This window comes from Erythrolamprus reginae, chromosome 2 (assembly GCF_031021105.1).
Source record: "Erythrolamprus reginae isolate rEryReg1 chromosome 2, rEryReg1.hap1, whole genome shotgun sequence".
Taxonomy (NCBI): domain Eukaryota; kingdom Metazoa; phylum Chordata; class Lepidosauria; order Squamata; family Dipsadidae; genus Erythrolamprus; species Erythrolamprus reginae.
The window spans coordinates 315022098-315094186 of NC_091951.1; the positions used below are offsets into that span (position 1 = coordinate 315022098).

Below are 72089 nucleotides of genomic sequence, written 5' to 3' on the forward strand. Positions count from 1 at the left end.
TAATTGTATTTGTAGAGATTGGTAGTTTTCAAAGACAATTTTCAGGAGTGTAAATCAAAATGTGTCTGCTTAGATGTTGGCAGCTGTCAGGTGTGAAAGACCAGGTCCATGTGTGAAGATCCAATAAACTGGTTTATTGCAGTCTGTGCGTAAGAATATTCTCAACTAATAGCACCTGCTTGGAATTAGATAAGGGTCCACAGAATTAGATAAGGGTCCACAGAATTCAAGGGCAGTTGGACTTAATCTGCTTGTGTTTACATAGGAATTCTAGGCTAATCTGCCTTTTAACTCGTCTTAGGTTGTGCCACTCTTCCTACCTGTGTTTATTACAAACCAGGAAGCTAGATAACCAAATACATTATCATCAGCCTACCTAATCTAGTTACTAATTACCTCCTTGAATTAAGATTTCATCTGTCGATGCTAGTGCAAGATTTTGACAGCTTATTGGTTGGAACAAGACCCCAACCACTTCTCACATGCCACTAATGTGAGTCGCTGGACTTGTTCCATATTCCAGTCCCAGATGTCTCTTTCCTTGATATTCCTGGGCAAAGATCTATAGAACAGGACCCATAGAAATATTGCAAATCTGTTCAGTCTGTTACTGTATGAAGTTGTAAACCCTCCGCTTTTCCTGAAGAGACCAAGTAGATACTGCATGGCCTTATTTTCTCCTGCTGAAAACAACTGAAGATAGAGTAGGAGTTGCAAATACATCTGGCTTTTTTAATGTGTGATAATATTAATTTATCTTGATATGGAAATATGCATCTTCCCAGTTGTCTTGTGTGTGAACCTGGTATGGATATGTTTTTTTTAAGCAAATGTTTTGTACCATAAGGGAATAGAAGGGGCTGTTTTGGAGCCTAGATAAATATATCTGCTAATCTTATTACAAACACAGGCAAAGGAGGAAAGTGATATTCCATTACAAAGAGTGGCCAAAAAAAATAAGAACAATTATTGATTTTTGAACAAAGAAAGTGCCTCTCTATAAATGTTTGCTATAGACAAACAAGGAGAGATCACTTCCACAATATTCCCTATGATGGTATAAGCTGCTGTATTTTTCAGACTATAAGACACACCTGACTATATAACACACCTAAATTTACAACAACAAAAAAAGTTTTTGGCTTCCACACATCCCAATTTCAGGCCTTTGGGGGGGGGGGGGGCTTTTCCAGACTTTTTTCAACCCGTTTTTGAGGCTTTTTACGGCCCATTTTGGGGGCTTCTTTGGCCCATTTTCCCCCAGAAAAAATATGCCAACCCCCCCCCTCAAAAATAGGTCAAAAAACCCCTTGAAAGTGTGCTGAAAAAAGGCTTGAAAATAGGGCATGCAGAGCCCAAAAAATGGTCAGCGGGTGGGTTGGGCTTCAGTAATATTGGGTCTATAAGATGCAGAGATTTTCACCCCCTTTTGGGAGACAAAAAAGTGTGTCTTATAGTCTGAAAAATATAGTATTCCCTTATCAGTGGAAAGGAGCTAAATAACTTTATGCAGATAGAATGTATAAAAGAAGTAGGACAACTTGGGGGAAGCAAAGTATACTGCATGCATTTTTTTTTTTAAAAGTCCCAAAGCATGATTTGTGAGCAGATTTCAGCATTGTCAAGCCTGTATTAGTACTCCAAGATGCATCAGCCAAAATCTGGTGAACAAGACATATAAAAAGGAAGAAATGAATCCCTCTGAAGAATTTGAGGTATCATATACCTGGAGAGCCAGTATGATGATGTAATGGTCAAAACATCAGGCTACAAACTGAGTTCTAGTCCTGCCTTTGGCACTTGGGCCAATTACTAAGTCCTGGGAAGGATCCAATGATAAAACTATTTCCAAAAAACCCCTGGTTGGACATAATTGAACAGAAGGAAAGAAAAACATGTACCCGACATTATTAACATTTATAAAATATTTAGAACAATATCCAAGGGTTATAGTTCTCCGAGAGTGGAAACAAATTACTTGAAGAACACATGATTTAATCACTGAAATTCTGAAATTTCCTTTGCAGGAGCATCACTCTAATGATGTGTCAAATATTAATCTGTCTTTTAAACAAGATCACGACATGCAGACAAAACAGATCCGTGCGTCTCTTTGGAATCTAGCATATAATGGGTTAAAAATGCGAGAATGGGTAAAACTGGCACAGTTTTGGAAGTTTACAAATGAACAAATCAAAGCAATAGAAGAACAATGGACAGGTAACTTGATTTAAAGAAACAACCCAGTGTTCCCATTCCAAATACAAGAAACACTTACTTCTTCGTAGGGGGGCATAGCAGAAAATAATTGTGAAGCAGTGTTACACTAAGTGAAAAACTTTTTTCCCCTACTTGATTATTCTTCAACTACAGGGTTGGACTAGCCATAGGAACACTATAGAGGACCATTCCTCCCTTACTGTTGAACATCTAGGAACCTCCACTGATAAAAATAGATAAAGCATCTTTATCCCTTGATAATAACAGACCTACAAACTTTTCCCCTTGACTATGTTCTAAAATGCGCTACTTTGCATCCCAACTGATGTCCCTTCAGTACCTGTATTTATTGATTCCCCATACCAGCTTAAACCTGCCATGTTTTATTTATATCTTAAGAGGAGGCCTTTCTCCAAGTGCTTTGGTAAGATAAATGCATTAGGAAGAGGTGCTTTCTGTGACACGAACACACTCTGATCTTTCAAAGGAGATTCAATTTTAACAAAAGAATAAAATGTTTTGATTGCCCCAGGATTTTGTTTATATGTTGATGTCTTTTGTACATCTTTCAGCTGGTGGAATTCTGTCCAATTTAATATTGTGGCCCAGCTCAGATGCTTATTATTTTATATTGTTGCCATTTTAAACTTAAGCTACTTTCCTGGAGCATACTTTCTGATATGAAAAATAACTATTTTTGTTTTGTTTCCAGAGAGCACTAAAATATCTAACTATGAGGACGGGGGCAATAGAATCCTCCTCAAATTAATATCCAACTGCAGATGGGGAAGGCAAAGCCGTTTAATCCTTTCTGGTCCTGTTATTATTTTCTCAAAATCATACTTGCCAAAATCGTACTCATCCACAGAAAGATACAGAATTCCCATAACGTTTATCCTAGATAGCAAAAATAATGCAGGAAATAACATTTTGACTGCTAATGTGGTGAGATAGAAGGGGGCTGGATAACAGTCTCCTACAGCTTTTTAATATAAAAAAAGACTAAAGTCCTCAGTTTTTAATGTCTCATTTGTGTAATATCATCCTCAACATTTCTGTCTTTGCAATCTCTAGTAGTAGTAGATCTCTTCATATTTCCCCATTAGTGGAGGCTTGATCTTCACTGTTGCTCTATCCTCACTAGTCTCTTACACCTTCCCTTTCCAACAACAAAGTTTAAGAATCTAGGTAAACTCTTGAAACAAATCTTTGCAGCCAAAAATGTGACTTAGAAGCATTTCTCTAAACAGTAGGCTAACATTTTGTATATTACTCTCTAGGGGGAAAGAGCTACAAAGAACATGGACACAGAATGTTCCTTATCTGGTTACACGGTGTTCTGATGGCTGGCCAGAATCCTATTAAACATTTATATGAGGATCTGATAACCATGGGATTTCAACAGCTGGCTGGTGAGCAATTGTTGCAAGAGCATTACACTTAGAGCCTCTTAAGAGTAGTTTACCTTTCCCTTTTGGGAAAGATTCAGGACAAACAAAGTTAAGATTACAGAGAGCTGGTTTACAGACATGCTCTTACCTGAAAGGGTCTTCAAACAATGCTTCCGGGTGAGAAGCCCCTTAAAAATACTTGAAGCAGCTTGTTTCCACATGATGAACCAAATGACATTATTCACCTAGTTCTTATTATCCAGTCCTGCTCTAGCAGAATAGCTTGCTATGGTAAAAGCCAGAAGGTTCCATATTTCAAACAGGGAGAGTCTCTAGATCAGTGTTTCTCAACCTTAGCCATTTTAACACATGTGGAGTTCAATTTTCAGAATTCCCTAGCTGGCATGACTTGAGGCCACTCTCTTTCTCAGCCCAACCTATCACACAGGGGGTTTGTTATGGAGAAAAATAGGAAGAGAGAGAGCACTGGGTATGCTGCTGAATGAAAGGGGGATGCAAATGAAATACAAAAATGGAGAGGCAATGCAGAGAGGGAGAACATGCTCTTCTAAGCCCCCCTCCCAAAGCAGAAATACAGGTAGTCCCCGACTTACGATGGGGATCTGTTCCCACGGCCCTTTGTAAGCCGAGTTTGGTGTAAGTCGGAATATTATGATTTACACGAATATTCCGACTTACATGGCGGCAGTGGTGGCGGCTTCTTCAAGGAACCAACAGCCGGTGAAGCCTCCTACTGAATGTTCGGGTGAGGGGATCTCCGCGGTGGGCGGCCTCGGAGGCTACAGCAATGCAGCGCCGAGAAGGACCGGCTTTAAGGGACCAACAGCTGGTCCTTCTCGGCGCTGTGTTGCTGAAGCCTTCGAGGCTGCCCACCACGGAGATCCCCTTGCCCAAACGGAGGTGGCAGCGCCGAGAAGGACCGGTTTCAACAGACCAACAGCCGGTCCTTCTCGGCGCTGCGTTGCTGTAGCCTCCAAGGCCACCCACCGCGGACATCTCGCCCGAACGGAGGTGGCGGAGGCGGCGGCAGCCTTGGAGGCTGCAGCAACACAACACCGAGAAGGACTGGCTGTTGGTCCCTTGAAGCCGCGACCTCCTCCGTTCGGCCGAGGGGAGCTCCGCAGGGTCTCCGAAGCCGCCGCCCACCGTGGAGATCCCTTCACCCAAATGGAGGCAGAGGCAGCAGCGGTGTCTTTGAAACTGTCCCCGGGTCATTGTAACGACGAAACGTCGTACGTCGAGGCCGACATAACCTGGGGACTACCTGTATAATCAAACTTTCTAACAAATAAAACAAGAGGCTGCAAATACAGGTAGTCCTTACTTATGACCACAATTGAGCCCAGAATTTATGTTGCCAAATGAGAAATTCGTTAAGTGAGTTTTGCCCCATTTTACGACTTTTCTTGCTGCATTTTTTAAGTGATCAATACAGTTGTTAATTTAGTAACATGGTTGTTAAGTGAATCTGCCTTCCCTATTGACTTTGCTTGGCAGAAGGTCACAAGAGATGATCACATGACTCTGGCACATGGCAGAGATCACATGATTCTCTGCCGTGAATATGAACCAGCTATCAAGCACCAAAATGAAAACCACATGACCATCGGGATGCCGCAATGGTTATAAGTGTGAAAAATGGCTATAAGTTACTTTTTTCAGTACCGTAACTTCAAACAGTCACTAAATGCATTGTTGTAAGTCAAGGACTATCTGCATAATTATGGATGCATGGAATATATTTCTAGGCAAAACCCACGCTCAGTGTGTTTGATATATTTTAGGTAAGCACAGAATTGCAGCTGAAAAACCTGTTGATTCTGTAAGCATATAAGAAACAAGGTGGCAGTTAACCTGCCAATAGATCCAATTTCTTAGTACAATAAAAGCAAAGAATCCAGTTTTATTTTGAGAGGGCTTTCTTTCAGCTTCATAAATCTGCAATAATGTTAGTTTAATTTTAAATAACTACCGGTACATATATATTTTGTTTAAAATTGCAGCAGGTGGTTCTGAGTGGCTATTATTATGCTTGAACCTATTCACACTTCAAAAAGATTAAATGCATATTTGTGTTTTCTGAATTCTAACAAAAATATTTCCTCTTGCAGAAAGGTTCAGAGTAGAAAATAATGCTGGCACAGAATCCAAGAAATGTTCGATTTCATGAAATTCAAGGGAATCTGAAGCAATGAAATAGGATAATAAATGAGCATTAAAATATTATTTATAAACAAATGTTCCAATGTTTCTCTATAAAGAAATTTTATCTTCTCACCACTTCTGTAATATCTCCCATCCCATCAACTTCCCATCTCCATGCTAACTAGCACTTTCCCACCTCCTCTGGCTCTTTCCAATTCCACTTCACCATTCAGAATTTTTCCAGCTTTCCGAATCATTTTTAAAATTTAAAACCTTGACTGGCTGGATCCTACTCAGCAGGAGTGACCTATAATTTGGAGGTGGAAAAATAACATGGGGTATTGTGACTTCTTGGGTTCCAAAAGCAGTGGAGAAATGAAGGTGGCAGTGGCTAAAGATCTGCTTGAAAATAATTTCAGTCAATGATGGATTATTATTTTGTGTATGGCTGATAACATGGCACCGGACCAGAATATCTCTGGGACCGCCTTCTGCCGCACGAATCCCAGCGACCAGTTAGGTCCCACAGAGTTGGCCTTCTCTGGGTCCCGTCAACTAAACAATGTCGTTTGGCGGGACCCAGGGAAAGAGCCTTCTCTGTGGCAGCCCCAACCCTTTGGAACCAACTCCCCCAGATATCAGAGTTGCCCCCCCAGATATCAGAGTTGCCTTTCGTAAGCTCCTTAAAACCCACCTCTGTCGTCAGGCATGGGGGAATTGAGACTTTCCCTCCCCCTAGGCTTATAAAATTTATGCATGGTATGTTAGTACCGTGTTTCCCCGAAAGTAAGACAGTGTCTTACTTTCTTTTTATCCCCAAAAGCCCCACTATGTCTTACTTTCGGGGTATGTCTTATATTGGAAAAAAAATTGTCAAATTTTTTGTTTTAACCATAAAATTAACATTTATTAACAACCCGAACAGTATTGTATTCACCACAAAACAGCAGATGATACCCCAGTATGCCAGTGTGTATGTTTTACTGATGTATGATTAATACTGTGTGCATTACCGTATTTTAAGCAGGAGGCGGCAGTGACAAGTGCAGGGGACGGTGCGGACGTGGGCAGGAGGCGGCGCGCAGCTAGATGAGAGGGAGGCGGCAATACCCCCGTGTTTCCCCGAATGTAAGACATATGTCTTACTTTCGGGGTACGGCTTATATTAGCTGACCCCCTGAAACCCCCGATACGTCTTACAATCGGGGGTGTCTTACTATCGGGGAAACAGGGTATGTATGATTGGTTTCTAAATTGGGGTTTTAAATTAACTTAAATATTAGATTTGTTTACATTGTATTATTATTGCTGTGAGCTGCCCCGAGTCTGCGGAGAGGGGCGGCATACAAATCTGATAAATAAATAAATAAAATAAACTCCTCTAGGAATGAATCCACTTGCACCTTAGGGAATATTAGCATCCCTGCCATGCAATCTGTATGTAATACTCTCAGTTAATTTTTTGCAGAATGAAACATTTCTTGAGATGATAGGCATACATTGCTTCCACAAATATACTTCTAAAAATCTTTGATATTTTAAATAAAATATTTTATAAGAAAACTCGTGAGAAAACAGTAGCACATTTTATTATGAACAAAACAAATGAAGTAGATTTAAAGGATAAGACAAACTGTTTTCAAAGACTGTCATCTCATAATCAAGTTGACTTTGTGTTTGAGAGTAGAAATCTGTACAGGGAACTATGGCAGACAGCCATACTAAGGGGAAAAAGTGCATCCTTGAATGCAAGGGATTAATTATAAGATATTTAAATTGCACTCCGAGGCACACGTTATATGCATGAACAAAAAATTAGAAAACAAAAAGCCTAAGAATTATGTTGGATGATGTTGATGAGATCCTGAAGTTTAATGGACACAGGCAGTACAAATTGGTCGATAGGTGTGGTAGAAGATAAAACTGATGTGCAAGGATAGAAAATAATGGGAAACCATAAATTTTCACTATGTTCTGTCTCAAACGTATTTTGCTCTTTTGAGCCTCGACTTATCCCCAATTGAGAAAATCATATGTATGAGTGAGTGAATGTGTGTGCATATGAATGAAATGGTAATGATAAAATACTTCATATTATTGTCATGAATGTGTGGTAATCAGGAATCAAGCTCCACCTAAGGCAGACCTTATAGTCTTATAATATACTTAGGAATCTGAGATGAATAAACAGTATTTAGTATTCCTAGTGTAAATTTAAGGCACATTTGCCCCTGTATCAATAATTATTGCATGTAACAAAACAAAACAAACTTCTCAGTAACTATGGTTTGGTCCTGATCGTACACCTGGCTTCAGCTCATTCAGATTTAAGGAGAAAACGTGATTTGATGCACAGGACTCTTTATGTAATAACTTCAGCTATGTTTTTTGTTGAGATACACAAAAATGCATCTGAGGTGCTAACATGACTAAATATACCCCAATCGCATTTTCCTTTTCAGTCTGAATAGCTACATGGCCCAATCCATAGCATATTACTTGTCTGATCACTTTCAATACATCTGCTTTATTACTTAAGCTCCTGCATCCATTTTAAACGCAGATTACCTCCTCATGCTGCAGTTAGCCATTTAGCAATAAGTGTACAAGTGATGTATGTACTTAAGAATTACCTTGGGGAGAAGCAAGTTGATGTAGCAGGTTGTTTTCCATTATTGGCACACCTATTTGATCATTGGGGTGGGGAATGTGACTGGAAGAATCCTGGCAAATGCTCTCAGATTGAGAGATCCTAGTTAATACAGCACCATTAGCACACCACAGCCACCCACTTTCTTCATTGCTGCTTCTTTGTTTTCTTCTAAAGACTGACATCAGTTCCCACATTCCATTATGCTTACTGAGATCTCCTTACAATGGAATAAGACAGTGATGGCGAACCTTTCCGGCACCGAGGGCTGAAAAGGGAGCGCCCGCGTCACTCATCTGCCACAGAACCTGGAAAAAGAGCTGTCCAGGGAGCATGTGCACCAGTTAGTCTTCCGGTTACTGGCACGCATGCATGCGCAAAGATCAGCTGGCCAGTGCGCATGCTTACATAAAAAAACAGAAGACCAGCTCTTCCAGTTTCCAGCACTGCTGCACGCATGGAGGCCAGCTGATCCTTGCGCACACATGAGTACCAGAAACCCGGAAGAGGAACGTATGACGCCATGCATTTGCCAGGCTCCATGTGCCACGTGCCATAGGTTCGCCATCATGAGCATAAGAGATAGCAAGAATGGAATAGTCTTTGGAACTAAAAGATTAAAAACCATTAAAAACTGCAAATCTTCATTGCTCCCACTGCAAATTGCAATAGGAAAAATTATTCCCAGTATAGAGAAGACTCACAGCACTGCTATTTTACATAAATGTTGGCGTTTATTTATTCATCTAGATCAGTGACGGTGAACCTATGGCATGGGTGCCACAGGTGGCACGCAGAGCCATATCTGCTGGCACGCAAGTTGTTGCCGTAGCTCAGCTCCAACGTGCATCTGTGTGCTGGCCAGCTGATTTTTGGCTCACACGGAGACTCTGGGAGGGCGTTTTTGGCTTCCAAAGAGCCTCCAGAGAGATGGGGTAGGGCAGTGTTTCCCAACCTTGGCAACTTGAAGATATTTGGACTTCAACTCCCAGAATTCCCCAGCCAGCGAATGCTGGCTGGGGAATTCTGGGAGTTGAAGTCCAGATATCTTCAATATGCTAAGGTTGGGAAACACTGGGGTAGGGTATTTTTACCCTCCCCCAGCTCCAGGGAAGCTTTGGAGCCTGGGGAGGGTGAAACACGGGCCTACTGGGCCCACCAGAAGTTGGGAAACAAGCCATTTCTGGCCTCCAGAAGGTGGGGGAAGCTGTTTTCGCTCTCCCCAGGCACTGAATTATGGGTGTGAGCACTCGCACATGCGCGATAGCATGCATGCATACTCTTTCAACACCCAAGGAAAAAAAGGTTCTCCATCACTGATCTAGATTTAGCGTATTACAGAATCTAATGTCACACTCCTTTTCTGTCTCGTCCTCCACCCCAATTTTGGGGGGTATTTTTATACATTCTTAAAAACTATACCGGAGCAATCTGTAGAACAATTGATGAAAGTAAAGATGGGGTTGAGATGTCAGTGAACATTACTAATGGAAACACAACTGGATTCCCACTACAGTAAATTGCAACAGCAATAAATGTGTAGATTTACAGTACATATCTCTCCATAGAGGTGCAAGAATAACAAACCAATTTAATGTTGCAGAAAGTGAACTTTTTCTGTAATGTACTTGTTCTATGAAGAGCTGGAGATAAAATATAGCAGAAACCAAAAAAATTCTGAATATCAAGTCTGTTTATGATATGGACAATTTAGATAGAAATTCAGAATGTGGCAAAAAACATCCATGCTCTTGTTCACATATAAAGCAGAAATACCTTTTAGAATATACAAGTTCAGCGCTTCATTTTTATTAAAAACATTAAATAAGCATATATAATAAGTTTAAGAAAGTAAAAATTTCAAGTATACCTCATTTGCAGTTACACAGAACTACATTGTGCCATTTTCAGTGGCACACTTTTTACACTTCAAAAATATCTCTGTATGTACAATATTATTGAGAGGAAAAACATGATGCATCTTGGGTTATTATTCCATTAATCTGCAAACACCAGGGAGCACATTATAAACAATAACCTGGAAATTTTTCTTCAGGTGCTTAAAATAAAGTACAAGCATTTCAACCGGCTAACCTACTCCACTACCTTTATTGACTGGATGTTGTGAATCTGGGCAGGAGTTTTCACATTGTGTCCTAGATGTCTCATGCCAATAGCATTAGAAGACTGGTGCAGAGTTCGAGGATATTTAGCAGCAACAGCTTGAGATATAGTTTGCTGAAATATATAAGCATATCCAATCCCATAAAGTAAAATAATTTTAACAATATTTTTTAAAAAATAATTGAACATAAAGGACACACAAAGCCAGGGCTTGCTAGAAGTTGTTCCATAGCTCAGGCAATAATACCCTCAGATTTTTCTAAGCTACTCCAAGGTTTTTTAATAAACCAGTTAAACCTGTCTAGTCAAACAATATTGCTAAACAGGTTCCAGCACTCCTATTTAATTTAACACAGTAAACTATAGCCTAGAGAGCCTGAGAATCCATATTAACAGCGTTTCTCAAGATATTCGTTTCTGCATGAATCCCAGCGACCAGTTAGGTCCCACAGAGTGGATCTTCTCCGGGTCCCGTCAACTAAGCAATGTCGCCTGGCGGGACCCAGGGAAAGAGCCTTCTCTGTGGCGGCCCCGGCCCTCTGGAACCAACTCCCCCCAGAGATTAGAACTGCCCCCACCCTCCTTGCCTTTCGTAAACAACTTAAAACTCACCTCTGCCGCAAGGCATGGGGGAATTGAGATCCTCTTTCCCCCTAGGCCTTTACAATTCTATGCATGGTATGTATGTATGTATGTTTGGTTTTTATATTAATAGATTTTTAATCATCAATACCAAATTACTATTGTACACTGTTTTATTGTTGCTGTTAGCCGCCCCCAGTCTCTGGAGAGGGGCGGCATAGAAATCCAATCAATCAATCAATCAATCAATCAATCAATCAATCAATATTCTTGAAACAAAAAGAAACATCCACTACAAAAAAAATCAAGTCTTTCCCCCTAGGCTTCCACAATTTATGTATGGTACGTTTGTATGTATGATTGGTTTTAAAATAAGGGTTTTTAGCTTCTTTAGTATTGGATTGTCGCATGTTGTTTTTATTACTGTTGTTAGCCGCCCCGAGTCTACGGAGAGGGGCGGCATACAAATCCAATAAAATGAAATAAAACGAAAATCCTCTGTAAGGAAATCACCCAGTAGCCCTCTTGCCTTAACATACAATTTTCTCCCTTGTTCTGGAGCATTTTATGGGGGTTATTGAGGCTGCAGCTATAGGAAGAAGTAATTATTTATTGTTTTATCTGCCGCCCAGCTCCAATTGGATTCTGGGTGAGAGTCTTTAGCACATAGTTATACAATGAAGCAAATATCCCCTGCTTTCATTTGGAAATGGAGTGGTAATAATCCATTGTAGTCACCTCCCAGACTTCCATGTGTCAGCCCATAGAGATGCAAAATTTCCAGCCTTTTCACAGAGCTGCAGCTCTTTTGTAGAGAATCTACAAATGAGTATGGGGTTCTTTTCAAATGCAAAACGTCGGCCCTCATTTACTAGTAAATCTCATATCTTGTTGGATCTAATAATAAAAGTTGTGTACTGTACATGTTTCAAGTGCTTTGATGAGTTGTCATGGAAACACAGAAGAGGAAGGAATTTCTCCCGGTCTTTGCAAACACAGTCAGATTTCCAAAGATCACTGGGAGTTCACATCCAGTCTCCCAATAGAAACATCACAGCAAGGAGAGAAGCAAACATGAAGCGTCCTACAACTAGCATCTTCTAGCCCAGGGGTGTCAAATTCAAAGTCCAGGGACCGGGTCTGGCATGTGGGGTGCTTAGATCTGGCCCATGGGGCTGCCCTGGAAACAGCAAAGGACCAGGCTGCAGTTCCCCTGCCAGCAAAAATGGAACTCCATTTTTTACTGGCAGAAGGTTGCAGAATATTGTCACAGTCAAAAATAAAGCTTGCAGAGTACAATGGTACCTCTCCCTAAGAACGGCTCTACTTACGAACTTTTCTAGAAAAGAACCGGGTGTTCAAGATTTTTTTTGCCTCTTCCCAAGAACCATATTCCACTTACAAACCCGAGCCTCCGAAACTGTAACCGGAAAAGGCGCTTCTCGGCGGCCTTACAAACCCGAACACCGAACCCGAACTTTTGCCAAACTTCCGGGTTCGGCGTTCGGGCGGCGGGTTCGTAAGGCGAAAAAAGTTTGTAAGAAGAGACAAAAATTATCTGAACCCCAGGTTCGTATCTCGAAAAGTTCGTATGACGAGGGGTTCGTATCACGAGGTACTACTGCACAGATAATATGGATTGATTTCCAAATTCATAAATCCCTCCAGTTTCAGACAAATGTTGAAGAAGGCAGGCCAGTTCTACCTAGTGTTAGGAAGTGGGGTGTGGTATAGCTTAAGGTGAGCTTTGCAGCTATGTGAATAGTATTTTCTAATTTTCTAACTTTTTTCACATACAGTAGTACCTCTAGATATGAGTTTAATTTGTTCCAGAACAGAGTTCGTATGTCGATCAACTCGCATCTCGAACGAATGCCTTTAGACTTTGTTTTTCCGGGCCGAGATAACCAGAAGCAAGGATTCTTGCGCCACCTAGTGGAAGCTCGGCTCATATCCCGAATTTGAGCTCGGGTGTCGAACAGAAATTTCACTTGCGTCGTGGCTCGTAACTTGGAATACTCGCATGTGGAGCAGCTCGTATCTAGAGGTACTACTGTACTTAATTCCCTTTTCAACCTGTGGATTGACAACAGTGTCAATCTTGGACCTTCTACCAAAGACCTGGAGTTTGATGATTCTGTTCAGTGCAAAAGACAAAAAAACTATTTCTTTTTGGGAAGAAAACTCTGATGTCGATTCTGGGATCTTTCGGAGCCATTCACCTAGTTTAGGAGCCCCAGTCCCAAATGCTCCTACCAATACTGAGATTATTTTGGTCTTTTCTTTCCACATCTTCTCTAACTTCTTCTTCAAACCCTGGTCCTTTTCAGCTTTTATATGTAATCCTCCTCCATCTGCCGCTGTCACTTGGCCCTGCTACGTCTATTGCTGCCTGCCACCATCTCCTGCTCCTTATCTACTATCATAATGTTTGGTTGATTGGCAGGTACCTGCCTAATTCTATCACATGCTAGACAAAATATAGTAATCTAAAAGTGTAGACAAATTAATTCAGTAAACATTTTTAATCTGAACTTCCACAATAACTCTGAAAAAGCAAAAGGCACCGATCAAAAGGAGACATAAAATGCAGAACTTAATTCATAGAGCTCATTTACCTGAGTGACGGGATGATGTTTCTCCACCACAACGGAATTCATGGGGGGCGAAACACCCAAGGCATCTAAGTTACTGCAAATACGGTTCTTCGCTGAAAAGTCTGAACGCCCGGTGATTTTTGCGGTAACTGTTTTTCCAGCCTTTTGTTGACCTGATGTGACCACCCTAGTGGAAGGCTGTGGCAAACCAAAAAAAATATATAATTATGTAAGAAACAAATAGCACTTCTCAGAGCAGTTTGAAATTATAAGATAGATTTCTTCATATTATTTTTCCCTATCTTTGGCTTAGGAAAAAACTGAATATGTAAGTTTTTGGGTCCTGGATTATTAAATCCTCACAGCATATTCTTACAACAATTCTTTCTATTAGTTTTGGTAATTGGAAATACGGTCCTATTTGTAGATTATGGATTTGTATCATGACAAGCATTTTTCTTCAGAAAAAGGGACTAGAATTCCATTGTAGCTTTACTTCTATGTAAACAAAAAACCCTTAATTACTAAGAGCTGCATAAGTGTCGTTTTTGAAAATTTTTGAACTAGAACGGAAACCCTGGGGACTATCGCCTTATGAAATCTTCTGGTGCTCTCTTCGCCAAAAAACAATATTTTAGAGACATTCACACCTTCAGGGGCCTTTTCCTTATCATTCTTTTCAGCAGATCATTGATCTCATTTCTTGTCTAGAATTTCACATTTGAGAGATTCCAAATACTTCATAGAAAGGACAACATGAAATCATTTCATAATCACTGATTACCTGATAATACAAGGAAACAAGTTTTTTTGGGGGGGTTTTTGGCTTCCCTTACTGCAAGAACTGACTGACCTAGGAACATTGACATATAAATAATCCTTCATCTATGATCACTCAGAGACTGAAGTGAAGATGGAGCTGAGCAAAATGGTGGTCAATTCCAGCAGTCCCAGGACCCCCTCCATGGTAATGTGACTGCAAGGGAGCTTAGCAATTGATTTCGACTAATAGCCAATTGTAGTGCATTGTAATCATGTAATCACTATGTGTAAGGTTCCCTGGCAGCCTCTCAGAAAATCAATAGGCAGGCTGGCAGGGAAAGTCAAAAATCCCTGGGGTAAGTCTCTTCCACCTGAACATCCTCTTCTTCGCTTCTCTGCTTTCATGCTGCACTGGCCATTCACCCCACTACACACACATATACACATGCCCTAATCCAGTGATGGTGAACCTATGGCACGGGTGCCACAGGTGGCACGCAGAGCCATATCTGCTAGCACGCAAGCCGTTGCCCTAGCTCAGCTCCAAGGTGCATATGTGTTGGCCAGCTGATTTTTTTTGCTCACACAGAGGCTCTGGAGGGCATTTTTAGCTTCCAAAGAGCCTCCGGACTCCCATTAATCGTGTGGGGAACAAAAATATTTTTACAAAAATAAAGTTATGTTGTTGGGGTGTTTATTTTTACCAGTTTTGCAATGCACATGCTGCCTGTTCCTGTAGCAGCACCGCAGGTTGTTAAAGCAGCAGCAGAGTCTAATCTGGTTTGAGATGTTACTGCATGGCCTTGGTGAGAAGAAAACTGCAAAACAGCAGGGGAGGGGGGGAAGCCATAGACTGATTTATTTATTTTTTCCCAATATATTTTATTGATTTTCTTAAAATAGACAAAACTGACAAACATACATTTAACATAAAAATGGGGTTGAATCTTCCCCGCTTATTCTAGAAGTAAAATTTCGATACAGAAAAGGAATACATTTTAAAAAAAACTTAAATTCAACTTATTGCTTTAAATGAAAAGAAGAAATTTGTTTTACCTTATGTAAAAATTTTTCATACATAAACTAATTCTAACATAACTCTTAAATCATATCAATGCTAATTCTAACATAAATCTTAAATCATATCACTGCTAATGTAATTCTCTTATTTACTTATTCGTTATTTTAATATTTCTTGTTATTTATCCATATATACACTTTATTCCATATTTCATAGTATTCTGTTTCTTCTTGATCTTTTAACCGTCTTGTCATCATATCCATTTCAGCGCAATCTAATATTTTCTCAATAACTTCCTCTTCTTTGGGGATATTTTCCCCTTTCCAATTTTGCGCATATATTATCCTGGCCGCGGTCAAAATATGAATAACTAGGTGTCAAATTTCTTTCTTATATCTCAGATTAGTTATGCCCAGTAAATAAAATTCTGGGGTTGTTTCTACCTCCTGCTTTACTATTTCTTTTATCATTTTTTCTATCGTTTTCCAGTATAGCTTGTCTTTACTACATGTCCACAGCCATAGACTGATTTAGATTAAATGCATATCACCTGTTTCCTAATTCAAAATATAAATATAAACATATTGTCTTGATTTTCAGGCCAGGGGTGGGTTCTAAGTTACTTGGCCGCTGGTTCGCTTCCGCCTGCTCCACATGGGCGCGCTTTGTGCACGCAATGTCAAAAAATCAGAAAAATATAATTTTTTTAAAAAGCCAACAGATGATGACTGTGTGCACAGTGCCCCCAAATTCAGCTTCTGCACATGCTCAGAAGAAAATAATAATAATTTTTTTATTTAAAAAAAATAATCAAAAAATTCAAAGGGGGGGAAAAAGCCAAACAGAAGACGGTGACTCCATGCAATGTTGGAAACTTGGCTTCTGCACATGCTCAGAAGAAAAAATAAATTAAAAAACCTTTAAAAAATGTTTTTTTTAAAAAAGATGGCAGTGTCCACCGGCCCACACTGACCAAATCAGTTCCATCATATTTCTAGCGGGGTGCTATCAGTTTGGGTGAACCGGTTTGAACCCATCTCTGTTTCAGGCCCAATAACTCGGTAATGTTGATTTAACAACTTATCCTTGTTTATTAAATTATCCTAAGATTCAGTTCAATGGAATTGAAATCTGCTACTGATCAAGATTGTGTTAAATGACAGCTTACCAGATCTTCTGCAGGAACAGACCCAACAGTTGTTGGAGCAAAATGAGGTGTTGGTTGGGGCAGTGAGGATGTAGATGGTATAGGCTGAAATGAAGAAAATTTTGTAGGTCCACCAGTGCCAGCACCAGATTCTGCTCTTTTTTCTGATTGATCAACTACTATAAACAAATTAACAAACATTCAGAACTTAACAAAATAACGAAGAGATAAATATTGCTAATATTTAGATAGCATATGTCTATTTTTGTTATATAATTGTGTATCTATACTGCTCAAAAAAAATAAAGGGAACACTCAAAGAACACATCATAGATCTGAATGAAACATTCTCATTGAATATTTTGTTCTGTACAAAGTTGAATGTGCACAACAGCATGTGAAATTGATTGTAAATCAGTGTTGCTTCCTAAGTGGACAGTTTGATTTCACAGAAGTTTGATTTACTTGTGTTGTGTTGTTTAAGTGTTCCCTTTATTTTTTGAGCAGTGTATATAATTTAGCAAACAAAACTGGAAAGTGCAGAGTTGTATGAAATTTTAAAAACCTGTATAATTTTTACTTCCCAATATAGAGACACAGAAATTATCAGCCTTATTGTTGTCACCTTAATTTGAAAATAGCCCTATAATATTTATTAAGAACAGTATGGTGGCTGTCTTAAAATTATCTATTACATTTGTACATGATAGTTCATTCAGATAAGTTTTAAGATTTAATATGTAACCTACTAGGTCTTTGCCAAGAAAGAACATAATCTATAAATTCAATATAGAGGAATAAGAGTTATAAAAATTACCCTGTGGTAAGATGGTAAGATTGGGGGGTCTGTAAATTTTAAAATAAATAAATAAATAAATAAATAAATAAATAAATAAATAAATAAATAAATAAATAAATAAATAAATAGGCAGTGTGCATATATATAAAACATGTTTTTGCTGAATTTGAAAATTAAGGATATATATTACGTTTCGATGAGGTCCCACTCATCATCTTCAGGCTGGTGTTTCTGTCCTTGTTCTAAGGCGAACACTGCGAGACCTAAGCTGCCTTCCTTCTATAAATACTGGTGGCTGGGTGTGGTTTGATGGCTCAGCAATTGCCTGCTGTGTAGAAACTTCCTGGTGAGTCAGTGGGGTAACATCCAGATGTTACCCCACTGACTCACCAGGAAGTTTCTAAACTGAATTAAACAAACTCACAAACGTATTCATTTCCAACAGATATGGAAGAAAAACAATAACAAACCTAATCAAAAAAGAGATACCATAAAAACAAACCAATACAAGGAACAGGATAATGGCACACCCCCCCTCCCTTACACAGACAAAATCAGCAAAACTTTCCAAAAACATAATATCAAAACATCCTTTGTCACTAACCAGAAAATTTCCAACATCTTAAGAAACCCAAAGGACAAAATACAACTTGAAAACCAAGAAATCTATGAAATACTATGTAAAACCTGTGCAGCCACATACATTGGATAAACTAATAACAAGCGCACGCATTGCAGAACACAAAAATGCTGTCAAAAAAGAAGAAAAAATGTCCTCCCTTTTCCAGCACATTAAAAAAACAGGACATGAAATTGACTTCGAAAAAACTAAATCTCCAAAATGGAACACCTATACAAAAGAATAATTATGGAAGCTATAGAAATAGAAAAACACCCCTTCAATATGAATAAATGTGATGGCACCTCCCGCCTACCAGAAATTTGGAAGCCAAAAAACATATCACAATCATAACTCCACCATGTCAATCTTCTAACTAAATGGGATTCCACCAACCAATCAAATCATTAAAACACAGCCACCCAATCTACTTGCAACATTTGAACTATAACTCCACCCCCACCACTATTTGTAAGAAAAAAATGGCAGTTACAAACAAACCATACTCAAAGCAGCACGAAGCCAATGACTTCTGCCTGATGATGGCGAATGTGATTTCGCTGGAATATCGCAAAGACACTCAAAATATTACATGGGAAAAAACCCAAACTCACAACAATCTACATAGGTATACCCATGAAAATCTATGAAAGCAAACCAACATACATACATACATATTTCCCTGATCCAGTATAACTGGAAGCTAATCAAGTCCAAATAGTTTTAAAATGTATATTTAAATTGAAAAACTAATTTTCCTACCATTTTAAGAGATTTGGGCACAAATTATAAAGACATTTTAATTTACCCTGTAGAGAGTCTACGAGTCTACCGAGAGGGGCGGCATACAAATCTAATAATAAATAAATAAAACACAATAATATCTGTATTTATGTATTTGTGCCCCTTTTATCATTAGTTGCCCAGAGTCCCTAGGGAGTTGGGCGGCATAAAAATCAAATCAAATCAAATCAATAAATAAAATAAAGTTTTTAATTTTGTCATTTTTGACACACAATGTGTTCTTCACACATACAGATTTACACAATTTTAAAGCCAGAGGAAACTGATTTGGCTTAAAGGCAGGAGACATAGTAGTCACAATTTTAAAAAATTCTAGGGTTTTGTTTCATGGTGAAGTGGATAAGATTTAAAGTTCAATACAACATCTTTCCAGACAACTTAAATTTGAGATTTAAAAGAAAAGGAAGCACTACTCAATAGGTATTTCTTGAAAGATCAAGGAACGGCTTATTCCTTAGAGTGGGAAACTATTATGCAGAAAGGAATATAAAGACATACCGTAAATCGCATACATGTTTTTAAAAGGTGCCATCCAACTTACTGCAGTTTAGTCCTTGACTTATGACCATAATTTAGCCAGAAATTTATATGAAGCAAGACATTTGTTAAGTGAGTTTTGCCCCATTTTAGAATCTTTCTCACCACAGTTGTTAAGTAAATCACTGCAGTTGTGGAGCTAATAACCTCTTTGTTAAGTGAATCTGGCTTCCCCATTGACTTTGCTTGTCAGAAGGTTGCAAAAGTTGATCACCCATATGACACTGGAACCGTCGTAAGTACAAACCAGTTGCAAAGTATCTGAATATTGATCACATGACCTTTGGAAGCTGGAACGGTCGTAAGTCTGACAAACGATCAGAAGTCACTCTTTTCAGCGCCATTCTAACTTAGTCACTAAATGGACTAAATGACTATTGTAAGTCAAGGATTATCTCTAATATGACACGTAATAGACTCTTTGGCCCAAGTAAATTCAAAAGACACAATAGCTTATAGCATTGGCAAATTAATATTAGCAAACATTAACACTGCAAAATTACAACCTGTAATGTGTAAGCCGACCAGAACTACCGTATTTTTCGGTATACAGTAATACCTCATGATATGAACTTAATTGGTGCAAGGAGGAGGTTCATATGACGAAAGGTTCATAAGACGAAACATTGTTTCCCATAGGAAACAATGTAAAGTCAATTAATCCGTGCAACCAAAAACCCCCCGCAAAAAAATGGCTTTCGGCGACTGCTGGGAAGCGGCGCGGCTGTTTTAAAAGGTGACAGCCGGCCTGGGGGGCTTCCCAGCACCCCCCCGAACGCGGGGGGGTGCTGGGAAGCCCCCCAGGCCGGCTGCGACCTTTTAAAACAGCCGCGCCGGTTCCCAGCTGTCTCCGAACACCGAACGCGGAAGTTCGGCTTTGGCGTTCGGCTTCAGGAGACAGCTGGGAAGCGGCGCGGCTGTTTTAAAAGGTCGCAGCCGGCCTGGGGGGATTCCCAGCACCGCCCCGAACCCCGAACCCGGGGTTCAGAAAAATTTTGCCTCTTCTTACCAACTTTGTTCGAGTTACGAACCTGCGTTCGGGAGGCTTCTGGGAAGCCCCGCCGCCCGGCTGTCACCTTTTAAAACAGATGCGCGGCTTCCCAGCAGTCTCCGAACGCCGGTTCGTAACTACGGTGGGAGACAAGGAAAGACCAGTATGTTTATTGTGTCTAAAAATGTTGGCAGCAGACAGCATGACTCCAAATAAATTAAGGCATCACTTAAACACATTGCACTCCAATTACGCTGATAAGCCGCTTGAGTTTTTTCAGTGAAAAACGTGCTGAATATTGGAAATATTCGCTCTGGCAGAAAGTTGGGAGGGTGGCGTGAATTATTTATTTCTTCCTGGGGGGGGGGGGCCTTAACAGAAAATAATTGAGAAACACTGCCTTAGGAAGAGAAATAAAAAAAGAAAAACACTGATTCACATTATATAAGCCAGGGGTCCCCAAACTTGCCAACATTAAAACTTGTGGACTTCAATTCCCAGAATTCTCCAGGATGAGCTAAGGATTCAAGGAACAAAAATAAAGATGCTTCCTCAGTTAGTACAAATGAAAGAAAATAAAAAATACAGCCTACCCAGGGAATACACACATACATACTGCTCAAAAAATAATAATAAAGGGAATGCTTAAACAGCAGAATATAACTCCAAGTATTCAATGAGAATATTTCATTCATTCAGATCTAGGATGTGTTATTTGAGTTTTCCCTTTATTTTTTTTTAGCAGTGTGTGTGTGTGTGTATGTATATATATCACACACACACACATAGGATAGCTGGCTGGAGAATTTTGGGAGTTGAAGTCCACAAGTCTTCAAGTTGCCGAGTTTGAAGACCTCTGATATAAGCCATTCTGAGCTTGATCCTACTCAACCCCAAGCCTCAGGAAGGGAAGTGGCTGCCTTCAAATTTTCCCCCAGCTGTGTCTCTTTGGTCAACCTGCATTCTGCCTTCCAGACAGCAAGCAGTTCCCAAACTATGTGACCCTGGGTCGGCTTACCACCCACTCCCAAGAAGCTGCAGCTGCCTTAGCTCAGTCTCAGTTATTCCAGCTGCCCATATCCTCTAAGACCCCTGTGTTCCACCAGCCCAGCTGACCTTCACAGTCTTCTTCCTCCTGCGGCTGACGAAATATGCCCGGTCTGGCTGATGGGCCAGCCTGAAGCTGACTTCGCACTGCAAAAAAGAGAAGCTAAAAGCAGCCGGAGCCTCGGTGCTTTTTTTTTTGCTATCCTACACTCTAAGACCCCTGCAGCCCTGTGTTCCATCAGCCCAGCTGACCTTCACCATCTACTTGCTCCTGCTGCGGCAACATGATCGATCTGTCTGATGGGCCAGGCTGAAGCTGATTTCGGGCTGCAAAAGATAAAATAAAAGCGAAAACCAGCCTAGGAGCTTCAGTGCACCAAATGACATCTTTGCCACCCTTCACTCCAAGAACTCTGCAGCCCTGCGTTCCATCCAACTAGCTGACCTTCACCGTTTACTTGCTCCTGCTGCTGCTGAAATATGCCCGGTCTGGTTGGTGGGACAGGCTGAAGCTGATTTCGCGCTGCAAAGAATAAAATAAAAGCTAAAACCAGTCTAGGAGCTTCCGTGCACCAAAAGATATTTTTGCCACCCTTCACTCCAAGATCCCTGCAGCCCTGCATTCCATCCAACTAGCTGACCTTCACCATTTACTTGCTCCTGCTGTTGACGAAATACGCCTGGTCTGGTTGGTGGGCCAGGTTGAGGCTGATTTCGCGCTGCAAAAAATAAAATAAAAGCTAAAACCAATCCAGGAGCTTTGGTGCACCAGAGACATTTTTGCCACAATATACTCCAAGATCACTGCAGCCCTGCATTCCATCAAATTAGCTGACCTTCACCATTTACTTGCTCCTGTTGCTGACGAAATACGCCTGGTCTGGTTGGTGGGCCAGTTTGAAGCTGATTTCGCGCTGCAAAAAATAAAATAAAAGCTAAAATAAGGGCAACAAGTATGATCAAGGCAATGGAGCACCTCCCTTATGATGCTTTGGTATCTTCAGCCTTGAAAGACGGCATTTAAGGGATGACTTGATCGAAGTGCATAAAATCATGCATGGGATAGAAAAGGCGGATAGAGAAAAATTCTTTTCTTTATCACACAATACTAGGACGACTGGCACTCCCTAAAGCTCATTGGTAAGAAAGTGAGGACAAATAAAGGGAAATATTTCTTCACCCAGAGGGACATTGGTGTATGGAATTCACTTCCAGAAGAGGTCGTGACAGCTGTCAGCCTTGATAGCTTCAAGGCAGGATTAGACAGATTCATGGATGCCAAGTGTATCAGTGGTTATTGAAACAGATGTCCAAGTGCTGCCTCTATGTTGATTGAGACAGGCAGGATTCCCTTGAGTACCATTTGTTGGGGGTCAAGGGAAAGGGAGGGTTTTGCCTTCTCTTTCTACTCAACTAGCTGACCTTCACCATTTGCTTTCTCCTGCTGTTGACGAAATATGCTTGGTCTGGTTGATGGGCCAGGTTGAGGCTGATTTCGCGCTGCAAAAAATTAATAAATAAAAGCTAAAACCAGCCTAGGAGCTTCAGTGCACCAAAACACATTTTTGCCACCGTACACCTCCAAAACCCCTGCAGCCCTGTGTCCCACCAGCCCAGCTGACCTTCGCCATCTACGTGCTCCTGCTGCTGAAATATGCCTGATCTAACTGGTGGGCCAGGCTGAAGCTGATTTCTCACTGCAAAAAAATAAATAAAATAAAAGCTAAAACCAAATCTATGAGCCTCATTGCACCAAAACACTTTTTCGTCACCCTACAATTGAAGATCCCTGCAGCTGTGCGTTCCATCAGCCCAGCTAACCTTCACCGTTTACTTGCTCCTGCTGCTGCTGCTGAAATATGCTTGATTTAACTGATGGGACAGGATGAAGCGGATTTCGTGCTGTGAAAAAATAAAATAAAAACTAAAACCAGTCTAGGATCATCAGCGCACAAAAAACCCACCCATTTTTTGCTACCCTTCACTTCCAAGATCCTTGCAGCCCTGCGTTCCATCAACCTGGCTGACCTTCACCGTTTACTTGCTCCTGCTGTTGACGAAACATGCTGGGTCTGGCTGATGGGACAGCATAAGGTGGATTTCCCACTACAAAAAGTAAAAGAAAAGCTAAAACCAATCTAAGATCCTCACTTATGCCAAAATATATACAGTAATCCCTCATTTTTCACTGGGGATGCGTTCCAAGACCACCCGTGAAAAACGAATTTCCGTGAAGTAGAGAAAAGATATTTTTTTATGTATTTAACGAGTATTTGGACTTTTAAACCCCACCCTTTGCATTAAACAGTCATTCTATAATGTTTCTCAGCTGGACCTACCTGTGATATCCTACTAGTTTCTTTAATAGGATCTAATGGATTTAAGACATATATATATGTCACATGTTTTTTTGCTGAATTTGAAAATTAAGGGAGACTAGGATAGATCTATTTCGGCCTTATTTTGGCCTCATCAGCTAGCCATACTCACTGGGACTTGAACCTGCAACCTTTGCCTTATAAGGCAGAGAATTATCCTCTAGGCTACAGTATCCAATCCCTTCAGCTCTGCACCAGGGAAGGGTTACATATTTTTGTGTCGAATCACCCTGGTGTATTGAAGGAACATCACAGCTCCTTATTTGCCTCTCGGCCCAACCCAGGGCCATTTCCAAGGCAGTTAATTATATTGATAGCCGACAATTCTATACATATTGCTATCCTACATTACAAGATCCTTGCAGCCCTGAGTTCCACAAACCCAGCTGACCTTCACTAATTACTTGCTCTTGCTCCTGACGAAATACGCTTGATCTGGTTGGTAGGCCTGAATTATTTCTCCCTGCAAAAAATAAAATAAAAAGTAGCCTGTGAGTCTCAGGGCACTAAAGGGCATTTTGGCCACCCCGCACTCGAAAATCCCTGCGTTCCATCAGCCCAGCTAACCGTCATTGTTTATTTGCTCCTGCAGCTGACGAAACGTACTCGATCTGGTTGATAAGCCAGGCTGAATCTGACTTTGCACTGCAAAAATAAATAAAGAAATAAAGAATAGAAAGGCTTAAAAAAAAAAAGCAAAAACCTGAGCCTCAATGCACCAAAGCACTTTTCCCCCCATCCTACACTTTTAACACTCCTGCAGCCCTTCACTCCATTGGCCCAGCTGACCTTCGCTATTTACTGGCTCTTGCTGCCGACGAAATACACTGGATCTAACTGACGGGCCAGGCTGAAGTTGACTTCGCACTGCAAAAAAATAAAAAGAAAGCTAAAAGCCGCCTCTGAGCCTCAATGCACCAAAACAGTCTTTTGCTGGGCCAATTGGGGACTGGCTTCACATTTCAAAATAGGGGGGGGGGGGGAGCTAAAAGTACCCCTAAGCCACAGTACACCAAATGTTCAATTCTTGAAGGAGAAAGTCAGAAAGTATTTATAATTATGCTGAGAGCATAATAAACGCAGTCAGAAATCTATGAAAAAAGGTCAATATACAGTGGCACCTCTATTTAAGAACTTAATTCATTCCGTGACCAGGTTCTTAAGTAGAAAACTTTGTAAGTAGAAAGAATTTTTCCCATAGGAATCAATGTAAAAGCAAATAATGCATGCAAAACCATTAGGAAAGAAATAAAAGCTCGGAATTTGGGTGGGAGGAGGAGGAGGAGGAGGAAGAGAACAGTCACTGCCCAGAGCGAAGGGAGCGTTTCTTTTCTCTGGGCGCTGGCAGAGGTTTATTCCCTCTCGAAGTGCCCAGGGAAAGGAAAATGCTTTGTTCGCTCTGGACTCCCAAAGCCTCCTTAAGCGCCACCAAAAGGCTCCTCTGGCAGCCCAGAAAAGCCCTAGATGGCTGGGATTAAAGGGGGAATTACAGGAAACTGGCCAGGCCTTCATGCCGCTCTCAAATTTCCTGGGAAATTTTTTCAGGCTCAGATTCTTAAGTTGAAAATGGTTCTTAGGAGAGGCAAAAAAAATCTTGAACACCTGGTTCTTATCTGGAAAAGTTCTTAAGTAGAGGTACCACTGTACTTGAAGATAATGTAATTCCTCGGAAACTGATGAAAAACACATTGTTTTCCTTCAAGGAAGCAAAAGGTGATAAAAAGGTTTTTTAAAAAAAAGTATTGATTTGGTTTCTTGTTATTATTTGTGGAAGTTATAATTCTCTACAGATACATCCCACAAAGTTCTAAAAATCCATCTATTTCTAGCACAAAAGTGAAATCTAGAATATACCTTAGATATTTTTATTTCCTTCACTGGCCTCTTAACCCCAAGTCAACACCGTTAATCCTCCATAAAAGTACAGTACTTTTATGGTTAGAAAATCTGAAAAATTTACATCAGTTCAATCTTTTCAACTTGCTGAGGAATTCTGGACACTGTTGTCCTATCACATAGGAAGAGCGCCACATTAAGGAAATCAGCAGAGATTACACGTTGACCTAAGGCCAGCGTGCTCACAGTCTTTCATCCTCCTCATAATACTAACCCTGGTCAAGTTTTAAATCTTTGCCATTAAACATGCTCATCGCCTCTAAATTCAGTGCACAGACCCCCCGCATGAAAGCCTTCTTCATGGAATCTTCATAATCTTGTCTTTGGTTCTGCAGTTCAATAATTTCAGATCTGGCCTCCTCAAGTGCACTGTTTACCTAAAGCAGGAAATAAAAACATTTAATTAATGACAATCACATACCGTGTTTCCCCGATAGTAAGGCAGTGTCTTACTATCTTTTTACCCCCAAAAGCCCCACTGTGTCTTACTTTGGGGGTATGTCTTATATTGTCCTGGGCAATTTTTTAATTTCTTATTTTAAAATATGTAATAAATAAAATCTAGAAGTGGCAGAAGCGCAGGTGAGTGGAGGTGGGCAGGAAAGGCACGAACCGAGGGTTTTAAGCAGAAGGCGGGGGCGGTTCAAGCAGCGTTCCGCCGTCGCCGCCGCTCCTGCGTCCTTCGCAGAAGTTCTTGAATGGTGGCGGCGGCCCTTGATCGCAGCCGATGAGGATCGGCTTTCTTCGCTTCTCCTGCTGCTTCCTTTGCTTTTCCGCTGCTGACTAAGGCGACACCGGCCGGGCAATTGGAAGGTACCCGATAGCCCTTTTCGTCGCCTTTCCCGGCGGGGAGAGCAAAGGCGGCGGCGGGAGTAGTGGAGGCGAGGCGGAGAAGAAAGAAGCAGTGGATAGCTGGCGAGGCGCCGGCTAGAGGGCTGGACTCCGCCGCCGCCTTTGCCTCTTGCCCGGCAGGAAAGGCGACGAAAAGAGCTATCGGGTCCCTTCCAATTGCCCGGCTGGCGTCGCCTTAGTCAGCAGCGGAAAAGCAAAGGAAGCAGCAGGAGAAGCGAAGAAAGCCGAACCTCATCGGCTGCGATCAAGGGCCGCCACCATCATTCAAGAACTTCGCTTCTCCTGCTTCCTTTGCTTTTCCGCTGCTGACTAAGGCGACGCCGGCCGGGCAATTGGAAGGGACCCGATAGCCCCTTTCGTCGCCTTTCCCGGCGGCAAAGTGGTGGGGTCCAGCCCTCTAGTCGGCGCCTCGCCAGCTATCCGCCGCTTCTTTCTTCTCCGCCTTCTCCGCCTCGCCTCCACTACTCCCGCCGCCGCCTTTGCTCTTCCCGCCGGGCAAGAGGCTGGGCGAGCAGGCCGAGGTGCTGGAACTGGGGGTGCCTGTCCTTGGCATGAACGGCGGGCAGGTGGCGCTCGGCACCCGGAGTCCCGTCTTCTCGCCACCGCCCGAGCTCCCTCCGGAGCCTGCCGCCGCCGCCGCGCTTCCTCTGCCGGCCGAGGAGTCCTTATCCGCGCCGCGAACTGCTCCGACGCCTCCCTCGCTTTTAGTACCGTGTTTCCCCGAAAGTAAGACATATGTCTTACTTTCGGGGTATGGCTTATATTAGCCAACCCCCCTGAAACCCCCCATATGTCTTACAATCGGGGGGGTCTTACTATCAGGGAAACACGGTAGCATATTTGATAAAAGATTGAGGTATGGGAAAATTGCAGTCACTGTATTTTTCGGAGTATAAGACCCACTTCAGTTTTGGGGGAGGAAAATAGGGGAAATAATCTGCTTATCGGGTATTTTATCTGGCTAGCGTCCTTAGCCAGCACATTATTTTATATCCTGGTTAGGGCTTTAAAAAAAACTTTATTCAGAGGGAGTAACAAATGAAAGAGCTTGCAAGCCAATAGGAGTTGGGAACATCATTAGCATCTGAAAAGAAACATTTGGAACAAATAGAGCAATGGAAAAAACCCTGCAAAGACTTAGGGCTTGGAAAACATTCTTCGCAGAGAGAAACAATGAAATAGCCTGCAAGAAAAGAGCTGGGAATATCGTTAGCAGCTAGTTAGGGCTGAAAAAAGCTACATTCAGAGTATAAGACACACCCAAATTTTCAGCCTCTTTTAGGGAGGAAAAAGATTTTTTTTAAAATTTATTTATTTTGTCCAATACACAATGAGGGTTTTAGTGGGTATATATCTATATATACATAGTAAAATACATGATGAAGGTTATAGAGGAGATACTCATAGTAAAATATATCTAAGAAAGAATAGAAAAGAAGGTATAGCAATAGAACATATCAATGAAAGAATAGAAGAATAGATATAGGAATAGAAGAAAGATATAGGAGATATAGGAGAGCAATAGGACAGGGGACGGAAGTTGACAAAGTTCTCTTATACTCTGAAAAATATGGTAATTGGGGCCCCTTTCAATAAAAGAAACAAGTAAAATAGAATCAGTACTAATAAATTTTTGTTTCTGTAAGGGAAGGGTACATCGTTCAATGTTTTTTTAAAAAGATGAGACACTGTGTATATTACAGGAATGGTGTGACTACAATGATAAATGGAAGGAGTTCAAGCAGAATGGCTCTTTCCCAAAACTGTATACCGTTTCCCATTTGGGGATGGGGCTCAGTCTTGCACTCAAAAGGAAACCAGAAGTTCAGGCTGCTTACTGTTTCCTTGTCCTTTTGCGGTACTTTATGGAGCAGATAATCAGAATGTCATCTCTGCCTACAATAACCCTTCCTGGAAGTAAATCCTATGGGTCCTTTCTCCTAACGCAGTGATGGTGAACTTTTTTTCTTCGGGTACCGAAAGAGCGTGCGTGTGCGCTGTCGTGCATGCTCGAGTGTCCACACCCATAATTCAATGCCTGGGGAGGGTGGAAACAGCTTCCCCCGTCCCCTGGAGGCCCTCTGGAGGCCGGAAACAGCATGTTTCCCAACTTCTGGTGGGCCCAGTAGGCTTGTGTTTCACCCTTCCCTGGCTCCAAAGACTTTCCTGGAGCTAGGGTAGGGTAAAACTGCCCTCCCCATCCTATTCAGAGGCTCTCTGGAAGCCAAAATTGCCCTCCCAGAGCCTCTGTGCAAGCCAAAAATCAGCTGGCTGACAAAGACATGAACGCTGGAGTTGAGCTAAGGCAACTGCTCGCGTGCCAGCAGATATGGCTCCACGTGCCACCTGTGGCACCTGTGCCATAGATTCACCATCACTGTCTTAAAGTGAAATACAGTGATACCTTGTCTTACAAACTTGATTGGTTCCGGGACGAGGTTCTTAAGGCGAAAAGTTTGTAAGACAAAACAATGTCTCCCATAAGAATCAATGGAAAAGCGATTAATGCGTGCAAGCCCAAAATTCACCCCTTTTGCCAGCCGAAGCGCCTGCTTTTGCACTGCTGGGATTCCCCTGAGGCTCCCCTCCATGGGAAACCCCACCTCCGGACTTCTGTGTTTTTGCGATGCTGCAGGGGAATCCCAGCATTGCAAAAACGAGCGCATCGCTGGCAACGGAAGTCTGGAGGTTGGGTTTCCCAGCGAAGGGAGCATCAGTGAAATCGCAGCATCGCAAAAACACTGATGTCCTCGAAACCCCACCTCCGGACCTCTCTGTTTTTGCGATGCTGCGATTTCACTGAGGCTCCCCTCGCTGGGAAACCCCACCTCTGGACTTCCGTTGCCAGCGAAGCACCCGTTTTTGCACTGCTGGGATTCCCTTGCAGCATCACAAAAACATGGAAGTCCAGAGGTGGGGTTTCCCATGGAGGGGGGCCTCAGGGGAATCCCAGCAGCGCAAAAACGGGTGCTTCACTGGCAAATGGAAGTCCGGAGGCGGGGCATCCCAGCAGCGGTGGTGGGTTTGTAAGATGAAAATAGTTTGTAAGACGAGGCAAAAAAATCTTAAACCCTGGGTTTGTATCTTGAAAAGTTTGTATGACGAGGCGTTTGTAAGACGAGGTATCACTGTACTGTATTGTCAAAACCAGTTTTTGTCCAATTTAGATAACAACACTGAGGGCTATCATATCAGACTTCTTTCCCCAAGGCTAAACATTCTCAAATATTCTCAACTCCTTACTGTTTGAAGCTGGGCTTCATAGTCGTTGGAGAGTGCAGTACGCAGAGATTCCACACTGGCCTGAGCAGCCTTTTCCACGGTTTCTTTCCATTTTGTATCACAGTGGCATCGCCAAATCGCCCAGGATTTCTTCATCAAGCCTAATTTATGTAGCCGGTCAGCCAGTTTGTTTGCGTACAACTGGAAAAAAAATGTCAGCAAAGCAGGTCTGAATTTCATGACACTTTAACTCTTCTCCAAACAGGATTCTGCCTGCGCTATAGTTGTACGATACCAGAATTTAGTAATAATGGTGAGTAAATGGTTATTAAGGGAATGGGAAATGGGAAATGGTAATTTAGGGGTTTAAAGTGTTAAGGGATGGCTTGTGATACTGTCCATAGCCAAAAATGGTGTATTTACTTCCGCATCTCTACTTCGCGGAAATTCAACTTTCGCGGGCGGTCTCGGAACGTATCCCCCGCGAAAATCAAGGAAACACTGTACGTATATATTGCAGTATCTGTAAAGCACTTTTATATCGGGGTAGGTTTTGACTTACCTTGCCGCCAGTTCACTTCATCCTCCGCCACACGTGGCTGTGCGCGCATTGCATTTTGTGTGGTTGCACATGCGCACATCTGCTTTGTGTGTGGGTACAGCTTCTGCGCATACATTTCTTTTTAAAAAGCGGAAAACAAGATGGCGACGCCTATGCAGTGCCAAAACCTCAACTGCGCATGCGCAGAAGCAAAAAAAATCAAACAAAATCCAACAACAAAAAAAGATGGCAACAACCACGGACCGGAACTGACAGAACTGGCTCGGTGACATTACCACCAGTTTACTACCGGTTCTATAGAACTGGTGCGAACAGGAAGGAACTCACCTCTGTTTTATACTGTATAAACTATAACACAATTATAAACAAACCAGCATGGAATCAAACAGAAATTGAATTGACATTGGGCATGTTAAAATTCAGATCTTATGCTTTGTTGACATTACAAACCAAAAAGGATGAATAATGTAACATTTTTGATGTTCATCAGATGATTGTAACATAAATCTAAACAAGCCATAACATGATCGTAAGGTGCAAACATCAATTTTAGACAGAATGCAAATGCAGTTATAGTGACAGATTATTTATAGAAAAGAGAACAAAGTATTCCACATATAACTGTTAATTTGATCGTTTTTTTAAAATACAATTTTTCAAATTTAAAAAAAAATTGATTAACATGAGCAAATCCATACAAACCTCTTCTTTGGCCTTTTGTTTGCCCAAACAATGCTGAAGTCGCCATTTTGTGAATTTTTTCATTAACTCTATCCGGTCCTTTTGTTTCTCTATTGCATTTGTTAGATTTGCAATTACCTGAACAAAAAAATAATAATTAGAAAATGCATAATTAATTTGTTTGAACTTGGTCATTAAAATTAAGCACATAGACCAGGGATAAAAAAAATTAGCTCTCAAAACTATTATTTGCTGCAAAGGCAATTCTTAATAGTAACCAATAAGAAAAATGGGGACCATGTAAAAATTCCTCATGTAAATTAGAACTTGTTACCTCATCCTTCCTCCCTAAGGAAATCTCGTATGTGTGTAGCAATTCCTTCAAGTTCTCCATCTGGTTAGTCAATTGTCTCATCTCGGCTGCATGCTTTTCTCTTTCTTGTCTCATCTCTAAGTTATGATGTTCAATAAAATGAAGTTTCCATTTCCTCAGCTCAGTCAAAACATTAGTCTTAAAAGAAGTGAAGGCATTATTTAGTAGAGAAATAAAGATCAGGCTGAAGTTTTAAAGGCTAAGGACATAAGTTGTGAAACCCCACCTCCGTTGCCAGCCGAAGCACCCGTTTTCGCACTGGTGGGATTCCCCTGAGGCTCCTCTCCATGGGAAACCCCACCTCCAGACTTCCGCATTTTTGCGATGCTGCAGGGAAATCCCAGCATCACAAAAATGGGCGCTTCGCTGGCAACGGAAGTACAGAGGTGGGGTTTCGAGGACATCCGTGTTTTTGTGATGCTGCGATGTCGCTGAGTCCCATCTCTGGACTTCCGTTGCCAGCGAAGCGCCCATTTTTGTGATGCTGGGATTCCCCTGCAGCATCGCAAAAACGTGGAAGTCTGGAGATGGGGTTTCCCATGGAGGGGAGCCTCAGGGGAATCCCACCAGCGCAAAAACGGGCACTTCAGCTGGCAAAAGGGGTGAATTTTGGGCTTGCACGCATTAATCGCTTTTCCATTGATTCCTATGGGAAGCATTGTTTTGTCTTACGAACGTTTCACCTTACAAACCTCGTCCTGGAACCAATTAAGTTCGTAAGACAAAGTATCACTGTAGATGGCAGAACCACTGCCTGGAATAATAAATATTGATTCAAAGCATTTTTCAAAGTTATCCATAACCTAATTACCAAGCTAAATCAACATGAACTGGGTGAAATAACTAGCAATTATATTTCTGGCTCAAAAAATCGTGTTCAAAGAGTGAAATATTTATTTTATCAACAGTAACATAATTGAATGTCGTCTTTGGAAGTAACAGTGTGCTTTCATGAAATCCCACTTCAAGTATTATGTATGGTTCCAGGCACTGCACTTTTTAAAAGACAGAGAAATTGGAAAGGTACAGAGTGACTGTAGCAAATATATCTTATGATGAAAGACTGAACTTGCACCTAGAATGTTTAGCCTTGGAACAAAGAAGCTGTAGGGAGATACAACTGCACTCTTTAAATATCAGAAAGGAAGCAGCTGAAAAAGAAAGTAAATACATGTTTTCTGTTTAAAGTATTCACTTATTGTACATATTTATTTAAATTTATGCTATGTTCTGTAGAGCAGGGGTCCTCAAACTTGGCAACTTTAAGACTTGTGGACTTCAACTCCCAGAATAGATGGCTGGAGAATTCTAGGACTTGAAGTCCACAAGTTTTAAAGTTGCCACGTTTAAAGACCTCTGCTGTAGTTTCAGATTGTATATGTAACTTCTAAGCATAAAGTTACATTAAGTTACTTTACTTTAAGTTAGTTTAATGTAACTTAAAATGAAAGCATTCTAAGCAATTCGAATTCCAAAAGTAGCAGGAAGGGTCAGGTCCTTCTTAGCCACCTGACATCCAAGCCATTTAAAAACAGTTTAGATCAACAATTTTGCACACAACTGCAATGGATGGAGAAATGGTATGTTGCTTTTCCTTCCTTGTTCTATACTTTGTACACCCTGAATTATTATTATTATGCTATTTCTTAGAAGAATGCGATTGGGCCCAATCATGTGAGATCTCAGCAACATTTATACCCATATCCTTTTTTCCTTTGCTAGCTCTTTAAATGTAAACATAATTATATTAACTTTGATTTTTTTTTAAAAAAAGATTTATTATACAATGGCATAGACACAATAGTCAAAAGGAGATGTGTTCATTTATTCATTTATTGGATTTGTATGCCGCCCCTCTCCGCAGACTCGGGGCGGCTAACAACAGTAGTAAAACAGTATATAACAAAATCCAATACTAAAAAACAGTTAAAAACCCATTATATAAAAAACAATCATACATACAAACATACCATGCATAAAATTGTAAAGGCCTAGGGGGCCGGTATAATATTTCAGAACAAAGGCTAAGGAAAATAAGATACAATAAACCAGGTTTGGCAACTTTAAGCCTTGTGGACTTCAATTCCCACAATTCCCCAGCAAACTGGCTGGGGAATTCTGGGAGTTGAATTTCACCAGGGTTAAAGTTGCCACGGTTAGAGACTCCTGAACCAGGTTATCCACAGCAGAATTTAACACGTAGTACACAAGTTACCTACTTTAAGGCTGCCACTCCACAGATCAAGAATGCTCTCTATATGGGTCACTCGATCATCGGAAAGGCTCACGTCAGTTACATATGTCCCTTGAAGATCTCTTTGACTAGATGAGGACCCTGGTGGAGAAGTTGCTTCCGAACGGATTGGGCAAAGTCCTTCCATATCCATAGGAGATGACTCCTTTACTGATGCTGAAACTTTAAAAACAAAAAACCAACTACAGTATGTTGTATTACTGTACTACATTTTCCTGGATTTGCAGAGTATGAATTGAAAACAAAAGTGTGTAGAAAATCCAATGCTTCTGCAAAAACCCAATGCTAAAAAGCCCTTGTGGCTTCTTACTGTCTTAAGCTACAACAAATTTGCTAATCTTTAATGGACTAAAGATATCCTTTTTGCTATAACAGACTTTAAAACGAATAGCTCCAGTTATTCTAAATAACGGTAACTCTTTTTAAAAAAGTAATACATTTTAACATCTGGCAGTTTCTGTAAAGAATACACATCTTTTTTGTTTTAAGTTCTCTCTTTAAATAGATTATTTGTGTTGGGTAAGAGAAATGTCTTTTAAATTCTGCCGTAATATGTATACATTTATCTAATATGTAAGAGGCTGCCACAAAGAAGAGGAGGGGGGGTGGGTTCAATCTATTCTCCAAAGCAGGACAAGAAGCAATGGATGGAAAGTTATCAAAGAGGGAACATACAGGGGGTGGACAAAGAAATGGAAACACCTTGCAGCTCTTCCGTGGATTTGTGAAGCTCCCTTCTAACAGTTTTTTGTGGAAACTGGGTTCTGTACGTGTCTATTGAGCTCTGCAGTGATTTTAGGAGCTGTGGTCTTGCAATCCGCTCTAACAATTCGCTTTAGAGTCCGATGGTCTCTCTCAGACAACTTCGACTTTCGACCAGACCTGTGCTTGGCTGAGGACGTTTTCCCTTCTCTTTCAAAAGCAGTCATTACTTTTGAGACATTACCTCTTGAAATGCCAAACATTCGGGCACTTTCTGTTACACTAGCCCCTGCCATTCGAGCACCAATAATTTGGCCTCTTTCAAAGTCTGAGAGGTCTGCCATTTCTAGAAGGTTATTACCAATTTCCTTAAATTTCTGTAAAAAAAAAAGGTAGTTAAAAAAACCCCAAGTAACAGAATTAAAAAAAAACATTAGAATATGTCAAGTTTTGATTGATTTGAACATGTCCAAACACTATGATGCCAAAAAGTCAGGTGTTTCCATTTCTTTGTCCACCCCCTGTACCTAGAATTAAGTAGAAATTTCCTGACAAAACAATTAATCAATAGAATGACTTGCCTCCAGAAGTTGTGTGCGCTCCAACACTGGAGGTTTTTAAGAACAGATTGGACAGCCATTTATCTGAAATGTTATAGGTTTTCCTGTCTGAACAGGGGATTGGACTAGAACAGTGATGGTGAACTCGGGTGCCAAAAGTGTGTGAATGGATGCTATCGTGCGTGTTGGCATATGCATGCCCACACCCATAATTCAATGCCCCCCATGTACCAGGCCCCCTGCAAATGCGCATGTGACCCCCTTCCACTCCCACTTTCTGACTTCCAATGGGCCCAGTAGGCCCATTTTTCACCCTCCCTAGGCTTTAGAGACATTCTTGGAGTCTGGGTAGGGTGAAAATGCCCTCCCTTGCCCCCCTGGAGGCCAAAAATGCCTTCCCAGAGCCTCCACGTGAGCTGAAAATCAGCTGTCCAATGTGCACATGTGTTCTGGAGCTGAGCTAGGCCAAAGGCTCACATGCCGGCAGCTATGGTTCCGCATGCCACCTGTAGCACACATACCCTAGCTTCGCCATCACAGGACTAGAAGATCTCTAAGGTCCCTTCCACCTCTTTTTGTTATTTGCAAATGTGTTAGCAGTGTTTCCCAACCTTGGCAACTTGAAGATATTTGGACTTCAACTCCCAGAATTCCCCAGCCAGCAAATGCTGGCTGGGGAATTCTGGGAGTTGAAGTCCAAATATCTTCAAGTTGCCAAGGTTGGGAAACACTGTGTTATGGAATAGAAAAGCTGTATATGTAATAAGCTTCTGTAGTGTTACTTTTCCTTTCTTTCAAAAAAGGGAAGGAAGTAAAATAATGTACTTACTTTTAAAAAGTAGTGGCAGCTTCATATTCATTAGAGAAGCTACTTTTGAATAAAAGGGGTTCCATATAATAAGAAGTAACTTAATAACTAGATAATAATTGTACAGATTTTCAAGTAAATATACTTGAAGACCATAGTGGACTAGATTAAGTGAGACATACAGGTGTATAAGGATACAACCAGGTTACCACTACGGGGATTTATGTGTAAAACCCAAAAGAAATCATCACCAAATTAGGCTTATATAATAAGCTAACATAACTGCTAAGGCTATCCTATTTCTCATCCTAGTACTTATACCTTCTATCCTTGTTGTTCGACTAGCTGGTGCAAGTTCTGGGGTTCTTCCATGGCACCTCCATTTCACTCCTGTCCTTTCATGCCTGTAGTCACCCATTTCTGGACTCTTTCCTATTTCAGATAAAAAAAGACTGGCTATATTTAGACAGGCAGAATCAAATACTCAGTTCTGCACTGTTCTCCCCATTGATCCGAAGTCTTCTGTTTCAACATTAGTGCTAGCAATCGGTAACACCTAATTGTACTATGCCACCTATTAATAGATTAAAAAAAGAGAGAGAAGAGAAGCTAGCTATGAAAGGAATTCAACTCTAGGGAAACAGATGCACAGACTTTTATTACTTGAAGTCAGAGTAAAATACAGGTATGAATAGAAGCAAGAAGTAGCAAGACTGCAATCAGGCAGCAATACTAATACGAGGAAAGTCTATCTTATTTTATCTACTAAGTTTATATGAAATGGGGCTACAAGATTATGGGATGCATTTCTCACATGACTATTCTGAATCAGCGGTTCTCAACCTGTGGGTCACGTCCCCTTTGGAAGTTGAACGACCTTTTCACAGGGATTTCCTAAGACCATCAGAAAAAATGTACAGTAATACCTCGTCTTACGAACCTAATTGGTTCCGGAAGTAGGTTCGTAAGGCGAAAAGTTTCTAAGACGAAACATTGTTTCCCATAGGAAACAATGTAAAAGCGATTAATCCATTCAAAAAGAAAAAAAAAATCACAAAATGGCGCTCCGCTGGGCAGCGCCGCCCGGCTGTCACCTTTTAAAACAGCCGGAGGGCTTCTCGATGTTCTCCCGAACCCGAACCTGAACTTTTCATGTTCGGGTTCCGGAGGCTGCTGAGAAGCGCCGCCGCCCGGCTGTCACCTTCTGAAACAGCCGGGGGGCTTCTCGATGTTCTCCCGAACGCCGCCAAGAAGCGTCCGGCTGTTTCAGAAGGTTACAGCCGGGTGGCGCCACTCGGTGGAGCGCCGTTTTTCTGATCGGCGACGGCGTTTTCAGCCGATCTGGAGGCTAGAAAGGAGGTGGGGAATCCCAATAGGGAATTCCATGGGCAGAGCTTTGACATCATGAAGACGTCCGACCGGTCATGAGGTACCACTGTATTTCTGAAAGTCTCTATCTGTCTCCAGGTGGGTTCACCCACATGTAAATAAATTACTGCAAAAAAAAAAAATCTGTACAATGGGAACTTCTGAACATATGCAGAAGCTGAATTTCCAGCACTGCATATGCGTTGCCATCTTGTTTTGGATGCTTTTTTTTTTTTTTTTTTGCAATTATTATTATTTTTTAATTGGCTCAAGAGGCATGGCCACATAGCACAAAAGGAAGTGAACCGGCAGTAAGGTAAGTTAGAACCCACCCAGAGTTTCCTAACAATTTTATTATTTTATGGTTGGGGGGGGGGGTAACCATAACATGAGGAATTATATTAAAAGCTCGCGGCATTAGGAAGGTTGAGAACCACTGTGTAAATCAACTAGTCTTTCCTGAATGAAAAATCTTTCTAGTAGTATATTGCAGTTTTAAAAAGGCCATTTGAACGAGTGCCAGTTTATAGATAATAGCACCATCACAAGTTTGATAAAGTACTTCAGAAGAAGGTCAAGCTTTAGAGCAGATTTACGGAAACACAAGTATTCCTTACTGGAATATCATCACCTTGCTGAGAAGCAATACAAAATAGACCTACACGTGCCACTGCTCCACTGTAGCTACTGTAGCCTTACACATTTTGAGATTTAGCTGATTAACACAGAGCAGGAAATTAAACTTCATGCTAAAGCATTCAAATGCAAGATATAACATTATGGCATACTTTATTCTGATTTCCCCCCATCAAGTATCAAAACTAGCTTTAAATATAATCATCCTTAAATCTAAATTCAAGGGAAGAGCCACCTGTCAAAATGTACTGCATCTAATCCTTAGAGTCTTGGGGGTTTTTTTTTGCAGATATCAACTTCTGTACATGCTCAATCAACTACAATCCATGATTTACCTCATAAAATGAAAAATACTAGTGAAAATCAGACAGGAAAACATGATGGCATCACAATTTCCCAAGCCATTTTTAAAGGTAAAAACACCCTGAGAGGGCTGAAGGGCTTTTTGAAATTAAAAATATAATTAGTTATAATGCAATGTACTTACCTAGCTGGGATCTTTTCCAAGTTATCATTTTCTACTTTCATTCTTCTTTCAATCTGTCTATATTCCTCCTTTCTATTCTTAAAGCTTTTCATGGCCCTCCCTGTGCCTACATTTGTGTGGGAGCACAGATGGCATTTTAAGCCACAAGGGAATATGGCTTTCCTTCTTAGGCATCTATCACTAATGGCTAACACTATGCCACCCAAAATCATTCACAAACATAAGAGACAACAAAATCAACAAGAGAATATCCTGTGTGTCTGACTGTAACAACATACATTTGGTCAATGTATTTTATGGTAGGCTATTTTGCATTATAAGAACATAAGAAGAGCCATGCTGAATCAGGCCAAAGCCCATTGAGTCCAGAATTCTGTGTCACACAGTGGCCCACCGATTGTCCATGGGAATCTTGAGTAGAAAGAGAAGGCAAACCTCTCCCTTTCCCTTGACTCTCACCAAATGGTACCCAAGGGAATCCTGCCTGCCTCAACCAACACAGAGACGGCACTTGGACATCCGTTTCAATAACCACCGATACACCTGGCATCCATGAATCTGTCTAATCCTGCCTTGAAGTAAGGCTGACAGCTGTCTCGACCTCTTTTGGAAGTGAATTCCATAGACCAATGACCCTTTGGGTGAAGGAATATATCCCTTTATTTGTCCTCACTTTCTTACCTATGAGCTTTAGGGAGTGCCCCCTCATCCTAGTATTGTATGACAGAGAAAATATTTTTTCTCTCTCTACCTTTTCTATCCCATGCATGATTTTATACACTGTCACCTCTTAAACGCCATCTTTCAAGGCTGAGGAGACCAAGGCATTGCAACCTGATTTCATAAGAGAGGTCCTCCATTTCCTTGATCATTCTTGTTGCCCTTTTTTGCACACTTTCCAGTTCCATTATATCCTTCTTGAGGTGCGGTGACCAAAACTGTACACAGTACTCCAAGTGTGGTCTCACCATCAATTTGAAATTATTCAAAGTCTATCATTTCCAAAAACAAATACCTCACCTCCCCAACTCCCACAATAAACACATGTAGCAAACATGATGAATATAATGATTTTCTATAGTTGATCCTCTCAAAAAGACTTTTTGCCTTCCATTCACCATAGGCTACACAGCTTTTTCTACACTTAAGACAGTTCAGTCCAACTTCTCTGGACAAGTATTTGACCAACGAAGACTGCTAAACTCACCCAGGAGAATGGTAATTAGTCCTCAACATCACCATTAAACAAGGAAAGTATTGTTACCACTAGTATTTGATAACTCTGCAGCTACCTCTCCAGAAGATTTCAGAGAAGAGGAAATAGATAAATTTTGGGCAATATTTTATCATAATAGGTTAGGACTTGAATACGAAGCTGATATGAAGCCTTGCAAAATACTCTTTTTCTCATTAGTGTCAAGACATCTTGACCCCATTCTTAGAATACTAAGAATTCTAGAATCTTCCCATTATTTGTATCTTAGCAGTTTCTGCAATATGCTGTTAAGAAGCTGTGTTTCTACAGCTATGCTAGTTCCTCATTCAGTACTCTATTCCTACAGTTTTTATATATGCAGTTATGTGGAACATTACTGTTAACTTGACAAAATCTTAAGAGTTCTTTTTAAAAGAGAAAAGTTTCAATAATAATATATACCAGAAGGAAAAAATTATGGAATACAATAAGACTAATTATATTTCAATGTTTTGAATAGACTTACTAAGCAACGCAAGATATAGATAATAAATTATATATTTGCCTATTCAAACTGTAAACCGAGAATGAAACATGAATAGAACTACTGTAACAATATGAAGTGCTGTACAAGGTATATATATTATGGAATATAATGGATATGTGTAATTCCTACTCTCAAACTCCCTATAATTGTACTCCCCTTCCCCTCCCCTCCCCCTACCTTTGAATTTGTAACCCCCTTTCCCCTCCCCTTTTCAATAAATTAATAAATTATATTTTTAATAAAATAAAAAAGCTTCTATTATACTCATAATCATGTTTTATATTAAGCACCAAATAAATGGGAGATGTCTGCAGATTCAATATGTAAAGGGGAGAAGAACTGGGTGGGAACAGTGAAAATTTTGGTACAATCTAGGAATTAGATTTGTGTGGTCTGGGCCGTTTGCCTTTTGTCATCCTAGACTCATTGTGGTTCTTTGGGGTAAATGGTATCAAAAGTTAAATTTCTTGAACAGAAACTGAGATAAAATACCACCTCTGGCTGGCTCCAGAGTGGGTTGGGAATGGAGATTTTGCAATATGCTTCCCCTGCCACGCCCACCAAGCCCCCAGAACAGGTAGGGAAAATTTTTGAATTTTACCTTGACTTAAGAGTATAACAGCCAAAAAAAATCTAACCTTCTGTGAGTAAAAGACAGTTTTATAGTCCCACAGAATGATGTTGGTGCTAATTGTGAGATGTCACAATCATTTTTAAATTGGGGATGTTTCACATTTTTTGTTTTTATCTAGATTTTTGTCAACCTCGTAGAGTGATTTAAGATGGGCAGCTATATAAATCTGCAGAATAAATAAATAACCACGCACGTAAATATTTTTAACAGAGGGTTCCTTGGAGGAAGAGTTTTTCTTTAAGCTTTTTTTTTGTTACCTGGACAAACAAGTAGGTTTTGTTTTTATGCAAATCCAAATTGTGAACCAAAATCAGAAACTGGAATTCTAATCAGGGTCCAGGGGCTACCATTATGCAGCTGGGTCAAACTGATGTTAAACATCTCCTTTAGAAGTGTACAGCAGATGTTATACAACTATATATGTGGAACAAACATTTTATGAAGGCCTACTGCAGGTTAGATTCTGTGCTAGTATGAACGCTGAAAACTATTCTAACTTTTGCTTCTTTTTGCAAAATTAATAAAAAAATTAACTGGTGTTATTTTAAACAAAAGGTGCCTATGAACATTAGAACTATAATGATGTAACATATTTTTAATGTCTTTAGATGAATTAAAGTAGTATTTAATATTTGAGAAAAGTAGATATTCATAGAACTGATACATTTAGAAATGCCTCAAAAATTATTTCCTAGCTAAAAACCATTGATTTATGCAAGTTAATACATATCTATCTATCTTTCATGTAAGTAAATTATCACATTCACACTGTGGTTCAATATGAAAAATTCTATACCTAGCTTAGCCAACAATATTTCATCTAGGATATTTGAAAAAAAATACAAGACATACAAGCTGTCAAATCATGCCATAAAACCTCTTTGAGGTAAATTTTACTATAAATTAACAGAAGCATCTTAATTTGGATGTTTTAGTAAAGGAAAATTAAAAATAATTGTATAAGAATCACAGAAATTGTGAGTATATTTCTATTGGAAAACATTGTAATTAAGTTATGGAAAGGACCTACATATAGTTGTGTGATAAAGTATGAAATATCTCAGAAGAAATACAGTGATCCCCCGGGTATTGCGACCCCGATCATTGCGAAATGGCTATATGGCGATTTTTAAACCCGGAAGTAAAAACACCATCTGCGCATGCGCGCCCTGTTTTCTATGGGCACGCATGCGTAGATGGCGCCGGGCAGATCAGCTGCTGGGCGGCTTCCCTGGGTCTTCCCCCTCTTGCTGGCGGGAGGGCGAGCGGCGGGCATCAGCGAGGAGTTTCCCCACCGCCCACGCAAACTCCTCGCTGCCGCTCGCCCGCCCTTCGCCCGCCCACGCCGTTTGCTCGCGCCGCTTCCCAGCAGGGAAGCGGCGCTGCGGGTGTTACCGGCCGCTTGTCCGCCGCCTGCCTATCCGCGCGCCCGCCCTTCGCCCGCCGCTTCCCAGCTGGGAAGCGGCGCTGGGGGTGTTACCGGCCGCTTGTCCGTAAGACCCCCAGCGCTGCTTCCCAGCTGGGAAGCGGCACGAGCAAACGGCGGGCGGCGGGGAAACCCCAATCTTCGGCTCCTCGCTGCGGCGATAGTAAAAACACCATCTGCACATGCGCAGATGGTGTTTTTACTTCCGCAGCGCTACTTCGCGAAAAACCGGTCATTGCGAGGGGTCCTGGAACGGAACCCTCGCAATGATCGGGGGATCACTGTACCAGGACTCATCAAATTTCAATTTCTGGACTCTCCAAATCCTGAAGACCTTCAGTCAATCTTCACAGATGAGACTGAACCAGATGAACCGAGGGCTTGGTTTTGCTTAAGTTAACTTTCTATAATTTTTGCAGGTTTCATTAGTGGATAGCTAGCTCAGGGTAATATCTAGCTCAAAAGCATATATATAACTCTCAAGCAATAAACTACATAGTACAGTGTTCCCTCGATTTTCGCGGGTTCGAACTTCGTGAAAAGTCTATACCACGGTTTTTCAAAAATATTAATTAAAAAATACTTCGCGGTTTTCCCCCCCATGCCACGGTTTTCCCCACCTGATGACGTCATATGTCACCACCAAACTTTCATCCGCCTTTAATAAACATTTTTTAAAATAAACTTTAATAAATAAACATGGTGAGTAATAATGTAAATGGTTGTTAAGGGAATGGGAAATGGTAATTTAGGGGTTTAAAGTATTAAGGGAAGCCTTGTGATACTGTTCATAGCCAAAAATAGTGTATTTACTTCCGCATCTCTACTTCGCGGAAATTCGACTTTCGCGGGTGGTCTCGGAACGCATCCCCTGCAAAAATCAAGAGAACACTGTATAATTTAGATACCAATTTTTTCTTTAAAAACCACGCTTTCAGCCTATTCAACCAGAAATCCTATTTTTGCCATGGATTCTCAATGTCTATTGAGATACTCAATCCTCCAGGTCATGGTTCTCCCAAAGATGCTTTTTCAAAGGGCAACTAATCTTTCTGGGCTTTCTTTGAAGACTTTCCACTTCTTATCCAAGAAGCTACCTCAGCTTTGGATGAAAAGCAAAATATCTTCAAAGAAAAACCAGAAAGTCCAGTTGCCTCTTGAAAAAGCACCTTTGGGACATGGATCCTCAAATTTCAGTATGGGTGGTCCTGCACCTTTCATTTGTTTATATAATAAGTCAGCCTTTATGTGTTGAAAAAAGCTCAGTTTCAAATATGTTACCTGCAGGTATCTGATGAGCCTCCTTGTGATCTGATTGTCGTAATCCACTTGTCTTAAACTTGGGGGTAACTACTGCATAACGAAGCAACTCTTCATATTCATCCTACAATAAGAAAAATAAAAATATTTGTTGCTAAGTGAAAGAAAACATTTACCAGATGAGTGCATAACTCTTGACAACTTACAACAGGTCATTTACTTATAAGTTATAAAGGCACTGAAAAAAAATGACACAACCACTTTTCACTTATTGTCGTTGCAGTATCCCCATGGTCACGTGATGAAAATTCAGATGTTTGGCAAGTGGTTCATATTTAGGATGGCTGCAGAGTCCTGGGGTCATATGGTTAGCTTTTTTTTTAACTTCTGAGAAGCCAGTTTCCCTTAACAACCATGTTACTAATTGCTACTGGCAGATTCATCCAGGAGTACCTAAGCTCTCAGAAACATTTCCTTCATTTCAAAAGAAGAAAGACTGACAACACTGTTGAAATCAAGTGTAGCTTTTTCTTCAGGAAGTTACTACAAATATATTTCTTGTAAATTCAGAATGTGTAATTGCATAGAGTGAATTATATCAATCTCCTATTACCAAAGTGCACTGTCCTTAAGAGATACCAACACATCACAACAAAATTTAGATTACATATAGTTAAACTATCACACATATGCACACACAAAAAGTACAATTTAGATCAGTGGTTCTCAACCTTTCTAATGTCGTGACCCCTTAATAAAGCTCATGTTGTGGTGACCCCCAATCATAAGCCTAGAGCCAATTCTCCCAACAGAGCTTTAAGCTGATTGGCAGGAAGGTCAGAGGGACACCCCCACTGTAAACGCCTGATTGGTCGGATTGTAAAAAATGTGCTCCAAAGCACCAGAATAGAAGCTATAGTTCATAACACCATGGGAAATTTGTCTTTTCTCATGGTCTTAGGCGACCCGTGAGAAACGGTCATTTGACCCCCAAAGGGGTCCCAGGTTCAGAACCACTGATAAATTTAGAAAGTCACTGAAATTTTGGCACAGAATTGAAAAAATAGATTAGATATCTTAAAATGCTTCTTCAAAATCAATTATTCTATGCCATAATGTGGTTTATTTATTCTAGGCTTAACTTTGTACAACCTATCATTACCCATATTTTATCCTTTTGCTGAATTCAGCTTTGGACTACAATTCTACTCAGTATTTATGCAGTTTTATTCAGCTTCTTTTAAGATTAGGGGACCCTTAAGCAGATTTCCCAGCATGAAAACTACATGAATGCTTTATTATTATTATTACATGCTAAAAATCTATATTCATGGCAAAATAAGATATGTCTTAGTCTCTTTCATCTTTTTGCTAACATAAAAACAAGTGTAGTCATGGCTTCCATCATCATGATAGGTACACAGGAACAAGTAACTTACAAAAACACATCCTCACAGTCAGGATATAGCACTATATGCACATACACAAATATCTAATAAAATAGGTCATGCATATGTGCTTTCCTTCCATCTGAGAACTGGACATGAACAGAAGGAAAAATACACAATCTACATTGTTGCTATATTATTTTGCCATTATTACTGTTTAAATAGAAAGAGGCAGAAATGTAAGCAAATCAACAATAAGCAGAGTTAACCTCAAAAAAAAAACAATACCCCACATTAAAAGCTTCCAAGGCAACAGTTGTTGACCAACTAGACATTGCTAAGCCAAGCCTGAAATTTAGCTTCAGTTATTATTCTTGGCTGAAAACCTAGAAGCAAACAAGATGAAAAGACAAATCCTAAATGCTCTTTTTAATTTTCATCTGGCTTGTATCCATATTTAGGAGGATCTATGATAGTAACGGTAGAGAAAACTAGGTGGAATACAAGCTAGGTTTCCAGTTGGTGATAATTCATCCTAACAACAACCCTGTGTGAAGATTGATTGTGAACTCAGATAGACAGCAGGGACCATCCAGAAACTAAAGCGTGTTTGTTTAAGTTCAGTCATTATAGAAAAAACACCTTATTTTGCATAGAAAGGATGTGTCTTTTTTTAAAAAAAAACTTCTCTCACAGCGCTCATTGTGTTCACACATGGCACTAAGAAAATGGGGTTTTAAACCATGATTCATAATTAGCATGTTATGCTAATGCAACTGTGAATTCAAAATGCATGGATGATTAAGGTTTTATTTAATGTCTTAATTTTTATATTATATTTCTTCTATACTGTTGCATTTGCAAGTTAATTGGATTTATACAAAAGTAATTTTGATATAAAAATAGCAGCTTCTAACAAAGTAATTTTTAAGATTGACATTTACAAGATATTGTATGAGCTTAAAATAAACAAAGAAACAGCATACATTTTGGGCTTACCTGAAGATCAGAAGAGACAGAACTGCCTCGATCAGAATCTTTTGGTAGAACAGGACTTCCACTTTTCTCTTCAGATGATGACATCTTGCATTAAAGTACTTCCTGTAAAAAGTCCAGAAAGTTGAACTTTACTTGCAATCAGTAACTGAGGTATTTTGGCTTTCGAAATAAATCAAGCAAAGAAAATGTTCTCTGAATCTAGTTAGCTAGTGATGAATACTATAATCAAACTATAGAAAAAAGTTTCTTTGGTATGTTTATCCACTAAGACAGAAACCTGCTGGTGCTACAAAAACTATAATACATAGCTCTCACGGCAAATGTTCATGTGGGAAGTTGGTATTACAGTGTTCCCTCGATTTTCGCAGTGGATGTGTTCCGAGACCACCCGCGAAAGTCTTGAAGCGGTCAAAATTCTTGGGCAGCACTTGGAGGGAAACAGAATGAGGACACTTATCTCTAACTTTCACAATGCCAGTCAATGATCTACTGACCATTGCAGGGTGTCCAGGGGGAAAGCATTTTGAAGTTCCTTGATATTTCCCTGACATTTTCCTGTAATGTGCGATCTAGTTAAGGCGTGGTCGTAGATGACCTCATACCAAATGGCTAAGCCGTGGAGAAATATCGGTAGCTGAGGAAGCAAATTGTTAGCACAGTTATGCTCATTTTTGCTTGACTCTGCCAGGACTGGCAATTTTTCCCTGACTTTTAAGCATTTTAACCCTGCTCCTATGCTCAGGTCTATATGACCCAAATGAAATTTGAGACCATGTAGATTATTTGTCATGCGGATCTGAAACTTTTGGTTGCCTTTTCCTCATTTGAAGAGTTCTTAATATGAGTGTGGGGTTTTTTATTTTGTTTACTTTTTGCTACATGTTGACTGTTACATTTTGTTACACCCAAAACAGTACAAGTGTATAGTAAATGTGAACACAACAGCAGGGTTAATAGTTTGCCCCCCCCCACCCCCGATTTATTCCATTTTTTTCACAAATTCCCTGATAATTCCCTGTTTTCCAGTTTTGCTGGATACCCTGCCACTGGCTCTGCTCATTCTTTTCTGCTGACTTCCTGCTACACAATAATAATACCAACATCCCCGTGAACATTCCCTGCGAGAACTACGTGCCTTGTAATTTTACTTTCCGGATATCCCTTCAGTTGCCAATCTTTTGAATTTTGATCACATGACCATGGGGGATGCTACAATGATCATTAAGTGTGAAAACTGGCCCTAAGTCATTTTTTTCCAGTGCTGTTGTAACGCCAAACCATCAGTCACTAAACAAATGGGTGTTAAGTTGAACACTACCTGTAATAGGAACTGGCTGGTGCTCAGAGTCTGGCAAACCATGGCTTTGTTATACTCACTATTACAGTAAACTATAAGACTTAACTATAAGTTAAGTCAACTATAGTTCATAAAATCGTATAACAAAACATCCTTCCTGCTAGTAACTACTTCACCTTCAACTGCAGCAACACACAAGCACGTAATAGATTTAAACTAAATGTCAACCACTCTAAACTAGACTGCAAAAATAGGACTTCAGCAACAGAGTGACCAACACCTGGAATGCTCTTCCTGACTCTGTGCTTTCTACTCCTAACCCCCAAATCTTTAACCTTAGATTATCTACAATTGACCTCTCCCCCTTTCTAAGAGGTCTGCAAGGAATGGGTAAAATGAGGACCCAAATTAGACTGTCCACTGTTGACCTCTCCAGATTCCTAAGAGGTCAGTAAGGGGCATGCATAAGTGCACCAGTGTGCCTCCCGTCCCCTGTCCTAATGTCTATTTATGTTTTACTAGCCTCATGAATATGAATATTATTATTTCTAATGTTTTTCTAATCTTTTATTCATGCATATTAATATTATATCTTCACATACCTACATTATGTACTAGACAAAATAAATAAATACATGTATGTATGTATGTATGTTGTAAGACACCCTGAGTCTAAGAAGGGCAGCATTAAAAAAATTCGAATAAATAAAAATAAATAAATGAGGGACGTCCCTGTCCTACTGTCTTTTATCACTACTTTTTATCATTACTTTTCTGATGTTATGTTTATAAAAGTTACCATTCTATAATTGTTTGACAAATATATAAATAAAATAGAGATGAGCTTACATCTAGAAAGACAAGTCGACCCGATGAGGAAACCATCCTTCCAAGCCTGAGGCCTCCCACCCGTAACTGTAGTTGTGGGTCAGCACATCTATAACGGCACCCTTCGGTTGGACACAATCTGAAAAATCCCACGAGTGAACTACGCCTGCGAGGAAGTGCAAGAAGAAACCGGGTGGAAAAAGATTCCAGCTTTAGGAAGATACAGGCTAAATGCAGGAAAACTCTAGAGGTGACTTCCTATCTTCTGCACCCCAGTTTAGTTTTCCCTCCTGCGCCTCATTCGGGCTTCCCGCCTCCCCAACATCGCAAGCAGACTCCCCCTGCTCACCTGAACAGCCGCCGCCGCTCCTCTTCTCCCCAGCAAAAGCCTGGCGGTTTCAAACCGACTGCCCCGAAAGAGAGCGCTACCGCGATTGGTCCCAGTCCTTTTGTTAAACGCCCGCTGACAGGACAAAGCACTCCAGCCACTTACTTACCCCAATCGACGAGCTGCCAAGAAACTCGGAGGCGGGGTTTCGCCGATAACGGCAGCCAATGAAAAAGCACAGAACGCCTCCAACTGCAGACTGGGATTTTTTTTTTTCTGGAGTCCCGGACAAAGATGAAGAAGCTGTAATAGAATTTGCCCTAGCGCCGTGCTGATTGGCCCGTTGGTTGGAAGCCCGGGCTCAAGAGGCGGGTAGCCGAGGAGACAGTTTAATGGCTGTCACGTGATAACGACAGGGGCCGCGTTGACAGGACTGAGGCGGGATGGACGGGACTTCGACGACTTGTTTCGGTTATTTGGGACCGTTGAAATTATTGTGAAGGAGGTCGCTGAAATAATATGAATAATAATTAATAATAACGGCTGTTTTATTAGAGCAGCTTTTTCCAACCACCACGAGGCGCCTCCAGAAACGTGGCGTAAAAAAGCTGAGAAACCCTTTATTTTCTTTACTCTCAGTTTATTATCAGTAAAGCAAGTCCAAACTGTTCGGTTTGGTGTGTGTGGATATGTGAAAACCAGCAAGGCATTTTGGCGGAGAACAGACTCATTACACTCACTTTTGTAATAAGCCTTTAGTTGAGAAACAATGGCTTTGGGTAGCATATAATTCAGATCAAAAACTTAACAATAAACCAGTTTAATTTATTTGGAAAACATAGGCCACTGTAATTGACGTTGCTAAACAATGCATGTAAATATACCAAATAATAGAATTACTTAAAAATGAAAAGGAATTTGTTTTCTATATACAGTATATCTGCTATGATATTTGATATGATATTTCTATATAATCTGACAGCCAGGTGCTGCTTCCTATTTTTATGATGTCTTATGGGAACATAAAAGCCATTGAAAAGTATAATTTAACAGCCGCCTTTGCTGATCAGACTGATCTCTCAACCCTTAAATAAATAAAGAAATAAATAAATAGACCGAATTCCTAAGCTGCCCGAGGAAAGTTTTGTTCTTGGAATTATAAACTATAATAACTGCCAGACAGCTCCTGAATAAACTGGACAACTTGTAGGATTGTTGTATTTTTCTTTTTTGCCAGGAATTTACATCATTTCTACAGCAGGTGGCAACACATAATAATATAAGGCACCAGCAAATTGATGGATGATTGCTTGGAGCAAATAAAGTGATTGGAATGCATAACAAACCTTGAGAAAAAGCAATTGTAAACTTGGTTACTAAAGCAGAATCACTATCAAATAGATTTTGTTCTTGTAATAAATGCAAGTGTGAGGATAATAAAAAACAGGAGCAAATGAATAGCAATAAAAAATACACAACTGTATACAATGCCAGTACATACAATTATAATAAATATAAATCACTTCTCCTTTGAGAAGTTTGTGACCAGATAAATTTATTTATTTATTTATTTATTACTTGGATTTGTATGCCGCCCCTCTCCGAAGACTCGGGGCGGCTCACAACATGTAAAAAGACAAATCATAAGTAATCAACAATTTAAAATTTTAAAGATTTAAAAACCCCCACAAACTAACAGACTCACACACAAGCATACCATATATAAATTCAACGTGCCCAGAGGGGGGGATGTTTCAATTCCCCCATGCCTGACGGCAAAGGTGGGTTTTAAGAAGTTTACGGAAGGCAGGAAGAGTAGGGGCAGTTCTAATCTCCGGGGGGAGTTGGTATATTTTTTCTTCATTCATCCAACATGGATATGTTGTATTTTTAATGTTTACATTTACTATATATAAATGTTATTTGTTCCTAATGAATAGGAATTAATGCATTGATATAATTGTAATAGAAAAAGATCCACTAATAAAATAGGTTTTCTCAAGTGCCAACGAAATCATCACGGAGTTACAGTTACAGCTTACTGCAAATCAGGTAAACAAAAAATACAGGTCTGAATTTTTCTGCCTTGTACACTTGTTGCTTTGGTCATCTGCAGTGTCCTGGGATCATTTGGTTGCAATTTGTGGTTTTCCATAATACCTTCCCAAAAGCAAAGTCAATGGGGAAGATGGCAGGAAGTTGCAGTCACTCACCTTCTCACTGTTTCTCCCGAGGACTCCAAAGTTGGAACATTGGAAGCTGCAGACTTATGGTTGGACCATTTCCCATTTGATGGGGATTTGCTTGTCTCCAGTCACTTGGGTTCAGGCAATTCTCTTACTTTCTTCCAAAAGGTTCATCAGCAGTGGTATCACTGCAGTGCCATAATTGCAGTAGAGGGAAAATGCCTTAGTGGGCTTGTATCTCATAGCCACTATTAGGGATGGGTTTATATAAATAAGCCATCTAAATATTAATGGCATTAGAACATTCTGATAGGTGTTCTTAATTTACAATGTTTTTTCTTGGGTGTGGGTATGGGTATGCACTGCCCAGAGTTGCACTCTGTGAGATGAATGGCTATAAAAATAGAATAAATACCTTTCCTGTACAGTATTAAGCCTGAGGCACTGTCTTTTTCATTAGGTGTTTATTTTTATTTTCAGTTCAGCTTAAAAAACCTGGAACCGGTGCCAGAATTCACACAATTTGCTAAATAAAAAACCTAGGTTATCAAAACCTGGCTGATGCTGTTTTCACAGAGCATGGAATACTCAAAACAATCCATTTTAATGGACTAAATACAGCAATACAGTGATACAATGGCTGGATTCCCACAATACCCTGAACAGCTCCCAATGCCATTGCACCCTAGCATAGTTTGTTGTGCAAATCTAGCCTGTGTGACTTGCAGCGTTGCAGATGAAAGGAGCAATGAACTGTAACTTACATACTAATTGTAAATGTGGCAAATGGGAACAAGAATGTTCCCTTTGTCCCCTCCTGGTTTTCCCTTGCTTCTTCAGAATCATTTACACCACAAAATTTGATTTTGCTGCTATCATTTACTCTTTCAAATTACAATGCAGATAATGTAATAACTACAGATTATGATTTACTTAGGCTTCCCTGTTGTTAATTAGCAGCTTTTTCAGGGCATGGTCATTGATGTATATACCTAATTCTATTACAGATGCATAATGTACTTTACAATTGTACTGGCAAGTAATGATGATTAGGCAGTGCGGCATTCTGGCTGTAGTTTGTAGGCTGCCATCCTTTCTTTCTGAGACTGCAGTTCTCTTTCTCCGGTCTGATTCATTCTGAGTCATACGCAACATCTTGTTGAAATGGAGCGCTCATCAAAGAGGACTGTCGTGCCTGTTCTGCACCATTAGGTAATTGTATTTCTTCAAGAAATGTCTCTTGGGCTAGAATGGGGAAAGAAGTCTAAAGAAGAGTAGCCATTAGTAAGGGAGACTGCAGGCTCAAGTAAAAAAGAAAATAGACCCCCTGGAACAGAGAAAACCTCAACGTGACTAGGAATATGACAAATGCAATCATTTGGGTTGTCATGTTTTATTAGCACAAAAAAACACTGAGAAATCTCAGTCTTGTAAGGGAAGGGTAGGAAGGACTTCAGAAAAAGCCATTTGATAAATTATCATACAATAATAGCAACTCAATTTTTGAAGTGCAGGTTGTATTATGCCTAAACAATACCATTCATGTCTGGGACAGACGTATTTGCAAGCTTGAAAGAACATCAAGAAATCTAGAAGGGCCATAAATAGAAAAGGAAAGACCTATATTCTGCCATGGCTAGATTAACGCAATACAAAAAACCTGAATTAATAAAACAATATAAGGTGCTATGCCCAAATACATATGGCTCATTGTAACATGAATAACTGCAAACAAATGAAATCCATTTTAGAATAGAATTCTTTATTGACCAAGTGTGATTGGACACACAAGAAATTTGTCTTTGGTGCATATGCTCTCGGTGTACATGAAAGAAAATATATGGAATACATTTGGAATACTTTCTTTCTTTCTTTAGATTTGTATGCCGCCCCTCTCCGCAGACTCGGGGCGGCTCACAACAAAGTGGAAAAAAACCAGTTTATAACAAATCTAAATTTCTACTGTGTTCAGTTCTGGAGACCTCACCTACAAAAAGATATTGACAAAATTGAACTGGTCCAAAGACAGGCTACAAGAATGGTGGAAGGTCTTAAGCATAAAACCTATCAAGAAAGACTTAATGAACTCAATCTGTATAGTCTGGAGGACAGAAGGAAAAGGGGGGATATGATCGAAACATTTAAATATGTCAAAGGGTTAAATAAGGTTCAGGAGGGAAGTGTTTTTCATAGGAAAGTGAACACAAAAACAAGGGGACACAATCTGAAGTTAGTTGGGGGAAAGATCAAAAGCAACATGAGAAAATATTATTTTACTGAAAGAGTAGTAGATTCTTGGAACAAACTTCCAGCAGATGTGGTTGTTAAATCCACAGTAACTGAATTTAAACATGCCTGGGATAAACACATATCCATCCTAAGATAAAATACAAAAAATAGTATAAGGGCAGACCAGATGGACCATGAGGTCTTTTTCTGCCGTCAGTCTTCTATGTTTCTATGTTTCTATATTTGTAAGAATCATGAGTTACAACACTTAATGATTGTTAATGAACAATAAGCAATAAAACAATAAGGCTACAAGCAACAAGTTACAGTCATACAGTCATAAGTGGTAAGAAATGGATGATAGGAACGATGAGAAGAGTAATAGCAATAGTAATGCAGCCTTAGTGAATAATTTGACAGTTGCATTTGGGGGGAAACTTGTTCTTGTGCCTAATTGTCTTGGTGTGCAGTGCTCTATAGTGCCATTTCGAGGGTAGGACTTTAAACAATCTATGTCCAAGATATGAAGCGTAGTTAAATATTTTCACAATCCTCTTTTTGAATTGTGCAGTATACAGGTCCTTGATGGAAGGCAGGTTTGCAGTAATTGTTTTTTCTGCTTAGTCTATCATCCTCTGCAAGCTGCAGAAGAATTGTTCATTGTCTACAGAATACTGGATGGTTTCAGTGGGGAGTGGGTGCAAAATGGAACACAATTTCTCAGAAGACAACAGGATTAGCTGCCTGGCATCCTAAATAACAGCATTCTTCATGGCAACTTTATGTTGCAGGACTATTTATTCTTCTGTGTTATCAATATGGATTTTTTGTAGTAAATGACATCAGGTTTATAATTGGGCCCAGAATCTTGGTAATTACTTTTGATGGATACAATGGATGTATGCATGCACTATGGATGCAAGGCACAGCCTTTCCACCAACTTTACCTCATTCCATTCTGCAAGCGGGCCCTGTTTTTGTGATCTTGTTGTAGATCCTTTTAAACCAGCTCCCCTTTTGGAGGCATTACCTTTTACACCAATAAATGAAACCAGGTTGCCAATCACCCAAAATATGGTTACATGACCATTGGGAGCAATGCAATGTTTTACAGCTTCTGGAACTGCTTTATGGGCTGTAAAGCATTCTTTCCAAGGCCATTGTAACTACAACCAATCACTAAGCAACTGATCATAAATTAAGCACTACCTGTACAGTAAGAAAAGAATATCTTAGTGGGAAACAGTACCTGGGTGACCTTATCAGGACTGGAAAGTTAAGTAGAACCAGGTCTTGGTTGGGCTACACTACCAACAAGTACCACCCCAAGGCTTTTAAGTAAGATGGGAAAATAGAAAAACATCACAGAAAAAGAAAATGGCAAATTATCTTCATTTCATTGCCAAACAAACCATGGATATAGCCTTGAAGTCACTTGAAGTCAACTTTGACTCAAAAGTCAAATCTGCTCTAAATGTAAATATGACAAGAAAATGGCCCCAGCACTGGGAAGACAAAAACTTGAAGTAAAGGGGGAGAATTCTCCCACAATATATTTAATTCACTATATATACATATATTTGTTTTTGTAGATTTTCACGGGTACAAGTATGATGGTCTTGGTATATTCGGGTTTCTTCCCGTGTAGGATTTGGAAATTTCTGGCGACGTTTCGACAAGGTCCCACTCGTCATCTTCAGGCTGGTGTTTCTGTCCTTGTTCTAGGGCGAACACAGCGAGACCTGAGCTGCCTTCCTTCTATAAATACTGGTGGAACATACATTGCAAAACAATCAAGTAGCCTGCAAGCTCCAACTACTCAGGATATCACGCCTAATCTACAACCATTAACTAATCAGCATACCTCAGCTACATCAACGACCCCAGGTGTTACCCCACTGACTCACCAGGAAGTTTCTACACAGCAGGCAATTGCTGAGCCATCAAACCACACCCAGCCACCAGTATTTATAGAAGGAAGGCAGCTCAGGTCTCACTGTGTTCGCCCTAGAACAAGGACAGAAGCACCAGCCTGAAGATGACGAGTGGAACCTCGTCGAAACGTCGCCAGAAATTTCCAAATCCTACATGGGAAGAAACCCGAATATACCAAGACCATCATATATACATATACTGTATATACCCATGTGAACATATGTACAAAGGTGGGCAGGAAATGGAGCCCAGGCCAGCAGCAACAGTGCTCCTGCTGGGTGAGCCCAGAGAGAGCAGCGCTCATCCTGCGGGCGTAGGGCACCTCTGTCGCTGCTGCAGATTGGGCTGGCCAGCGGTTGCAGGGCTGGTCCTGCGAGGCTTGGCGGCGGCAGAGGTCAGTTCCGGCTGGGAGCCGCCAGGGGGAAAAAATCCTCCAGGAAGGAGAGCAGCTCGCCGGGGAGACTCTGGCAAGCGAGTGATGGGGCTGACGGGGGAGCGTCGTGTTCACGACGAGCTGCTCTCCTTCCTGGAGAATTTCTTTCTGCCGTCCGGGACTCCTTTGGGCCACAACTCTGTGCATGTACAGGAAGCTGGAAGGTGGGTATGCATGCATGCGTCCCTGGAACTTTTCAGTAGGGCCGTGAATGGCTGCCCTTTATTGCATATGTACATGCAATATATACATGCAAACATACATACATATATACATATTAGAAAAAATATATGAAGGCAAAGTAAGCTTATTTTTCTGTTGAAGCTACGCAGCTGAAAGTCTGTAATTATATACTGCAAGTTTATCCATATCTACGCAGATATAAAGTATGAATGGACTTCTAGCACATAAATGTTTATGCACTGTCAGTCATAACCTATTTTATATGGCTGAACATAGGTTGCATCTGCTGCCATTATGTAAACATTATTAATAGACACAGCTAGCCAAAACAGAGACTGACTCTTTGTAATTATCCTGAATCAGATGGGTTAAATTCATCAATCCACTCATGAATGCCGTTGGATTGCTTCCCACAATATGATTTGCCACAAGCCTTTTTTTTTCTGGATAAAATAATACTACAGAGACATTGTGGTGTGGACTCCATTGGGATACATCAATTTATTAAGCAATATTCTTCAGTTTTAGTAACTGGCTGAAACCAGATGGTTACTTAGGATCTGTAAAAGATCTTTGCTGTCTGTTTTGGTACTATAACAGATAGTTGGAGAAATAATGACACAACAAGCAAAAATACAGAGATTATTTCTTAATTGGATATTTCGTACATATTATCCTTCGTTTTGACTCTCTTAGTAAAGCAGACTTTGGGGTACAAATAGATAGTGAAGTCTGCCTTCAAAGTGGAGTGCCTGTCAAATCCAGGAAAACTGATCCAAAGATACCCAAAAGTGTTTGATTGTAAAGAAATAACTTTGCAGAAAGAACTATTTCAGAGCAAGCCCCTGTACCCACTTAAGCTATTAATTTTTAGGCATTGATGAACATTAGTAGATCTCGAAAAGAAGATGCATAAATGATTTCATGTGAAACCAAAACATGGAATGCTGAAATAATGGCCATTTCACCACCATTGAATTGACTTTAGCAACATCTAGGCATTTTAAGATAATATAAGATCTATTCTGCTTGCTGTTATTTTGGTACAAGAAATGCTTAAGTGACTCCAGAAGATCAATCACTATTGGGATCCTGTCAATAGCCATATCAGCCAAATTGTTACATTCTGCTCCTATTGCCTAGCTCAGTGATGGCGAATCTTTTGTTCCTCAGGTGCCGAAAGAGCGTGGGTGTGCGCTATCACGCATGCGCGAGTGCCCACATCCATAATTCAATGCCTGGGGAGGGCAAAAACAGCTTCCTCCACCTCCTGGAGGTCCTCTGGAGGCAGGAAATAGCCTGTTTCCCAACTTCTGGTGGACCCAGTAGGCTTGTGTTTCACCCTCCCCAGGCTCCAAAGGCATCCCTGGAGCTGGGAGAGGGTAAAAATGCCCTCCACATCCCCTCAGAGCATCTCTGGAAGCCAAAAACGCCCTCCCAGAGCTTCTTTGTGAGCCAAAAATCATCTGCATATTGGAGCTGAGCTAGGGCAACTTTAGTAATCGGGTTGTCGCAGCGTGGAACTCATTACCGGACTCTGTAGTATCATCCCCTAACCCCCAACATTTTACTCTTAGACTATCCACAGTTGACCTCTCCAGATTCCTAAGAGGTCAGTAAGGGGCGTACATAAGTGCACTAGAGTGCCTTCCGTCCCCTGTCCTATAGTCTCTCCTATATCTCATATTTCTTCCCTACTATATCCTCTATAACCTTCATTGTGTATTATTATGTATTGGACTAACTAACTAACTAACTAACTAACTAACTAACTAACTAACTAACTAACCTAACTAACCTAACTAACCTAACTAACTAACTAACTAACTGAATAAACAAACAAACAAACAAACAAATAAAAACAGCTCACCTGCCAGCAGATATGGCTCCGCGTGCCACTTGTGGCACCTGTGCCATAGGTTCGCTATCACTGAGCCTTATTCTCATTAGACTAGAGGTTGTCCTCACTTAATGACTGGTTACTTAAAGTCCTCCCCAGAGTTATCTACAACCCTTTTTAAAAATTCCAATGGCCACCACCAACACCCATACTCATGTAATTGCATTTTGAGTATTTGACAAAAGGCTGGCATTTATGGCATTTTGATGGGTTTTGTTGATTTCCAGTTTTTACTTCCCATTTCCAACAAAATAAAAAAGCCCACTGAGGAAAACCACCATATTCACTTAATTACCACTGCAAAAAGGCTGCAAAATTGGTGACCTGCCAAGACTTACAACCATAATTCTGGGTTCAGTTATGGTGATAAATATATTTCTTGCACACAACTTGGCACAACTGATGCTTACGTTCTGTAATTATTTTGATACTGAGTTTGAACTGTCTGCTGATACTACTTCTATACTTTGCCGTTGGAACCAATTTATTATTGATCTCTGGTGTGGCAGTGCTAAACGTTGACATTATATTTGCAAATGTGCAGCTTTCTGGAGCATGGTTGATTTCTATTTTCTATTCTAGAGAGATTTGTACAATGACAAAATTCCAGTGAAATAATTAATAATACATTGTGTTGATGAATTTATATTGCATTTGATTTGTTCAAATAATAACATCTGATAATAAAGCAAGTGTTGTTCCATTTCTATACCTTTCAAGAATCTCAGTATTACTATAGTCCATGCTCATTTCTGCCCTTCTCTATGTTAAGTCCACCTGATGAATTAGACTGTAGCTGTAGAACATAGGCTGGTAAGGAAATACAGAAGTATATTTCCATATTTAGCAATTTGATTGATTTAGTCTAGAATTTCTCTATTTGCCTTGTAATTGAGAAAAACATGATGTAATGACATATTTTTGAATGATTAATTTAGACAACAATAGGTAGCAACCAGATAGAATTGCCATTCAAATTATAATTTCTTCTTTGAATTCATTGGCCGAGGAACATTTAATTTGCCTCATTGTGAAATCAAACAGTCTGTGACGTATATAGGAAGTACTCCTTCAAAAAGCAGTGTGAGTGAAATTAACAGAAAATCCAAACTTAAAAACATTATAGCTCACCAAAAAATGTCACATATATTTCTTGCATGGGAATAAATAATAAAGGAAAATTAGCACTATTCTGCTTAAATCTTAAAAAGGCAAAAAACTTGGGGATCTATTTTAAAAAGATAAATTATGAGAACGCTTTTATAGCTTGTAGTAGAATCTGATCAGTCCTTTGTTTGAATTCAGTTCACATTGCCTTCTCATGGGCTATAAAGAGGTACGCTCTGTTCCAGAACAGTAATCACAATCCATTAAATTCTACTCCCTGTAGTCTTTGTTCCCAGTTACATTTCATACGGTAGATCTGTGTGTGTGCGTGCTGTAGGAGCAGACATTTGTTCCCAAATGTTCACAGAAGAAGCTGGCAGAATTATTACAGGGGTTTTACTTCTATTTACATGACATTTTGGTTAACTGTAGTCGTTTTAATAAAAGAACTGAAAAGATTTTACTTCTCACTAAAGAAAAACAAGCAAAAATGGATAAATGTAATACTTTAATGAAGTTAGTTCCTCAAGAAGATGTAAGCTTGGTAACATCAAAAAAGTTTATTTTGCCTGAGTTAACACACAATATGCTTAATGGGTCAATAGCAGGGCAAAGGTATTGGGCAAATATAATACAATCCGCAGTGGGCAAGAGAAAGATTAATTTTCATTATGTTTGGGGGTTAAACTACTTTTACTTAGTGGTCTGTGTTGTGAACACCATAATTCAGCCCAAAGTTAGATAATGCTAAAACCTGAGTAATCATTCTTCCAATAAATTGAGCTAGAGGTAAATTGTGTATGGAAAAAGACAGATTCCCATTTATAGAATTCACTGTCAGATTCCTCGCAATTTCAAACCACACCTGCTTAGCTTGAATTATTTGCAACATCACACATACCTGCTTGTCCACTGGATAAGGTATGAGCGTTGCAGTGAAGCCTTGTAATAATATTAAGTTTTTTTATTATTGGTTTTTAAGCAGATCTAGTATTGTCACAGTTTTACCTTGGCCCCTTGAACAAACAGGAGAAACGATGCCTGACTTCTGTAAAAAGATGCAGCGGTAACCAAATGGAATTATTAAACGAAACCTTATGTCCAGAAAGGGAGAAGAGGCAGTTAAATTGAAAAAACAAACAAACACCGAGGTGGCCACAGCAACAGAACTACCCGTAACAGAACACCCTACGAAACTAGACTTAACAATCCTGGGTCTAGAAAGCTTAGAACTAAAACTCCTCAAACATGATCTAAGTATTGCCCACAAGATCATATGCTGCAACGTCCTGCCTGTCAAAGACTACTTCAGCTTCAACCACAACAACACAAAGAGCCCACAACAGATACAAGCTTAATATTAACCACTCCAAACTTGAGTGTAAAAAATACGACTTTAGTAATTGAGTTGTCAAAGCGTGGAATTTACTACCGGACTCTGTAGTATCATCCCCTAACCCCCAACACTTTACCCTTAGACTATCTATGGTTGACCTCACCAAGTTCCTAAGAGGTCAGTACGTACATAAGTGCACCCTTTAATAGATTCTACCTGATTATATCCTCTATAACCCTCATTGTGTATTATTGTGTATTGGAATAAGTAAGTAAGTAAGTAAGTAAGTAAGTAAGTAAGTAAGTAAGTAAGTAAGTACATAAATAAATGTCTTTCCTTGTTGGGAAGATGAATGTGTTTTGATAATTTATTTATTTATTTATTACTTAGATTTGTATGCCGCCCCTCTCCGAAGACTCGGGGCGGCTCACAACATGTAAAAACAAATCATAAGCAATCAGACAAATTTAAAATATTTAAATATTTAAAAAACCCCATATGCTAACAGTCACACACACAGACATACCATGCATAAATTAAACGTGCCCAGGGGGAGATGTTTCAGTTCCCCCATGCCTGACGGCAAAGGTGGGTTTTAAGGAGTTTACGGAAGGCAGGAAGAGTAGGGGCAGTTCTAATCTCCGGGGGGAGTTGGTTCCAGAGGGCCGGGGCCGCCACAGAGAAGGCTCTTCCCCTGGGGCCCGCCAACCGACATTGTTTAGTTGACGGGACCCGGAGAAGGCCCACTCTGTGGGACCTAATCGGTCGCTGGGATTCGTGCGGCAGGAGGCGGTCTCGGAGATATTCTGGTCCGATGCCATGAAGGGCTTTAAAGGTCATAACCAACACTTTGAATTGTGACCGGAAATTGATCGGCAACCAATGCAGACTGCGGAGTGATGGTGAAACATGGGCATACCTAGGTAAGCCCATGACTGCTCTCGCAGCTGCATTCTGCACGATCTGAAGTTTCCGAACACTTTTCAAAGGTAGCCCCATGTAGAGAGCATTACAGTAGTCGAACCTCGAGGTGATGAGGGCATGAGTGACTGTGAGCAATGAGTCCCGGTCCAGATAGGGCCGCAACTGGTGCACCAGGCGAACCTGGGCAAACGCCCCCCTCGCCACAGCTGAAAGATGTTGTTCTAATGTGAGCTGTGGATCGAGGAGGACGCCCAAGTTGCGGACCCTCTCTGAGGGGGTCAATAATTCCCCCCCCAGGGTGATGGACGGACAGATGGGATTGTCCTTGGGAGGCAGAACCCACAGCCACTCCGTCTTATCCGGGTTGAGCTTGAGTCTGTTGACACCCATCCAGGCCCCAACAGCCTCCAGGCACCGGCACATCACTTCCACCGCTTCGTTGACTGGGCATGGGGTGGAGATGTAAAGCTGGGTATCATCCGCATATTGATGATACCTCACCCCATGTCCTTGGATGATCTCGCCCAGCGGTTTCATGTAGATGTTGAATAGCAGGGGGGAGAGGACCGACCCCTGAGGCACCCCACAAGGGAGAAACCTAGGAGTCGACCTCTGGCCCCCCACTAACACCGACTGCGACCGGCCAGAGAGGTAGGAGGAGAACCACTGAAGGACAGTGCCTCCCACTCCCAACCCCTCCAGCCGGTGCAGAAGGATACCATGGTCGATGGTATCGAAAGCCGCTGAGAGGTCAAGGAGCACCAGGACAGAGGATAAACCCCTGTCCCGGGCCCGCCAGAGATCATCCATCAACGCGACCAAAGCGGTTTCCGTGCTGTAACCGGCCCTGAAACCCGACTGCTGGGGACCTAGATAATCGGCTTCTTCCAAGGACCGCTGGAGCTGGAGTGCCACCACCTTCTCGACAACCTTCCCCATAAAGGGAAGGTTGGAGACTGGACGATAGTTGTTAAGTACGGCTGGGTCCAGGGAGGGCTTCTTGAGGAGGGGGCGCACAAGCGCTTCTTTATAGAGTGATGGAAAAACTCCCCTCCCCAAGGAAGCGTTGGTAATCTCCTGGGCCCAGCTCCGTGTCACCTCCCTGCTGGCCGAAACCAACCAGGAGGGACACGGATCCAGTAAACAGGTGGCGGAACTCACAGCTCCAATGGCCTTGTCCACTTCATCAGGTGTCACCAGATCAAACTCTTCCCAGACAGGTGGACAAGTACGTGCCCCAGTCACCTCGACTGACTCGTTGTCAGTCGACTCTGTTTTACAATTGGAGTCGAGGTCGGCCCGAATCCGAGCGACTTTATCAGCGAAAAACGTGTTAAAGTCCTCGGCACTACTCTGCAAGGGCTCCCCAACTCCCCCCTGATTAAGAAGGGAGCGGGTCACCCTAAACAGAGCGGCCGGGCGGGATTCCGCTGATGCAATCAAGGCGGCATGGTACGCGCATCTTGCCGCCTTGAGCGCCACTTTGTAAGTCTTAATAAAAGCTCTTACAAGTGTTCGATCAGATTCAGACCTACTCTTCCTCCATCGCTTCTCTAGACGTCTCTTTTGGCGTTTCAACTCCCGGAGCTCCTCGTTGAACCATGGAGCTCTACGGGGTCTAGCGCCACGGAGAGGTCGCAAAGGCGCAATCCGGTCAAGAGCCTCTGCTGCAGCCTCGTTCCAGGCTTTCGCAAGAGACTCTGCCGAACTGTGGACAAGTGCCTCTGGAATAACCCCAAGCGCCGTCTGAAAGCCCTCTGGGTCCATCAGGCGTCTGGGGCGGAACATCTTAATTGGTTCCGCCTCCCTGCGGGGAAGGATTGGAGCCAGGAAGTCAAGCCGTAGTAGAAAATGGTCTGACCATGACAAAGGCACTGCTTCTAAGCCCCTTAGTCTCAGACCATTACTCAATTGCTCGGAAAGGAATACCATGTCGGGTGCGTGCCCCCCTTCATGAGTCGGACCCTGTACTACTTGAGTCAGGTCCATGGCTGTCATGGTGGCCATGAACTCCTGTGCCAGCCCAGAGGTTTCGCCGAGTGACGGCAGGTTGAAGTCCCCCAAGACAATAAGTCTTGGGAACTCCACCGCCAACCCGGCTACCTCCTCGAGTAGCACAGGCAGGGCTTTTGACACGCAGCTGGGAGGCAGGTACGTGAGAAATAAGCCCACCTGAACCCCTAAGTCCAACTTCATCAAGAGTGACTCGCAACCCGCAATTTCCGGAGCAATGAGTCCACGTAGGCAAAGGCTCTCCCTGGCTATAATAGCCACTCCTCCCCCCCTTCCCTGGGGTCGAGGTTGATGCCATATCTGAAACCCAGCTGGGCAGATTTCAGAGAGAGGAACACCTCCCTCTGGGCCCAGCCAGGTTTCAGTAATACATGCCAGGTAATGCCGCAGATAACTTGACTATACGTATATACATAGAGAATTTAATATTTTTTTAAGGAAAAGAGATGGTTGCTGAAAATAAAAGTGCTTGTTTTACTGCGATTTATTGGAGGGAAGTCATAGCTTTATTAAAATACTTAACTCTTTCATGAAAATTGTAACATTTCAGCTTTCTAGAACTAGGAAAAAGAATGCAGGGACATTTGACAACAAAATCTCATTGCTTGCAGAGCATTTTTCAGGTTTCGTAAGTGCAAGATAAAAGAGGGAAAGTCCATTTGTAGCATATGCAACCGAATTTTAAAAAGCTGTCTAAACATTACAAATTTGTGAAACCTAAATGATATATTAAGAGTTTGACTATTCGCAGTTTATGGAGTTTAAAAAAAAACATTAAAAAAGATTCTTAATAGAGATAAGTGTATCATTTAAAATGGTTATCTCCAGGGTAACTGCTGCTAGACATAAAACAGAATCGCATTGAGGATTTTTTTTGGTTAGCTCATAAATAGAAGTAGAGGAAGATTCCACTATGTTTCTCTCTATTACTATGGACAAAGGTTTATATTGTGATAAAACACTTGTTTTTGAAGTAGACAGTTGAGAAAGAGTCAGAGACCAGGTACTGTAAGACGGTCCAGGCACTCAGTGCTCTTTAAGTTACACAATTATCACTAGAGAACAGGTTGACATGCATTTGCAAAACATCACACAAGGTTCCAGAGAGTGGTTGACTATGGCCTTCATGTATTAAGATGATGCGCTATTTATTGAATATTTAATAATATTTTCATTGTCCTTCCTTCACTAATACCTTAGTATGTTCCTTAATTACTTTTAAAATAGGAAATAATTAAATAGTATGTTTTTATCCATAAACGCTTTAATCATTTTAATCATTATCTAGAACTGAACTTTTATAGCAATTAAAGAAAGTTGAGCCACTTTCCTAATCTGTTATCATACTGAACCTTGTGGATTCATTCAGTACAAAACTTAAAATGTCACTGTGCTCCTCAACATATAATGCTGTCTATCATTGGTCCTTTTTGTGGCTATTCAAATAATGTGTCTTAATCCACTGAAAAAGAGTGCAAGCATCTATTTGAAAACTTATCTTGGTCGGTAAGCCACTCCCACCCACTCACATGGCCATCCTCCTTTAAGCCATCCTCGGTCACATGATTGTCAAGCCACTCCCACCTGATCACATGACCAGCAAGCCACTCCTACCTGGTCACACGACCATCAAACCACACCCATAAAATAAGCCACACCCACAGCGTGGCAGTAAAAGATTTGGCAGCCCATCACTGAGTATGATGCAACAATTTTGAGTTCTTAAACCTAGCACAAAATATTGTGGTCAAGCCATTGATGCACAAAGGGTATACAAGCCTGCAGAGAAATTTCAAACAATTAGAAGTATTACAAAGAATGTTAATACATCTATGAGCTATTTTAGGAGATTCATTGGCTGAATCAATTTTTAAAATATGTCTACAATGCTTTCATCTCTTGAATAGTTTCCAACAAATGTGAAGGGCATAGCAATGTACAAAACGATGCAAAAAAAGCTTTCCCGGAAGACACAAGAAAAAAAAGTGACATCAGACACAGTACTCACATGTTATGATCACCCACTTATCAGTGACATTGAATTGTGATGTCTCACTATATGGCACTTAAGTTACTTTGTAAAAGATAGCAGTGAGTGGCCACTAAGAAGAAAAACAGTGCACCAAATAGGCAAAGAAGCTGAGATTTGTTTTGAGTGTTAAATGCATGAACAGAAAAGAGTTTATTCTCATCTACTACAGACAGTAGTGGGTGGCTACCAGTATGGTAGGGGATGGTGCACTGTTAGCAGCTGTCAGATTGCACAATTTGTGTGCAGCCACTAAAATGCCAGTCCTATGGGCAACACCATCATTTTTCTTCAATTTTTTGTATTTTTGCTTCCTACACATGTGCAGAAGCAAAATTTGACAAGGGGGCACATTATGTGCCCATGCACGAAAGCAAAAAAAAATGCCACAAGATTTCAGCAGATTTTTGCTTCCTGCACATTTATTTATTTTATTTTATTTTATTTTATTTTATTTTATTATTTTATTTTATTTTATTTTATTTTATTATTTTATTTTATTTTATTTTATTTTATTTTATTTTATTTATTTTATTTTATTTTATTTTATTTTATTTTACTTTACTTTACTTTACTTTACTTTTTACTTTACTTTACTTTACTTTACTTTACTTTACTTTACTTTACTTACTTACTTACTTACTTACTTATTTATTTATTAGATTTGTATGCCGCCCCTCTCTGTAGACATGCACATAAGCAAAAACATGCTGGAATACACATATAGTGAGTGCTCGCACACAAAAGAAACAAAGCTGCGTGCGTACCGATAACAGTGGTAATGGCAATCTGCCCCTGATTACAGTCCCTATTATTTAATCCACAAAAATATATTCAGTTTACAATGTCTGCTCAGATATACCACATTAGGCTTTGGGTTTTTTTGAAGGGAAAGCTACAAATAATGTTCAAAAGGAATACAGTCAAACAAATAAGCTAGTTGCCTTATTTGCTATTGAAGGGTTAAAAAAAATGTGAAAAATCCACATCAGATTAAAGAAATACAGTGATCCCTCGTTTTTCGCGGGGGATGTGTTCCAAAACCATCCGTGAAAAACGAATTTCCGTGAAGTAGAGGAAAGATATTTTTTTAATGAGTATTTGGACTGTTAAAACACACCCTTTGCATTAAACAGTCATTTTATAATGTTTCTCAGCTGGAACTACATGTGATATCCTACCAGTTTCTTTAAGAGTATAGTAGTACTGTAGAATAATTTTATAATTAATGGATTTAAATTTTTTAATGGATTTAATGGATTTAAACCCTCTTTGAAAAGCTGAGAAGTAACAAATCTGTGAAAGATGAACTGCAAAGTAGTGAAGGATTACTGTAGTACCTGATATAGTTGGACCTTTACATTTAATATTTAAATTATTTCTAGTAGCATTTCTCCTTAAAATAGATACCTAAATGGTGAATGTTTCATAGCCTTCAGTACCTTCACATGCACAAGTGTTCCTATTTGCAGTAACAGACTGTAACCTAGTGGGATACAAAAGCCACCATAGCATTTCTTTAAAATACAAAGGTAAAGGAATAGTAGATATAACAGGCTCTGCATCTTGGTGTGGAGGAGTCTAATATACTATATCAGGTTATTGTTGTTAGTAGCTGATTAAACATGACTGCAAATGTATATTGTTACCTAATTATTTTGGACATCCCATTAGACTCATTAGAATTAGTTCTTTTAGAAGTTTCAGCAAAGCAAGCAGCAGAAAAGCTTATATTTTGTTTGATCAGTAGGAAAGACAGAACATCTTGCCATGGTAAAATAGCCAATGAGATATTACACAATTCCTTTTAAAAAATAATTGGGAACTTTTGACCCAATTAATGTGATTATGTTTTGCTAGAACCATTGAGAAAAAAGCTCTGACTGGATTAAGGATAATGTGAATGATAGAACTAGACCTCTGAAAAAAAATATTTGCATATTAGGACCGTTGTTTTTGGAATGTGCTCTCTCAGGCCTCATTCAGCAGGAGATGAAGGGGCAATGTATACAGCAAGCCTGAGCACAACATATGAACAACATATAAACCTGTTCTGCCGGCGTGTTTAAACTGCCCGTAATTACAGGGTAATTAGTCCAGGAAGACACACACCACACGATAAAAGGAAAACCCAAATGCTTTTATAAACAGAAAAACAGAAACAGCTCCCTTTTTAAACGTCAAAGGGATTTTCTGGTACACACAAGGCACAGGTTAAATGCAATCCAATTGTTCACCCAATAACTGGGAAATTGAGTCCAATTCTAAAGTCCAGAGAGTCCACACACAATCTTGAACAGTACAAAAAACACGATCTTGATGAAACAATGAATCAGATAAACTGCCATGAGGCTAAAACACCAGGTTGCACTTTTATCTGTAGCACTAATTACAGCAGCCTCACCCAACCACAGGTGGCCTCATTTTCTCTTGTAATAATCCTTCAGTTGTTGTCTCCTATGCATCACTCTATGCATGCGTGGATGTGTCATTAATTCTTCTTCAGAATCCAGGGATGATACAGATGATTGATCTCCTCCTGGGCTGTCTGCCAAACTCCCCTCTTCCCTGTCACTCACGCTTCCTTGGTCAGAGGAGGCTTCATCGGCAGATTCCATCGGGAGCAAAACAGACCTGCGGCATGTGGATGTTTCCCCCACATCCACCTGCACATTCCTTGGGGCAAGAGCTGGGCCAGAGCTAACCACAACATAAACCATTATACTGGTCAACACAAAAAAATAATCAGCAAAGATAATAAGTTTGTTTTATGGAGTTTGATGTGCTGATTCCAAAAATCTGCTTAGTTTTCCTCTATCACATAAAGTTTCTGATATAGAAGCATTTTTGTTATTACGTTATTTCTACATTTTCAATGTATGTGGTAATTACTGTTTTCTTAATCTTGCCAGTATATTATACTTTATAATAATGATGCTGCTGCGTAGAAACTATACTTGCTAGAGAAAAACTATATACATTTTTGAAATCAGAACAAAAAAATTATTCAGAAAAGTACAAGGTCAACTGCGATGATTATAAAAAATATTTTTTGTAGACTTGTGTTAATGTTGCCAGTATATTTCCTATACTTTATAATAATGATGCTGCTGCATAGAAACTATACCTGCTAGAGAAAAACTATATACATTTTTGAAATCAGAACAAAAAAAAAACGATTCGGAAAAGTACAAGCTCAACTGCAATGATTACAAAAAATATTTTTTGTAGACCTGTGTTATTTTTGTGCCATTGTCAGTGCTATTTTCTCAATGAAAGATTGGTTTCATGTGTCTCATCGCCAATACACAGTCTTACAACTGTGCTTACAACTATACCTGTTATAAAATATACTATAATTATTTCAGTTCTGACTATAATTGGCCAATGTTAAAAGAAGAGAAATTTTGCAAATAGTACTTTGCATTTCTTTAAATTAAAGCTTTGACTGCAAAGCAGTTAATTTGTGAATCTTCCATACTGTGAACTTGAATATGTTCTTAGTCCTGATTGCGACTTTCTTTTTTCATTTTACCATACAGGATCTATTCAGCCATGAGGTAGGCATGCAAAAAAATAAATAAATAAAAAATCCAGTCATTTATTACAGTAGTGCACCAGCTGTTTCTGGGAAAATAAAAGAAGCATGTGTGATCTCAAGCATGGATTTGATTCATATATCACACTAACCTATAATTGGTTTAACTATTTTTAATTGAATAAACTCCAACTGGCCATAAATCATTGTTTGCAAACAATACTTAGTAAGCGACAAGCTACATCATGGTATGCCATAGTGCATTAATTCCATTGTATTGGATCAACTAGAAAGAAGAAGAAAAAAAAATGGTTGCAGGTTAAATCTAATTCACTGTGTAATATCAATCAACCACAAAATTTATGGTTTAGTGTTAAAGGTTCTTAACGAAGATTGGCAAATGCATACTTCACCAATAACATAGGTACATACAAAAACTAGTTCACAGGCTGAAAATTCTGCTGTTTGACTGACTATTCATAAGCTAATTTTTTTTTAAATAGGGTAACACTATCTTTCTTCAGAGAATTTAGAGGGGTTCAAATATAAAGATATATAAAGAACCAAACAAATATCCACAATGATAACAAAAAGAAAATCTAGAAAGAGGGGTAGAATATATCCATCTTAGAAGCCTTAACGTTAGGTCGCATAACAACGAAAGTCAACTGGATAGTTGAGATATTTGTCTTTGAGGTTGAATAGACACACATATTTGCAAGATTATTAACAATTGGGGAATAAACTTAAATATCTTAAAACTTGATTTAATGACAAAATGGTGATAATCTTCACTAGGAAAAGTTATATATGCGTTGATACTGATATTCTTTCCCTTTGAACCTCATGTTTCATGTAAATGTGATATGTCTATTTTTCTTTTTTTTCTATGTTTCTCTTATCTTTCCTTCTTTGTTCTTCTTTCCTCTTTTCGTTGTATTTTTGTACTCTTTTTAATGTACATACTGAATAAAGATTTTTTCCCCAAAAAATATTTTTCTAATAATTCTGCTCTGTATTATTGTTTCAGGAAAACAAATACAGTGTCCAATGACTTGTACCAGAATGAATCATAAAGCTAATAGCACCCTGAATACCAAGGTATCTACATAGTAGGATACATCCTGGAACTATTCTGCTTTTTTTCTGTCTGTATCAGGGCTGGACAATTAATTTTCCCAAGGGGGCTACATGAGAAACTGGGACTGCCCCGAGTCTGCGGAAAGGGGCAGCATACAAATCTAATAAATTATTATTATTATTATTATTACTGTTTTAGAGGGCTGTCAATGCCCCCATTCCCTGCTGATGCCCTCCCTCACTCCACCTCCAACAACCCACCCCAATGCTTTGCCTTTGCCAATACTGCCTGTCCACCACTGTCAATGCCATGCGTCTGATGGGCAACCAAAGGGCCAGATGGCTTTGCATAACTAAACAAATTATAGCATGGCTTAAACTGTTGGCCCGTATTTCCTAACTAAAGGATCAAATACCAGTTTGTTATAGTATTAAGCTAATGGCAAAATACCAGACCGGGATTACAGAAAATTGGCCAACAACTAGATCAGTGATGGCGAACCTTTTTTTCTTCAGGTGCCGAAAGAGCATGGGTGTGCACTATCGCTCATGTGTGAGTGCCCACACCCATAATTCAATGCTTGGAGAGGGCAAAAATTGCTTCCCTCGCCTCCCTGAATCCCTCTGGAGGTTGGAAACGGCCTGTTTCTCATCTTCTGGTCAGCCCAGTAGGCTCGTGTTTTGCCCTCCCCAGGCTCCAAAGGCTTCCCTGGAGCCGGAGAAGGGTCAAAATACCATCTCCATCCTCCCAGAGGCTCTCTAGAAGCCAAAAATGCCCTCCCAGCTGGCTGGCACACACATGCATGTTGGAGCTGAGCTAGGGCAGCAGTTCATGTACCAGACATATGGTTCCGCGTGCCACTTGTGGCACCCGTGCCTTAGGTTCGTCATCATTGAATTAGATAGTAGAAAAAAACCTACAGAAACTCTACTCCTCATGGCCATTTCATGTACATTTTTGTAGCCCAAATCTAGTAGCCCTAGCATCGTACCAGAATATCTCCGGGACCGCCTTCTGCGACACAAGTCTTCGGAGAGGGGCGGCATACAAATCTAATAAATTGAATTGAATTGAATTGAATCCCAGCGACCGATTAGGTCCCACAGAGTTGGCCTTCTCCAGGTCCCGTCAACTAAACAATGTCGTCTGGCGGGTCCCAGGGGAAGAGCCTTCGCTGTGGCGACCCCGACTCTCTGGAACCAGCTCCCCACGGAGATTAGAACTGCCCCCACCCTCCTTGCCTTCCGTAAACTCCTTAAAACTCACCTCCCCCGGGCCTATACAATTTATGTCTGTGTGTATGTCTGGTTTAATAATGGGTTTTTTAAATTTTTAAATTTATTAGATTTGTTGTGAATTGTTTTATTATATGTTGTGAGCCGCCCCGAGTCTACGGGGAGGGGCGGCATACAAATCTAATGAACAAACAAACAAACAAACAAATAAATAAATAAACACCTCCCAATTTCCGTCCCTAACCTGCCAACCCAATGACCAAAGGTAAGCCAATTAGCACTAATCGGGGATCGAAACACCCCCTAACCATCCATCCCGCACCGCAGTGTGGCATAGGTGAAAAAACGGTCGCAGAAAAATACTGAAACTGCCAAAAATTCCTATTCCGCCCCCCTAAGGGCGACCCTGGAAGCACACTGAAAGATAGGGAGGGCGGGCGGGTGTTCGTCTGCTCGTTGTCAGGGGCGAAAAGGAAGCCCCGAGCCTGCGCAGCTCCTTTTATAGGGCTGGCAGGCTCCGCCCCTGGCAACGTCATCAGCAATGGCTGATGACCAGGCATGGCTGGGATATCGCAAAATCTCGCGACATCCTGGTCACAAAATGGCAGCATGCCAGAAGATCGCGTCTTCCTGGCCCTACAGCAAATCCGGGCCTGAGGTAAGTCGCTGGCCAGGCATTACTGAATAATAGTTACAGAGATTTCATTTCCCATATGGTAAATTGTTCCTCAACTTTTTAGTGACAAAGAAAACTGTCTGGAAATTTAACTACACTCAGAGACAAGTTTGGTCTACTCCTGTGTCACAAGAGAATGCAAAGTGTTTTTCTTCACAGCAGCGATTGCATATTGTATGAGTTATGATGAATCCTGTTACTGATTGGCACAGCGTGAACCAGTCTGAGAGGACAAAAGCTGCCTTCCCACTGCTTGCAAGTTTCTGTTTCTGAAGTTAACATCCCTATAAAGAAACGCTATTTAACCCACAAATCTCACGAGTGAGATGGATTGCAGCTAAGCCCACAGTTCCAATCAGGATTTTTCTTTTTAAATAACAGCCTTCTAATCCTGTCCATAATCTACTGTTTGAACGTATAGTAAAACCACCTATTGCTTTCCAGCTGTACAGTGTTCCCTCAATTTTCACGGGTTCAAACTTCGCAAAAAGTCTATACCACGGTTTTTCAAAAATATTAATTAAAAAATACTTTGTGGTTTTTTCCCTTATACCACGGTTTTCCCCGCATGATGACGTCATATGTCATCGCCAAACTTTCGTCTGTCTTTAATAAATATTTTTTTAATAAACTTTAATAAATAAACATGGTGAGTAATAGTATAAATGGTTGCTAAGGGAATGGGAAATTGCAATTTATGGGTTTATATAGTAGATAATGTGTATTTTTGTGTGCCTGTGTGTAATATGTATGTACACATATGGCATATACAATGTTTCCTCGATTTTTGCGGGTTCGAACTTCGCGAAAAGTCTATACCACGGTTTTTCAAACATATTAATTAAAAAATACTTCATGGGTTTTTTCCCTTATACCACGGTTTTCCCCGCATGATGATGTCATATGTCATCGCCAAACTTTCGTCTGCCTTTAATAAATATTTTTTTAATAAACTTTAATAAATAAACATGGTGAGTAATAATCTAAATGGTTGCTAAGGGAATGGGAAATTGCAATTCAGGGGTTTAAAGTGTTAAGGGAAGGTTTGTGATACTGTTCATAGCCCAAAATAGTGTATTTACTTCCGCATCTCTACTTCGCGAAAATTCGACTTTCGCGGGCGGTCTCGGAACGCATCCCCCGCGA

The 72089-nt window shown here is 40.4% G+C and overlaps 1 protein-coding gene across 17 annotated transcripts; it reads right to left on the reverse strand.

The window, feature by feature from the left end:
- Positions 1 to 5512: 5512 nt before the first annotated feature.
- Positions 5513 to 48234, reverse strand: POC5 (POC5 centriolar protein). 17 transcript variants are annotated; one of them, XM_070743175.1, is made up of 27 exons: positions 48160 to 48227; positions 47832 to 47976; positions 45686 to 45787; positions 43320 to 43422; positions 36067 to 36177; positions 33641 to 33837; positions 31383 to 31559; positions 31070 to 31186; positions 29827 to 30006; positions 25946 to 26108; positions 24625 to 24702; positions 24403 to 24480; positions 24227 to 24298; positions 23486 to 23563; positions 23279 to 23359; positions 23080 to 23154; positions 22880 to 22957; positions 22294 to 22371; positions 22099 to 22176; positions 21903 to 21980; positions 21710 to 21784; positions 21527 to 21604; positions 16682 to 16839; positions 15197 to 15310; positions 13752 to 13928; positions 10534 to 10665; positions 5513 to 5815 (listed from the first exon to the last, which is right to left on the reverse strand). In XM_070743175.1, the coding sequence occupies exons 3-27, from the start codon at positions 45767 to 45769 to the stop codon at positions 5750 to 5752; spliced, it is 2706 nt and encodes a 901-aa protein (XP_070599276.1). In that variant the 5' UTR covers positions 45770 to 45787; positions 47832 to 47976; positions 48160 to 48227; the 3' UTR covers positions 5513 to 5749. The 17 variants fall into 17 exon arrangements, 15 of the variants coding, with proteins under 15 accessions (XP_070599276.1, XP_070599284.1, XP_070599277.1 ...); XM_070743183.1 differs by lacking the exon at positions 15197 to 15310 and having other exon boundaries at positions 5691 to 5815; XM_070743176.1 differs by lacking the exon at positions 47832 to 47976 and having other exon boundaries at positions 5692 to 5815; positions 48160 to 48226.
- Positions 48235 to 72089: the final 23855 nt, after the last annotated feature.

Bases quoted from the DNA above. Each gene is read 5' to 3' on its own strand.
- POC5 (XM_070743175.1), bottom strand. From the start codon at position 45,769: ATGTCATCATCTGAAGAGAAAAGTGGAAGTCCTGTTCTACCAAAAGAT. The intron at 23,155-23,278 runs GTTAGCTGGGCT...ATTTTTTTGCAG, and splicing joins GGAGCAAGTAAACGGTGAAG to TGAGAAATCAGCTTCAGCCT. The intron at 10,666-13,751 runs GTAAATGAGCTC...TATATATTTCAG, and splicing joins AACATCATCCCGTCACTCAG to CAAACTATATCTCAAGCTGT.